Raw genomic sequence first — 72,089 nt, 5'->3', positions numbered from 1 at the left:
CTGTCACCCAAAAGTTGCTGGTTTTGCTGTGTGTAAGATTATTGAAGACACATTACGGCACCAGTCTTATGAGGCTAGAATGCCATCTTGCAGCATGTGGCATATGTTATATACTATTCAATAATATACAGTGCTTTTTCTGTCAAAGGTCTGAGAACAAAGTGATTGGGAGTCAGAATATAACCTCTCACTTTTAGACCTCATGACCTATTGAACAAAAATTATAGTTCATGGTCCATGACTTTTGGCTTTGTTGGTTTGGAAGTCTCAGTACTCAAGAAAAGATTGCTTTCACCCTGGCACACAAGTGTGTTTCCATAGAACTGGGATCAGAGACTGCTTCATGACCATTACAAGCTTCTTATGAACTGGACAAGAATGGGGGTTAAAGTGTTGCTAGTGTGATTGATTATCAGAGGTAATAGGGGATTACATAAGGGGTACAGGGATGAATATTTAAAATATGGGGGATATGCTGGTCTTCATAGCACTATTATAGCTAGTGATAAAGTGAATGGAAGGCTACCATAGGTAGGTACACAAAGGAAGGACCACCAAGGTCCCTGTATCTAAGGAATAAAATGTGGCGTACTATGTCAGGTAAGAACCCTGAACAGTTGAGGAACTGGTCGAGGGAAAAAGAAGCCTAGAATATGTGGTAGAGAAAGAAAATCAAAACTTGACATAATAAGCCATTCCAGAAATAAAGAATATAGTATCTACTCATATTCCCTGCAGTGTCTTACACATATTTACATAATTTAAAATACTTTTTCTCTTTCCCATTCTATTATTATTTTATATTTGTATATTTTTATTTCACAATTTAGTATATAAGAGAATATAAAGATCGACTTATGACTTAGAAAAATAATGACTATCATCTAGATACCTTAGATTTGGAATTGAATGGGGAAACCTATGGAGCTTTGGATTTTCTACTTGTTTAGAGTGAGGACACTTGTATTTTCATTTGTATGAAGAAAATTGCAATATGTTAGCCTGGAACATTTTCTTGTTGGAAATTTAAATATGAAAGGAAAATATGTGGTGATATTGGGATGTCAAGAAATGGATAATAGTGGATATTTGTCATCTCTTGTGGACATCAGCATGTTTTGAACATTCCTCCTCTATTTTTGAATTTCCAGTGTTAGGAGCCCCACATCTCCAAGGTGGAAGTCCCCTTCCCCAGGTTCTCTTACGGCTAAAATATAGATCCGTGACCTAAGTGCTACCAATAAGACATACCACTCAAGAATTCTGTTCGGAAGAGAGTGCCTTGAGGAAGGATGTACTCATAGGATCTTTCTGGCAATTGTGGCAGAACCTGGAGGAGACATTTCTTTTTGGGGGGGGGACATAAGTAGCAGAGGCCCTAAAGGCCATTTTTTACCTAACCTGCTAAAATGGTTTCTATTGTTTGCGATCCTGACTGAAACTTACATTGAACTATATGGCACCTGAGTGTGTGTATTGTGTGCATGTGCGTACATGTATGCACATGCATTGAGACACATACATAATACACATTTTTTCCATATGTGTCTATTTATTTATAATACGCTCCCTAAACATAGTGGAACTCAAAAGGCAGTCTGGATGAACAACTGATATATGTGTGTGTGCGCATGTGTGTGTATGACATAGCATTAATTCAATTTGAATATTTCTAGTATGTAAGTTTTCAAACTACCTCCCATTTTTATATTTATTTGATGAAATAAATTATTCATTTTCTGAGTATCTTGATTATGAAGAAAATAGATTATGAGATTCTCAATATCACCCAATTGAACTTTTGAAATAGTATCACAACATTTTTTTTTTTTTCAAGGTATTTCTACTCATATAAATCCAATGGCAAGGGAAAATTCACAACTTCACTAAATAATATGAAAGGGTATATATCAGATATATGCTTTTAGAGCATTATTTCTTATTTATTTAAAATAATTATTAATAGTTTGAGGCTACTATTTTTATTCTTTTTATTCTTTGCTCAGTGATTTGGAAAGTCCCAGCACTTACTAATCATTTTTTTTTTATTCCAATCATGCATACATATTTTACGAGAGTAATTTATATTTTTAAAAAATACTCTTGTAAATGTTTACTATGATTTCTTCTCATTGCTAATCAAGCCCAAGTTACTCAGTAACTGAACTGAACACATTTTGAGTGAATTAAGGAACATCTAAAACAATAAGTTTTCAACTATTTAACCAAGTAAATCATGTCAAAGACAGTCTTTTCATTTGTTCAGCCCAAGCTAATAAACTGGTCAATTTCCAGTGTGGTGCTTGTCTCTGAGTGGCCAGGTTCTCATTCAGGATGCTCTGCTTCTTCAGCCTTTACTAGACTCTCATACCTGAGTTAGGAATCTGAGAGGCACACAGTCTGTGCAGGTTTATAAGTTCAAGGTACTGTTGTATTCCTTTTACAGTTTAGAGTGGTATCTATTCACACTTAAAGAGGGGAAAAAACTCCAGACAATAGAGAGGGCTTCCAAAATGTCTACCTTCAGGCCTCTCTCCATTTAAATATTTCTTCTGGGTTTTCTGCCTCTATTTCCTCTGGTTTCTAGTGCTTCCTTTTATTCAAGCATTTAAAGAGGAAGTACTAAAACAGACCAAAGGAATCCTGTTCTAGGTGAATAGATTCAAGAGCTCAGTTCTGATGTCTTCAGGGCACACAGAGCAAAACAACTGAGCCTAGAAAGGTTTTGGGGAGGTGTACGAAGCCTGGAAACAATCCAGCTATTCTCATCAGAGTTCGTGTGTACTCCTGTCATCAGCAGGGATTAAATGTGAAAGAAAAGAAATTCTCTACTCTGCTCACTGGCTGCTCAACAGGCAAAGCATTAAATCTCCAAGTCCCTTCTACTTGTGAATTTTAATTGATGGGGCTGGTCCACAGAATAAAGCCATTTTGGCGCAAATGACATGCGTTGGCATTTAAACAAGAATGGCAATTTTAATTTTATCTTCATTCCAAATTAGAAAGGCAAAAAAAAAAAAAAAAAAAAGGAAAAACCCTGTGGTTTGTCAAACAAAAAGCGTTCTTTTGTTTGTTTGTTTTTCGTTTCTGGTTTTTTCTGTTTTTTAATGTGGTTTACAGGTATAAAGAAAAAAAATAATTAAAACTTGCCTATGTCCTTTTAAAGCAGTTGGTTAATAAGCTTTGGCTTACAATTTCAATCTGGAATTTCCCTAGACTACCCTATTTATGATAGAGGCTGGATTTTACAGTGGTATTTTATGTGCCTGGTCTACATTTTAAAGCCCAGCCCTGTTGTTTAGGACCAGAAATGGACACAATTTAATTCTGTTTATTATAGAAATCAAGTGCTTTTGGAGAGAGACTTGTGAGCAGCTGTTTAATATTGTCTTTCTGCTAATATAAAGGTTCATTTCTCTTGCCCTCTGAGGAAATAGCAATTCATGAGATTTCTGGAGGCTGTTTTCTATAGAAATACAGGTCTGCTGCCAGGATTTAGGAGAAAAAAAGATTTGCTGTTAATTGGTGGGGCTGGCTCTCTCTGACAGGTGTCAATTTAAGACCTGTACTCTTAATGTCAGAGGATTGTGCAAAGAAGACATCAATAATCAAAATAGAAAAGAAAACATCATTTTTGTCATACAATTTCTTATCTTTTTTTTTTTTTTAATTTTTGTAGCTAAATTCAATATGAAGTTTTTGAAATGAAGATGGGCAAGAATTATCTGCCTTCCTCAGAGACTGTGTTCAATAGTTAAGGAAATTTAAAATTTTCTTTTGAAAACAATGCAGTTAAAATAATTGAGCAAGCTTTAAGGTGAGATGACTATTTAAATAATTGTACTTACAGTGATAAATAACTGAAACTCACGGTCTCTTGAAGCAGGGCCTTGAATATAGCATTTGATGTGTCTTACAGTGACGTAAAGGAGACTATTAGACTTGGAAAATTTAAATGGCATTTGGCTCTTAAGCCATTCCTTTATTTGGTATTGATATGAGTAAAAACATACCTCCAGGATGGGACAGCTCATATTCTCTTAAGGGCCAGTTCTGGCTGTATATTCACTATCTCAAAACTTAGGGTCCTTTTTGTTAGTGTTAAGAGAGAGACAGCCAACTGTATCTAAGAATTTCAGTGATGCTATGAGTCAAAGAATAACAATATCCAGGTAATTGCCTTATTCTTAAGGAATTTTATGAATATAAACTAAATGTGAACTACTTTGACAGTTGGAAAAACATTGAGGAATTATTAAATGGAATAGGATTTCTACCTCACATAAATTTTGAGCCAAATGCCCATTTAATATACGCCTTGAGAACATACCTCGGTGTATTTCTGAAAGCATGCTGGTGGTCTTATAGGTGTGTGCTTTCTGGATTAAGACTACATGGTGTGAGGTTATTTCTCTTTGTGTTCCATGATTACTTTGTTTTTATGTTGTCCATGATTTTGGAAAAGCTAGTTTGGATTTCTTCTTTCATGGGTTTTTCCTTCTGTAAAAAAAAGGTACTAAATTTAAAATTTATTGCACAAACATCGCATTTTGACTGAGTTGTGTAAAATGATTTTACATTTTACAAAATGTAAATGTAACAAAAGAAGCAAATTGTTTTAAGAGTTAGGTAGTGTTTGTCACCTGCCTGCCTAAGAAGCTGATGTATTAGAATACAGATTGTAACTCTTCCTGTTGGAAGCACCCTGTGAATCTGCATTCCAAGGTTCTGTTTTTTTTTTGGTTTCCAACTCAAATAACAAGTATTACTGAATTAGGTGGTAATCAAAATATACAGGATGTTTACCTTGAAAACTTGGCTTGTGAAGAAAAGCTCTTTGAAATAAAAAATAATAGACATACACTTACTTTATGGAAAAGAAAAGTTTAATAAGAAATTTTAGTCCCTGAGACTTTTTGGGTTTCAGCAAGCATGCAGCCTCAAGATCTCAGAAGCAAGGATGTTGGAATAAATAAATAAATAAAGTTTCCTTTCCGTAAAAGGAAACTTGCGGACTTGACTGTGTTGCTGCCATCTTCACCCTGGACTATCTGTTAGAGAGAATGACAGTTTTTTTGTTAAACCCTATAAGCCCTGTTTATTTTTGTTGTTATATAAAGGTGAACGCAATACTAACTGAAACATTTATCCAAGCAAATTGGGGTGGGGAAACTGCATGAATCTCTCTATGTTTTTCTCTCTTACTTTCCCTCCTGTGCCCTCTCCTGTTGGGTTGGGAAATGAGGTGTCATAGTCATACCCATGCCAAAATACACTTCAAATGAAAAGGAAATAAAGCTTGATTTGAAGTTGTAGGCTCTGTATTCACACTTGTTTTCTCTACTGCACAGATATTTTAACAGTATTTGTCATTTATGTGCATGATCCTGCTGTTATTTTATTCAAGATTAGACTGATGATGAATGAAATAAGATAAGAAAACAAAACCTGACACAGAGTGGCAGTCAAAAAATGTTGTTTCCTCTTTCTCTTTCCTTTAGGAAATGAGGCAATGTCAGAGTTCACAGAGTTCACATAGGGATTAGAGCATTTTTTGGCATTTGAAAGGTCATGTTATTCTTGTATGCGTTTTATCCTGAAATTACTGATAGTAACATGTAATTATGCTGTAGAATACTATTTGGGGAGTGGGGGAATTAAATTTATATCCTACATTTGCAAGCATGTTGTTCTCAGTTGAATGGAGAGAAGAATCGAATTAGCTGGTGACTTTTAAAAGACAGTACAATTTCTATTTTCAAGAATTTTATAAACTTTGACCAAGCAGAGATCTTATCAGCCTGTAAGAAGACTGGTATTCCTAAAAAAAAAAAAAAAAAAAAAAAACTCTTCAATATCTTACATGGGAAATGACAATTCTTGTTTCACTGTATGTGAAGAAATTGGTGGCTTTCTTAAGTTGACTGTTTTCACAATTTAGTTTAGGAGAAAGCTATCACCTAAACCATTCACTTTTCACCCCCTTGCACTGCCACATGGGAATGCATTTAAAGCAACTTGAACTTTGTACATGAGCATGATCCAGCTTTACTCTTGTCCTGTATTTCAGAAAAATATGGGTAATTTTCATCAATTACATTTACATATGTTTCTAGTCCTCTGTTATGGCTATATCAAGAGGCAAAACTTGTGGAAATAGTACCAGACAGTGATCCTGTTTTAATAAGATTTTCAGTCTAATTATATGTGTTCTAAAGGTTCAAATAACATTTGGATCAACTGCCAAATTTTGGGGGTGCTTAGCTGAACTGAACTTCTGAACTTATGAACAAGCTTACTTTTCAGTGCTTGAAAGACTCTTTTAGTGAAAGCAAATCCTTTGGTCTGGTCAGGATTTATTTATATATTTTTTTACAGTCTAGCCTGCTACATCTGACCTGTATATATCTTTTCTACTTAGTTTACTACTAAGGAAATAGAACCGTCAATTTCAGAAAATGACAGATTTTTTTTCTAAGGTGGTGAATACATATTTTGAACTGTGTCCTTTTATGTTCAGACTGGGAAAGAAAAAAATTTCTTTTTTTATGTTTGTAATTTACATTAAATTAAGCTGATGGCTAGATGATGTCATCTCTGACTATAAAAGATAATGTTTTCCAATTAATAGTAACAACCAAGCTTTATATGGATTTTATAATGCCCTCCCCATTTGTTTTAATACACGTGTGATCCTAACAATTCCCCGTGACATTTCTTATTAAACTCATTTTACCGGAAATGAAGGAGTCTTAGTAGTATAATGACTGGCTGAGCATCTGAGTTAGTTCTCAAACTGAGATATTCTGACTTTTGGTCCATTTTTCATTCCAGTGTATCACAACTACCTCATGTGATTAGGCTTTTTCAAGAGACAGAAGAAAACACAATGAGTAATATGGAAATAGGTAGATTTTAATCTGTGAGGGTGGCAAGTTTAAGGAGAGCTGGAATCTGCACCACACATAAACCGAAGTTATGGCAGAGGAGAAGTGATTGAGAGGAAGTGCCTCCAACAAGACGGGAGGTGGCCCTGGTTTCCTATTTTGTAGCTTTAGTCTGTGGCCCACCTGAATCATGAGGTTCCTCTCTACAGTTTTTTTTTTTTTGAAAGAAATAAAAAGAATAACAACATAAGAATCTGATGTTCTCCGATTCAAAAGGCATTTTTAATTTTTTTTTAATTTTCAGAAGATTGAAAGATAGCTCTCCTTCTTTCCAACATGTCCACCCAAAGAAAAGTTTAAAATTCTAAAATATTTAAATGATTTAAACTGAATCTAGAAAATTAACCATTCAAATTCTGTCATAGATCCAGTTATATTATTATGAATTACTACAATTGTTTGAAAAATATCTCTCTGGCTGAATTCAACCATTTAAAGGAGTCTCTAAATATTAATCTCAGGCAACTATTTCCTCTCCTCTGAGGATTCTTCTGAAATCACAGAAAAACCTTAACAAAAACAACAAAGATACAATATTGTCATTAAAAATCAAGAAGAGGTTTTGCCAGAACAACAAAAGCTTAAAAGGATTCCTGTAGGATAGAAAGCAAGCGATAAGACTGAAGGAGGAAGAAAAGAAAACTGGCCCTGGGCACTAGACAGAAGCATAGATCCTCTCTAGAAACTCCAAGGTCATACAATCTACAGGTACAAGTGGGAGTGGGCCAGGGAGCAACCAGAACAGCAATTCATTACAGAGCTGCCTCTTTCTCATTTAAATAAATAGGCTGGCAGTAATGACTTTTACCCTTAGGCTCAAGCCAGGGAACTGCTCTAGAAAGAGTTTGTCATTGGCCTCAGGGGTGAATTTACTGGGTCCAGAGAGAGAGACAGAGAGAGAGAGAGACAGAGAGATAGAGAGAGAGAGAGAAGCACAGTGGAATTTGAGGTAAACAGATTTAAACAATGAATGCAAGAAAAAGACTCCTCTATTCTCAGCCTCGCACCCCCCCCACCAAAAAAAACCCCCACAAACTATATACCCTCCTTAATTTGTAAAATGTTGTTGGAGGGAAGGGGAGTTTCCAGTTGCCTACCTAGTGGTTCTTTATCCGTATACCCTACTGGCAAAACTGTCACTAGGCCCCAGACCAACAATAACCTGAAACCATGAATTAGTGTCCCCCATTCAAGGAGTGTTGTTGGTTGAGAGGAAAAAAATCTATCTATCTATCTATCTATCTATCTATCTATCTATCTATCTATCTATCTATCATCTGTCTATATCATCTTATACCATCTCTGTCTCTTATCTCTATCTCATCATCCTCTATGTACACAGGAAACCCATGCAAGCCAACTAACTAACCTAGTATTTCCTTCAAAGTAGGACTGACTCCATGTGTAGTGGGTACATTAAACAAGAAAAATTTATAGGGTATAATCATAAAAGCAACTTTATTTTTGTCTTCCACTGTCCTTTTTATCTCACTGGTCAGGCAGAATATATTTTCCTTACTTTTTGATGAAAACTCATGATTATTTTGTGGTATTGCTAATCTAGACAGAGGATAGAGCATCAGACAAAACAGACAAGTCCTTGCTCTCAGGGGCCTTATATATTCTTAAGGGATTTTAGCTTAAGCAGTATTTGTTATATGCCTTCCTGAGGAACTTGGAAAAGTGATTTTTCCTTGGAGTTGGCCCAGGGTTTGAGTGAGACCAAGGTGTGGAAAGGTGACATAATCTTGTTCTTCAGGCAACAGGTACTTTATAAATAAGTTGGTCTTCAAATTGGGGTCACGTCAGTTCACTCTTGGAAGCAGGAGTGGTGAGTGAGCTCAGCACCTAGTAGCTACCACTAATACCATATTTGGGAGATTTTGCTGTGGCAGCTGAATCAACAGCTGGGATTCTAAAATCCCTAACTTGCACATAGGATTTAGCTTTCTCACCCACAAAATTACGGTCCTATATTTACCATCTGTGTGTCACTTTATATTTATGAAATTATAAAAATAAGGATTTATTGGGGAAGAAATATTTTTGAAAATAATTTAAAAGCATAAATCTGTGGCTTAGAAATGCAGTTCTTGATAAGACATGGTCCATTAGACATACAATAGATCATTAACAAAGAGTTGATATTAGCTAATAATTTTTGAAAGGAATCATTATTAATTTAAAAAAATCATGAGATATTGAAAAGGCTATCTATCTCCTTTACCAATAATAGCAAAAAGCCTTCCAAATTGCTACAGAGTTCATCCAATGCTTTATTCTTTTTAACTGTATCAAGTTCAATATACAGTGGAAAGAACAATGAAAGCTAATCTTGTGGCACCTTAGGATGTCTTTTGTTTTTTGCCTTGTATTCAAAGGGCATTTGCTTTTTGCTAGAGGGTTTGAATTGAAAGAATGTCTGTCAAAATGCGGGTCACTTTGTCAGGTGGACGACAGGTTGAGAAACAAAGAAACATGGTTCTGCCAGGCTAATATACACCTGGTAGATGCAAATCTCTTACCAACTGTTCCCGTCGGTGTCATTAGCCCTCCTGACCATAAATAAACAGCCTCTCTGAGAAAGAGCTTCTAGGTATTATGCTTCTCCTTCTGAGTGCCATCATCCTACAAACAAGGAAAAAGTGATCAGAGAGAAGGTGTTCCCCAGATAGGTTATCACCATAGACTGAGCCTTTGTGCTGGTCTGGGGAACAAAGGGCATGACTTCTATGTGCGTCAATGGAGTAGTGTGTCCGTTCCCATATACACTTTTCTCTTGATAAGGAATCAGTGAGTGTTTGTACGTCTCTGCAGTATCTTAAGTTCACTGTTTATAGTATTTCATAATAAGGAACCTTAGAGATGAACCTCTTACAGAGGAGAGACCTTTTCACATTTGCCTTTTTTGGGAACTTATTTTTCTTATTGCAAATAACTGAGTTTAAGTGGGAGTGGAAGTGGTTTTTTGTTTTTGTTGTTGTTGTTGTTCGGTGAATTATCAATTTAAACATACTTCTTAGTTTGGGAAAGAGAAAAATCAAGTAGAATTCTCCTTGAAATGTTTAGTTACTCTTTCTCCAGATTTTTGGAAATGACTGAACATGAACTTACAAAGACACATTTTCTTTGTTTCAAAATAGTTTTGGGTATTTAATCTGATGTTAAAGTTTATAATCAGAGATGATTTTGTTTGTTTTTCATGAAAGATTTCCAGTGTCAGTAATTCCATAAGTGTATGGTCCTAATTTAACATAATTGTTCTGAAGTAAAAATAAGCAACTCTGTCACTGTGACACTTTAAAAAAAAGGGGGTAGTCTTCCAAGCAAATTATAAACAAATTGACCCTCTTGAGATTTTCATTCTTATCTAAAAACCCATTCTTTGCCAGTAAGCCTCATGATTTTTTTTGTGGCTAGGAAAGCATAGTTCTTAATGGCTCATTATCCTCAGCCCTCCTGCTCCAGACAAGTAAACGTAAGCCCATGCCTCATGAAGAATGATTGATTTAGTTACAAGGGCATAATTGTTTTATTAGGAAGAATCAGTTCCTTAAAGCTTTAGGGGAATGACTAAGTTAGAGGTGAGGCTAGCTAGAGTTCCTTTGACATGGAGACAATCAAGTGAGGGGAAATCAACTGGCATCTATTTAATACTCCATGATGTGTGAAAACTATCCCAAGAAATTGTTTCTTTTTCCTTTTTTTCTGTCAAAAGAGAGAAATCAGTACTTTTAGTTAAAATTTACATTCCATTTATAAATAAATGTAAGATGATTTCAAGGTGTATGAAGCTTCTTGAGAGACAGAACTTCATTCTAATTTATATTTATACATACTACCAGTACAGACTGCTCTTTGTAGATAAGGCTCTTTTACTTAGGTTTACAAGGCATAGAGGAGCATCTTATAGAAGCAAGTTGATATTGTAAGAGTAAAGAAATATATATATATATAAAACTGTATTATTCTGTGAGCAATATGATATGCCACTAATAGATTTATAGAGTTATAGGATTATAGTAATAACAGTACATTGAATTTTGCAGCTTTTGAAGGGATATGCTTTTTCACAGAGACACTACAAATTAGCCACTTCTATGTAATTCCAGTTACTCATGTGGAAACTGAATTTCAAGGTCACCTTGGTTGTGGGAACCAGACCTAGACTTGATTCTAGACCTTTTTGGACCTGGAGAATATTGAGGTAATCCTATTATTTTATATATAATGAAATAACATTTTTGAGATTTCTGAATTGTTCAAGATCATAGCTTAAATTGACTCATATTAAGCTTTATTGAATCATTTAAGAATTTATAAATACATTTTATTGTAAAGAATTTAAATCATATAGATGCAAAAGTTAGGAAGTCACCTTTCTTCTCTATCTATAACCTTGTCAGATTGCTGTGAATCATTTCAGACATAGCCCTCTGGATGTAACCACAAAGGAACGTGTTTACACACATACACATAGCCTCTCTCTCACATGTCTGATTCATTTACTTATAAAATTAATAATAATTTCCATCTTTTTTCTGCAATCTGATTTTTAAACTTAATACATGCAGAGAAACTCTTGTATTTAGAATAGCTATACTATTCTTTGAAATTACTACATAGTATTACATAAGAGATAAAAACCCCTTATTTATGTGATCTCTAACCTATTTGTTAAATAAACTGTGCATTCCCTACTGATTTCAAAGGTCAACTCAATAATGTACTAAATTCTTATTTATATATAACATGAGGTGTATAGTCCTATGATTGGGCTTCAGTCTTTTAGTGACCCTGCACTTCTGGACTGTGTAGTTCACAAGGATGTCTCAGTTTTGTTTTGTTTTTTTTTTTTCCTGTTAGGTGCGATAGTATGGCTAGAGTGGACTGGAGTTGGGTATTTTCCTTCTCCAGCTTCTCCAGAGCTGCTGCAGTTAGAAATTTCCCTTGCCCAGGTCAATTAGGCTCTGATAATACTACAGCAGGTTAGGCTTTGGTTAACTGGTTTCCTCTGAGGGCAGGCCTTGTTAAGAAGGACAGAGTGTTCTGGTGTATTTCAAAATGGCTCCCTTTCCCTTCCCTCTGCAGGAAGTCCAAGGGTATTTTCCTAAAATATTTCAATATATACCATGGGAACCTGGTCAAGCTCCTGGAGGTAAATCTCACAGTATTGTGGGGCTCCCCTGTGACAGGATCCCCTTGGGGCTTTTAGTTGTCAGAGTTGTCTGCAGTTTGTCAAGTTCAGAGTTTCCTACCAGAGCACTGCTTCCTGCAGCATAAGTCTTCCACTCCAGGAAGCAGCCATTTCCTGTATTCACCCGTCTCTCCAATCTTGTGGGCTGCAGATTGCCCTGTGTCATCCCCTTTCTTAAGAATCCTAGAAGAGTTGTTGATTTTGGGGGTCTGTTCAGCTTTTTATTTGTTGTTTGGATGGTGTGGCAACTGCTAATCTGAGAGTATGTTTTATTTTGCATCTGATTATTGTTGTTTATAGGAAGACTATTGATTTTCACCTGATTAGTATATGGCAAATGATAATTAGTAGATCTAATAGTGCTTCAGTTTATATTTTTCTTTTCTAGATGGAAAATTATATCATCTATAAAAATGATAATTCTCATTTTTTTAATTATACATACTTATTTTCATTAAAGAGTCAATTTGGTTTTATTGTCTTCTGTTTTTTACTCTATTTAGTTTGCATGCTTCTTTTATTTTCTAGTTTCAGAATTTGTGCTTTAAGATTTGTTACTTTCTTTTTGTATCTTTTAATTCCCTTTCTTGTATATCTGAAAACATTTCAATTTAGGGGTTGTTTTGACTGAATTCAAAGTTCAAAAAAAATAGTATTCCTTTTATGGTGTTATGTTCCAAGATTCAATGTTATTGATGAAAAGATTTTATATAATTCTCATTCTTTGTAAGCACCCTATGTTAAAAGAAAAAGCACACCCCCTCAAAAAAAGGCCAACTTATGAAATGCAAATAAGAGAAATATAAAAGACTAACAGTTATATGAAGAGATGCTCATATAAATTGTACCCATCAGACTGGGGAAAAATGATATAGTTTTATAATTCCAAGTACTGGAAGATATTTAGATAGAAAGAAATCTTGTGCACTGATGTTGAAGGTACAGACTGGTTCAACCACATTGTCAAGATATCTTATATCACTTGGTGAAATTATGTATGCCCACACTGAAACCCAGTAATCCAGCTCCTAAGTGTATATCCCAGAGAAATTCTACAAAGGACGTAAGGAGACATTGATGACGATTTGTAGTAGCAGAGAGTTAGAGGCAATTGTCTTTCACTGGGAGAATGGACGTGTGTGATGTGGTGGTTACACTTCAAAATGTACCATGAAGCTGGTAGAAACAATGACTAGATATACACATAAAACTTGATCGCTCTTAGGAACAGTGTTGCATGGAAAAAAAAAAGAAAGAAAAACATAATGTTTCCAGCAAAATACCGTTTATATATTCTAAACATATAAATGCAGAAAATAAAACTTTATATGTCCTTCTTAACACGAAAGAATAAAAGGCCAAGAATAATCAGATTGTTTCTGAAGAATGAAATTAAGAATAGAAGACGAGTCCTACAAGACATCAGGACTTATTTTGAAGCTTCAATCATTAAAACAGGTACTTCTGTAAGGAATAAAATAGAATAGAACAAAACAGAAGATTTGGAAACAGGCACATGCATTTATTGCACTTCAATTTATGACAGAAAGGACATGATCAGTAAGTGAAGAATTGAAGGGCATTTAGTTAGTGAAATTGTAAAAATGCTTATTGACATAGAAATATCAAAAGGAGGGGAATATGCTCTGTGCCCACCAAAAATAGAAAAATAGAATATTCATGAAAAATCCTAATTACCACTACAGTTATATTCTAAATAATCAGAAGTTCTTAAGTAGTTTTTAACTTAAGAGTAATTTAAGATAAAATTTTCAATTGTTTAGATCTTTTTGTTTCTAAGTTTTAAAACTTTTCAGAATGATTACATGATTAGCTAATAGAATCTGTACTTTAAAATATATTTTGCAAATTATTGAGGATTTCATATGATCAATGTGTATAAATGTTCCACCATCTGTTGAAAAGAAAATATAATGTAATTTCTACTATCATAGTAGTATGTTTATATTCAATATGAATTGTATGTTATACTTCTGTCATTTATATTTTCTGTTTTAGTGTTTTGTTTATAAATTCTGCTATTTAGTTTTAAATACTTTTGTTTTTTATAAATTCTATTGCTACTATTTTTGGAGGTTTATACTTTTATTTTGGTACTCATTGAGGTAACTTTATAAATTTATATTATATGCTCAAACATATATACTGATTCATAGGCTTTAGAGAGTGTCTTCTATTGACTATCTACTATAATGGTTAAAATAGTGCATTTATCATTCTTCATCTCTCTTTATGGCCACTCCAGTTATTTGGTAGTTTTGTTGGTTTTCATAGATATTAAACACTACTGAATTAATAGATACAAGCCAGAACAATTGTGGATCTGTTTTTCTCTTGAAACACAGTGTCCCCTCCTTAGTTCTTCTTTTCAGATAGGGTTGCAGGGAAATGATGATTACAGATTTGATCCCTGCTCTTATCTTCTTGTAATTTTGTTAAAAGTTCTATTCTGAGGTTCAGTTCAACTGCCTGAGTGTATACAGCTCATGATCTTAAGATTGCTTTTGTATTTTCTTTATTTTTTTCCCCACTCAATTCATTAGCTTCATTGAATTCATCATTTCTTCCTGGCAGAAGATAGCAGAACTTGAGGTCTCTGGCCAAGAAGCTACTAGGGAAGGACATAGGAAATAGAGTGTTCCTTGAAACTTTGCCCTGGGCCATTCACTTCCTTAGAGCTTCTACTCTATTCTCTCTTTTGATCTCTGTTCAGATTGAATATGGCTTTCAAGACTCAGGCAAATGTTTATTTTATTTTTTAAAAAATTCGCATTGCAAGTCTTTTTTATGAAAAAAAAATACTCAAAAGAAAGAAAATTATATAATATATCCCCATATATTCATCACCCAGCTTCTATAATTATCAACTCATGTCAGTTGGATTTATCTATATTCCTAGCCTGTTCCTCTTCCTTTCTCTTGGGTTATTTTGGAGAAAACACCACGTATCATATTACATTGTCTGTGTGTATTTTCGATGTATCTCTAAAAGATGGCTCATTTTAAAATAGAAACTCTCTTATTACATAAAAGACTAGGAGGGATTCTTTAATATAATTGAACATATAAAGATTGTTTAAATTCCCACAACTATATCTCACTTTTTTTAAACAATTTAATTCTTCAAATCATGATCCAAATAAATTCCATGTACAGCAATTGGTGGATATATCACATCTCTTTTAATCTATAGCTTCTACCTTTATCTCACTATTATTTTCTCACAGTTATTTGTTATAGCTTGTGTTATAGAATTTCCCACAGTCTAAATTTTGCTGATTGCATCCTGTGATATATTTAAATTGGTCCTCTACTTTTTTTCCTATAAATTGATTAGATTGAAACTTGATGTTTTTGGACAAAGCTACTTGATGGGTGATGCAATATTTCCATTAGAAGGGTCATTATATCTGCTTGTCTATTTTTTGTGAATTTAGCAGATGATCACTGCTAGATCCATTATTTCATGAAGGGTTGTAAAAGGGTGATATTCTAATTCAATCATTCCTTTTCAATTATTATCTGAAAAAACGTAGATGAATAAAAAATTCTCCTCCGTCAACTTTTTGTTTATCTGAACTCAGAGCATGTAGGGATAGAACTACAGGGTAGATGCTTGAGTCTTTTCCCTATTTACCAGATTTCTAGGTAATGAGTTGAATTCCTAGCATCCTTGCAAAATCATGAATTAGTTTTATAAAATATATATTTTAAAGAGCTTATGAATTTAAATATTTGATGTATTTTAAACAATTGAAATTATTATTATTATTTATGTTTGGATTTTCCAAGATTTGGATAGTAGGAGTGTTTCCCAGTTGGCTTCTGAGTCCTTTTGACATGATTTCAGTAATGTTTGCCTCCTTACTGTGTGGTTTGATAACATGTTCTCAGCTCATCTTGCATAATTTCTACCCCAGCTTGAAATTCAAAAATTTTTCGAGGGGCTCCATTTCCTTTGTGATAAATGATATCTGGAAACCAAAATCTGGCTAAAAGTGATATTTATTGTCCCTGTGTAGGTCTTTTTAGTGAAAAGAAGTAGGACATATTTTTTTTTTAAATCATATATTCATGTTTATACTCCAATTCAAATTTAACAAATTTAGGAATTCAGGATTTAAAAAAATTTTTTCATTTATTTATTTATTTATTTATTTATTTATTTATGGCTGCATTGGGTCTTCGTTGCTGCGTGCGGGCTTTCTGTAGTTGCGGCGAGCAGGGGCTACTCCTCATTGCGGTGTACGGGCTTCTCATTGCGGTGGCTTCTCTTGTTGTGGAGCACGGGGTCTAGGTGCGTGGGCTTCAATAGTTGTGGCACACGGGCTCAGTAGTTGCGACTCGCGGGCTCTAGAGCATAGGCTCAGCAGTTGTGGCACATGGGCTCAGTTGCTCTGCAGCATGTGGGATCTTCTTGGACCAGGGCTTGAACCCATGTCCCTTGCATTGGTAGGTGGATTCTTAACCACTGCGCCACCAGGAAAGCCCAGGAATTCAGGACTTTTACTTAACCAAATTCCTCTTACATGTGAGTCTTCTTTCCTCATGACCAAAATTCCAGTTTTCAATGACATCATTATTATTATTCATTCGTTATGCACACTCAGGGAAACAGTGCTAGCTCTCAAAAATATGATTACTGAAAATAGTTTGAGAATTTTTTTCATTTTCAGTTTTTTCCCTTTTAGTGTATATCCTATTAAGAATGAACAATTGATTTACTGTGTTTTAAAAATCACTTGAAACAAATACTTCCTCTCAGTGTAGTTATTTTTATCAACTCCATAAGGCTGTGCTCATTTTTTATTAATTTTCTGTTGGGATTAAGATTTTTAAAAAGTTCTTTTTTTTGTATTTATGGAAAATATTTGTTATTCTATCAACTCTGTTTTCTTTTTTTAAAAAAACTGCTTTGTTTGTTTTTGTTTATTTCTCCACTTGGAAAAAGTACAAGCAAATATGCTCTTTTTTAGGTCAATGGTAGGATTTAAAGCATCTTTAAAGATGCATAACATGTGTGTGTGTGTGTTTGTGCATGAGAGAAAGAGAGAGAAAGAAAGAGGGAGAAATAACACAGTTTCAAGAATGTGTGCTAAATTTTGACATGGCAAGTAAATTTGTTTGAATTTATGGAAATTTCCCAAGATAATTTCACTGTACATATTTATAACTAGGAGTCTGTTTAATTTGACTGTTAATAGGCAAAGTTTTATAATTTACATAACTTTTTTTCTAACATATCCTCTGAGGTTGTTTACAAAGCCTACGTGATTCCACTGAGTTTATTTGAATAATTGTGAATATGGTCTTCATTTATATTTTAATGTGTAAAGATATCTTTGACAAATACAAGGTCATTTGGAAATATTCTTCTAATTAAAACACTGCAATTTAGTAATGAGTCGAATGTGTCTTGATAATATTCAGTTTTAACTGAGAATGAAATAAGCCTATCATTATTATATATTGACATTGCTATATTGATTCTTCAAATTTAATTTAACATAGCTCTAATCTTTGAGAATAATTTTTCTAGCTTGCCTATTTTGGTGACTGCTAATGATCCGTGTCTCATGGTATTTATGCCCTTATGTTGTCTCCTTCCACCTTAGACCCAGCTTGATTTGGTAAACGTTTCTCCACAATTTTTCATTGATTTTATTACTTCTTATAGTAGTTACATATATCAATAACTGTCAAATCAATGACATGTTAAAAAGAAGACTTTATTTACTAGGATTCTAGGCAAAATGCTCATTTCAAAAAATGCAATTAATGGATGATGCATGACACTTTTCCAGTGACTAGTCATGGTTGAAAATATGGCAAGATTTGGAGGAGATGTAGTGAGAGGTGAGCAGTGTGACAGTGTAGTAGTGCTGGGACAGAGTGGAAGGAAAGAGAGATTCTTAATACCCTGAAAATGAAACTTGGGAGCATGAGGGTCTAAAGGAAAAATTTTAAAAATTCTTACCAGTATGATGGCACAGTTTATGATATCCTTGGCCACACTTTCAAGAAAACCTATAGTCAAACGCTTCTGACTGGTCAGTGTGTAAAGAACTAGACTCATATTTCTTTGTGGTGGATCCTGGATTTTACAGCTAGAGGATGCTAGCCTAGTTTTACATAGATTTTATCTATTTTTATTTTATTTTATTTACTTATTTATTTATTTTTATTTTTGGCTGTGTTGGGTCTTCGTTTCTGTGCGAGGGCTTTCTCTAGTTGCGGCAGGCGGGGGCCACTCTTCATCACGGTGCGATTTTATCTATTGTTTCATCTCTCTTCTTCCCTGAACTCATCCTATCCACAGTCCACATCTGCTCTTCTGACTCTCGTTTCAGTGCATGGAAATACCATCTAACTTATGACTCAATATAGAAACGAGAGCCATCCTTAACATTTGCCTGCCCCTTCATTTTCATAATCGTTCATTGAGTCTTATCAAGATTCTTCCTGAAATATCTCTCAAATTTGTCCTCTCTGATCACAACCTCCCAAACACTGCTTTAAGTCAGAAACTCCACAGCTGTGTTCTGATCTATTAAAATAGCTTCCTGACTCTTGTGCCTATCTTCAGAATCTGTCTAGCTCTAAACTATTCTCTCCACTTCCATTAATTTTTACTACAAAACACAGCAATAATACCTCCAAATTTTAGATAGAAAATCTTAAATGGCACTGAATTACCAACTGTTAGAAGTCCAGATAACTCAGGATGACATGCAAGTTTTATCCCATTGACCCAATATATCTTTGGGGATTGCACTGCTATTCAAAAGAATTCCCTTAACTGTAAAGAGAATCCAAGCATTTGGTTGGTCCAGGAATGGGCAAAGGACAATGCAAAGGCAACCCAAAACCCTTTTTATGGGTGACAGGAGGAGAAAATTTGGAGTTGGGCTACAGAAATGGAGAGAGAGAAAAATAGAGATTGAAACTTGGTCTCTCTCCTTATGACTGGACCTCTTTCATGTAAATTTAAGGAACTGTTGGCAGTCATCTTCCTTCTTTCATGTGACCTGAGTAGTGGAGAAAGTAGATATGTTGAGAAAAATTATTTAAACACGTTATCAGAAAGAAGCACATATGAAAGATTACAGAGCTTGCTCCCCAGATCCCTTGAAACCTTCTAGTTGCTGATATCCTGAGATGTGGGTTTCTACTCGTCTATAGAAAAAAAAAAAAAAAAAAGGAAAAAGAAAAAATGAAAAAAGAATAAGCCAATGAATCTAGTGGTATTGGGAAAAAATAGAAGATACAAGTAATTCTGCTAATTACTAAGTAAGAAGGATAATTTTATTAAAGTTTGTTCAATTTTAACACACAAAGAATTAACAGAGTTTTGAAATTTGCTATATCTCTATAAAAAGCTATATATATATTATATATATATATAAATGTATATATGTTTATAGTATTGAACATTAAAGTTAGATAAGGAAACCATTAACAGGATTGTAATACAGTTATTCATTCATCTTTGTCTTTATCTGAAAATTTAAATCTTTGCAATTAGTTCAGAAAAATTTTTTTTTTCTTTGCAAACAGTACTTAATGTATAATTGGAATGAGATGTATTTTCTCAGTCAGGTGTGAATCGAGGCAAACTATGCTCTGTACCCCACCTCTAGCTCACCTATTCATGATTACATGTTAGATTCTTGTCAAATAGCAATGTCAGTTTAAGCTACGTGGAGCTTCTCTGCTGTCCCAAAATTGAGTATGAGGCTTAACGCTAAAGATAAATGGGCTCTAAGTAGCCAATTTCTAAAACAGATCACTGGCAATTAAGTCTAGAATCGTCCCACGCTTCCCACTCTTTATCCCTAGATATTAAACTTGAGGCATGTCTCCTGTATTGGTTAGACTGTATTGGAGACAGATATAAATATGTAACTAGTGATTTAAGAAGGGTAATTTCTGAGAGCAATAGGTGCTCTGAAGGATACAAACACTGAATGTGACAGAATGTGACTGGGACACGGACTCTGGGTAGGATGGTCCACAAGGGACTCTGAAAAGATGACAGTTGGGCTGAGATCTGAATGATGAGATGGATTCAGCTACCTGAATACTCACAGGAAGAGTATCCAAAGGAACAAGTGCAAAAATCAGGATGTTGGAACATGTCTGAGGTGGTTACAGAACAGAAAGGTCAATGGGCATCTGAGAGGCATAGAGCAGAATAATTAGTATTATGATTTTAATGTATTTGCTAGAATAAATCTGACTATAATAATATAAATAATTTGGCCTTTTCAATGTTTCAATTTCTTATTTAATAACAAATATATCTTAATTTTATATTCAGTGTTTATTTGAATTATTATAATTAATTATAAAAATTGTGAATGATTCTTAGATACTCTTTGCAAGATCAAGTCCTATGTTCTAAATGTAGGATGGGGCTTGTTTTCACAAGAAATATTGTTCATTATAGACGTGAATATCCAGAAATTTTATATAAAGTTCTATTAGCACCTTATAGTGAGAAATGAAAGAGTCAATAGCATTCAAATACTTCGGTTTGAATATAAAAGGAAATACTATCTATTCCTCATGTCAGCTATCCTGGACAGTTTGAACTTGTTCACCTAATGTGGTTATCTGGTAAGATTTTTCTTCTTTTTTTTTGGTCAAATCACAGATCCCTTTTCCTTTGCCTAGAGGAATTGGCAAGTATATACTTTTTAACTTACTGTGAAACTTTAAAAGTGATCACTTTGAGCAGATCTTTATTTTAAGATCTTAAGACTATCAATAACTGATGGAGTACAACAGGATTTTTATCCATTAATGACTTGCAGAAAGTTATTGTAAGTCATTATACAAGGCTCATCAGCCCACTGGCTAAAGCAGCAGAAATTCACTTGCAGGCATGGGTGTACTTCAGTACTACAGTTATTGGCTCCATTTGTCAATGGAGAAATGAAGGCTAAGAAAGATTAATTAGGTTTCCCAAGCTTACAAAGCATTGGAGTGACAGAACTAGAAAAAGAGCCTGTGTTGTCTGACACCCAAATCTCAGCTCAGAGTCCTACATAATTTTGCCTCCAGCTAAATGTTACTGGTTTGGTGGATAACAGGCTCCATGCAGTGGTTTTTTTTTTTTTAATTTTTAAAATATCTTTATTGGAGTATAATTGCTTTACAATGTTGTGTTAGTTTCTGTTGTACAACAAAATGAGCCAGCTATAAGTATACCTATATCCCCGTATCCCCTCCCTCTTGAGGCTCCCTCCCACCCTCCCTATCCCACCCCTCTGGGTGGTCACAAAGCATCAAGCTGATCTCCCTGTGCTATGCAGCAGCTTCCCACTAGCTATCCATTTTACATCTGGTAGTGTATATATGTCCATGCCACTCTCTCATTTTATCCCAGCTTCCCCTTCCCCCACTGTGTCCTTAAGTCCTTTCTCTACGTCTGTATCATTATTCCTGCCCCACCACTAGGTTCATCAGTACCGATTTTTTAGATTCCATACACGTGCATTAGCACACAGCATTTGTTTTTCTCTTTTGGACTTACTTCACTCTGTATGACAGACTTTAGGTCCATCCACCTCCTTACAAATAACTCAGCTTCATTCCTTTTCATGGCTGAGTAATATTCCATTGTATATATGTGCCACATTTTCTTTATACATTCATCTGTCTATGGACATTTAGGTTGTTTCCATGTCCTAGCAATTGTAAATATTGCTGCAATGGACATTGTGGTACATGACTCTTTTAGAATTGTGGTTTTCTCAGGGTATATGCCCAGTAGTGGGATTGCTGGGTCATATGGTAGTTCTATTTTTAGTTTTTTAAGGAACCTCCATACTGTTCTCCATAATGGCTGTATCAATTTGCATTCTCACCAACAGTGCCAGAGGGTTCCCTTTTCTCCACACCCTCTCCAGCATTTATTGTTTGTAGATTTTTTGATGATGGTCATTCTGACCGGTGTAAGGTGATACCTCATTGTGGTTTTGATTTGCATTTCTCTAATGATCAATGATGTTGAGTATCTTTTCATGTGTTTGTTGGCAATCTATATGTCTTCTTTGGAGAAATGTCTATTTAGGTCTTCTGCCCATTTTTGGATTGGGTTGTTTGTTTTTTTGATATTGAGATGCATGAGCTGCTTGTATATTTTAGAGATTAATCCTTTGTCAGTTGCTTCGTTTGCAAATATTTTCTCCCATTCTGAGGGTTGTCTTTTTATCTTGTTTATGGTTTCCTTTGCTGTGCAAAAGCTTTTGTTTCATTAGGTCCATTTGTTTATTTTTGATTTTATTTCCATTATTCTAGGAGGTGGGTCAAAAAGATCTTGCTGTGATTTATGTTAAAGAGTGTTGTTCCTATGTTTTCCTCTAAGAGTTTGATAGTGTCTGGCCGTACATTTAGGTCTTTAATCAAGTTTGAGTTTATTGTTGTGTATGGTGTTAGGGAGTGTTCTAATTTCCTTCTTTTACATGTAGCTGTCCAGATTTCCCAGCTCCACTTATTGAAGACGGTGTCTTTTCTCTATTGTATATTCTTGCCTCCTTTGTCAAAGATAAGGTGCCCATATGTGCATGGGTTTATCTCTGGGCTTTCTATCCTGTTCCATTGATTTATATTTCTGTTTTAGTGCCAGTACCACATTGTCTTGATTAATGTAGCTTTGTAGTATAGTCTGAAGTCAGGGAGCCAGATTCCTCCAGCTCCATTTTTCTTTCTCAAGATTGCTTTGGCTATTTGGGGTCTTCTGTGTTTCCATACAAATTGTAAACATTTTTGTTCTAGCTCTGTGAAAAATGTCATTTGTAATTTGATAGGGATTGCATTGAATCTGTAGATTGCTTTGGGTAGTATAGTCATTTTCACAAAGTAATACAATGCTTTTTATTGTGACTTTTTGGTAATTAATGACTAGGGATGCCTTCTCTGTTCTTTCTAAGACGTTTAACTGTTTCTCTGTGAGTTCTCAGACATGAATCTTTGTTCTGTACTTGCCTATATTTCTCACCCCACTGATTTCACAGCGAGATGGAATACAGGAAAGATGTAAAGCCTCTGCCCTTTTTTCCATGAGTGACAATATTTTTCCAGTTCTGTTACAGGTTTAAGCATAGGCTCTTTGTTTGCCAATTCATCCAATACCTTGCTCACACAGAGCCCAAAACATACAAATGCTTCCTAAATCCTTATGTTCTTATTCTATTAATTTCAGAGACAAAGTAATGTGATGCTTTTACTTTATATCTTTTTATCATGAAATTTATGAATTCTGCAATAACTTATTGGAAAGATAGGTTACCAAGGAGTATTGATTAAATCCTATTCATTTGTGAACAAGTACATTTTAACCCCATTTCTCATGGGCTAGGATTTGTTTCATAAATCAGATATGCCTTTGTGAAATGTAGCAATATTTTGAGAAACGTAAATAATGACATTGAAGTTTTCCAGTCAATAGTATGATATAATACATTTAATTAATTTTCTTGCCACATCCCAAAGGCAATTGAAAATGGAAGATTTTTCCTCGTCAAAATGTGCTGAACCCACTTGTAATAGTATATCTTGATAAAAAAGGCTATGGCAGCGCGCAAGGGAAAGAAAATGCATTAAAAGGCCTTGTGTTGTGGAAGCAAAAGTACCTGGATAATAAGTTGCCAGTCAATTGAGATTTCACCCTAGGTAACAGAACAAGACATTAGTGATACTAAATGTAGAGAGAATATACCCAAAGCTGATTCCTAGTTCATGATCTTTAAAATATTTGGGTGATTTGTTTATCATTTGTACTTTTTCATTTAAAATACATGTATTATAAATTCTGATTACATTTAAAAAATTAGAAGCGAAGGTTTATTTTTTTTCAGAAATTTCACACATTTTGCCATTGCATTTAACCAACATGACTTAAAATTATACTTAACATGTCTGTTTCCATACAGTTTCATTTTATTACCTGTAATTTAATTAGCAGTATTTCAACAAAATGAATAAAACTCATTAAGTTTTTCAGAATATGCCCTTCTGATTATTACAGTTCCTAGATTTTTCTTGCATGTAGAATATTTGGCATAACCATATGCATCTGTTAAAAAAGTTGACATCTAATCTAAAGAATTTTTTTCTTCTTTGATTGATGGACAATTTGTAAAGAATGCAGTTTGTCAAGAAGCCTTTCCCTTTTCCTTCCTGAAATCCCTGTTTCAGACCAGTACTAGCAATTTCCTGTCTGTGTTGGCATTCAAGGCATGAGATATCCTTGTTTTTGACAGCAAAGGACATTTGTTTTGTTTGAGCTGCACTCTTATCAGTGACAACAATAAAATTGTCAAGTGTGTTATTTGAAACATCAAATTCAATAAGCACCTTTGTGTAAGTAGGGGAAATTGGATATAATAATGTTTTCTTTCTTAACCAATGGAGCACACAGCTAGACTTTGGAATAGTTGTGGATTAAATGATAAATACTATATAATTACAAAAGAATGTAATTACAAGGAATCAAGGAAGACATTTTTGTAAATGACAGAGTAGAATGTAAGTTATTTGTTGAATTATATATTTGGAATCAAGGGGACTATAACAACAAATAGTTTAAAAATGCAAATAAATTTCAGTTCTCAACAAAGATTTGAAGTTAAATATCTGAGTTGCCACTAAAAAATGAATGAAACAAGATAAAAATTAGACTTCTATATCTCTGTTGATTTAGAAAATCTCACTGTCAATTGGAAATAATAAGAGTCACTCATTCATTTTCCATATTGGTTTGAATCCATATCCTTCTGACCCAACTCAGACCCATATTTCTTAATGGATTCAGTCTCTGTAAATGAAAAGAACTAACTACCTTGTGACTTGCTGAGGTAAATTAGATGAAAAGAATTTAAGGATTAAATTTAAGATTCACAACTTTTCAAGTTTTACAGCTTATTCTACTCTTGGAAAAATCATAATTACACCAAATCTTAGAAAAAATTTCAGTTAGAATAAAATTCACAGTCCTATGAACATATAACTATATTCTATTAAGTTAAAATAGTTGTAAATCTGTCACAATATAAGATCCTACGCACAGTGTAATAATTATGGAATTATTAAAACAGTCACCAGCAATTTTTATTTTTAGCATCTGTGAAGCAACTCTAATTTATATTACTAATTATAAGTAGATCATATTTTTATTTTACAAGCACAGAAATATCTGTTTTTAATTTCTTGGTTTCTTGCTTTTCAAGATTCCTAAAATATAAATTTAGACAATGTATCCTGAAACACAAAATTAGTAAACATATATGATAGGGATAAGATTATATATTTTCTTATTTTAAATGTATTGCATTTTCTTGGAACACCCTATAGCCAAAGGGAAAAAAATACATGGTATCGCAGTCCTTACCTAAATAAAAAATTTTAGGTAAGAATTGTCATATCATTTTTTCTTAAGTATAACTAAAAAAATCCTCTGAAGTTCTGTTCCTTCTGGAGTAATGTGTAAGCTACATGGGTCCAAGAAGATACAACTTCTTTTTAATAGATGGGGGATATAATGTGTTAACTTATTTCCTATGTGTAAACACATCTGAAGAGGTGTTCAGAGTAGAATCCATTAATGTTTAAAATGCACCTAGGGTTGCATTAGTGTCTAAAATAGAGAAAAGGAGAAGGGTAAGATTGTCATTACAATTCTTTCTCTTCTTCACTTTATTTCCTCTTTGCTTCTTGTCTTCCTCCCTTACTTGTTTACCTATGCACACCCCTGATTCACATATAGTCCAAGACTGATGGGCAGATTCATTTCTAGATTTGCAACTGAATTGAATCAGTTTCCCTGCCACTGAGTGAGCAAACTGCAGGAAACTATTTAGGCATTTGGGAAATAATGATTTTATTTTTAAAGATTTTACTGAGAAAAAGCATTAGCTCTGAATTAGAGGACTTTTTAGAAGTCGAAATTAATAGGTGAATGCATAATTAAAGTTACTTAATTTGAGAGCTATATATCCTTTAAATTTTTTCAAGCCATGGGATATTTAATTGGTAAAGTACACAAGAATGAAAATGTCTTGGACCCATTTACTCTTTTTAAAACATAAAAAATTATATATTCATAATATATATATAATTATTATGTATGTAGTTACTAATCTAATGATAATGCCTGCTAAATATCCTAGAATTCAATCGACGAGTCACATGATTTTTCCCTCTAATGCATAGTGTACATACAGCTGGAATTCCACCTGACTATGTTATGTCCAGGCTTTTACCAGATTACCCTACTTCTGGCAATCTCCAGGGAATGCATGTATGTAAGTTCTGATCCCTGTTGGCACATCAAGTAGCCACCTGCCTCTAGAATCCAGCTCTCCACTCTGCTCAGTTTACCATGTGCTCTGTGGCTTGTCATCTCACCCTCTGTCTTAAAACTTACTTCTCTCAGGTGACTATTGTTGGTCCAAGTTGCTTCATTTTAAGTTTGGACAGAGAGCTGGCTTTTCAGCTCCCCACAGGAATGAATCCCTGAGAACAGGTTGTAATATTTAACAAGATTTTGCTGAAGACTTGGGAACAATAGAAGAGAAATATATAATATAATACAAAGAACTTTTAAAAGGATGCTCTAGAGAACCACTCTCGGTACAAGCCAGCATCAGCTCGGTTCCTCCTGCACCTGCCACAGAGTCTGACACATAAAGGTGCTGGGTCGGTATTTTTTTTTTGTGAATTCCTTAATGGAATTAAATGTTTGTAAAATCCACATATTCAAATATATTCGCAGAGTTTTTGAACTAGGAGCTTCTTGACCTCTACCCTGCCAGCTTGCATCGGGGTTCAGTTTACCTACCCTCAAAGAGAGTCACTTTGAGAATTTCTCTAATCCAGGCCCCATCTCTTTAAAACTAGCACTAACTAAGCCATTTTTTCCTCCTTGTCCAAGTATGAGGATTATTTCTGGAGTAGTGATTGCTATAATACCTTCATTATTCTAATATCTGCCATAACATGGTACTTTTAAGTACAAAAAATACACATTGTTGTAGTTGGTGTGATATCAGTCAGCACCTCCATTCCCTTTTTGAATTTCTTTCCCTTTCCTCTGCTGCCCACCACCCCACCTTTTGGTTTTTCTGACTCTTTCACCCTTGAAACTTGGTACTCTTGCTGTCAGGCCCTTAACTATTTGTCTCCACACAGTTCCTACAAGCTCCTTCCCACCTGTTCCATTTCTCCTTGACCCCCTCTGGTCTGGCAACCCTACCAGCTCTCCAAGTTTATCTTTCATCTGAAGAAGGGGAGAAGTTAGATCAAAAAAAGGGACCTTCTGTAATCAAATGTTCTGCAAAATTGCCCTTAGGAAATTTCCTGGGAACTTCTGTCAGGATAAATAAACATGCCAAGGAATTCTGAAGCCTAATAAACCCAGCTCTCCCAGAGATAGGAATTCATTCCGAGGCTGCCTTGGGTGTGCTGGACTAAAGTTAAAGGAAACAACTGAGCCTGGAGCAGCTATCAACTTAAATTAGCAAGATGATAACTGATACACAGGCACATGTATGCGTTTATGTTTTACCCAATGTTTTCCTTTAAAGTAAAGTTATTTGTGTTTTCATAATTTCTAACACAATATTAATATGCAGTAAAATACTAGGAAATTTTTGTATTAAGCTATTTCTTTAAGAAGTTTTGAAGGTACATGATATTTTATTTAATAAACTTTTAATCTTTATATAATCTGGCAGTATAGAAAGCTTAGAGAATTACACAATTTATCATTAATAATATTTCTTGATTTGGTTATTCACTACTCATTGAAAAAATGTATCACTTACACATGTGGATTGTCAAAGGAATGATGTTTGAGTCCTTGGAGAGGGTAGTTTTGACATTCTCAAAGTGAAGTGGAACACTGGTCAATGTCAGAGGTAGAAAAGAACCTGTTATTTTTTTTTAATTGAAGTATAGTTGACTTACAATGTTATATTAGTTTTGGGTGTACAACATAGTGGTTCGATATTTTTATAGATCACACTCAATTTAAATTTATTATAAAATATTGCTTACAGTCCCTGTGCTATACATTACGCCCTTGTATTTTATTTATTTTATTTTTGTTTTGTTTTTTGGTCGCGCTGTGTGGCTTGCAGGATCTTAGTTCCCCAACAAGGGATTGAACCTGGGCCCACGGCAGTGAAAGCGCTGAGTCCTAACCACTGGACCGCCAGGGAATTCCCATATCTTATTTATTTTGGAATTCCTATATATTATTTATTTTAAACCTAGTAGTTTGTACCTCTTAATCTCCTTCCCCTATCTTGCCCCTCCCCACCCAGGAAGCACTAGTTTGTTCTCTGTATCTATGAATCTGTTTCTGTTTTGTTATACTCTTTCATTTTCTTTTTTTTTTTAGATTCTACATATAAGTGAAAACATACAATATTTGTCTTTCTCTGACTTACTTTACTAAGTATAATACTCTGTAGGTCCATCCATGTTATTACATATGCAAAATTTCATTCTTTTTTATGGATGAGTAATATTCCATTGTGTTTTGTCAGTGTGTGCGTGTGTGTTTATGTATATCACATCTTATTTATCCATTCATCTGTTGGTTGATACTTAGGTTGCTTCCATATCTCAGCTATTGTAAATAATGCTGCCATGAACACTGGGATACATATATCTTTTCAAAGTAGTGTTTTCCGTTGAAGAGAACTTATTTTAGTGACAGCAAGATAAAATTACTTAGCCAAGGCAGTAGTGGGTATTAGAGAATTATGGGAGGTGCATCTGGATTGATAGGAGAATTCTTATTTTATTTTATTTTTTTGGAGAATTCTTATTTTAAAGTCAGTAAATAAATTTTGCACTGAGGGAAGCAGGAAATATTGAGTTCAAAAAATTTTAGTTTGTTAAAGAAATCACAGAAACCGTACAGCTTTTTATTTAGTGTGTTGATGCTGCAGCTAGCCATGTTATCCAACAAAATGCAACATTGTTGTATATTATGCTCTCATAGCAAAAGGAATAAAAATGTATGCCTTCTGTCCATTCTAGAGCTGAAACTATAGTGGCACACCCTATTACTTACATAAAATCCAATAGTTCTCCCAACTTAAAGATGATGAATTTGGAAAAAATGTGACCTCTGAAATAAAACTTAAGTGACAGTTATTTAGGAACAAATCCCAAGTGCAAACTTTTCTTGTGAAGTAAAATGTTCTGAGTCATTTTCGAACATTTGATAGAAGCTGTGAATCTCCTTTGTGAATTTATAAGAAAAAAATCTAGTGAAAGCAACTGAAAGTTAGCATCTACTTAAGAGAACAGAAATATTCCTTTATATGTATTGTGTGTGTGTGTTTGTGTGTGTGTGTGTTTGTACTAGATCTTGTATTGCTTTTGCTACTAATGTAGGAAGTACCATAAGCCCAAGCATCCCATGCCAGTTAGAGAGGTACAAACTAGGAGCATAGTGTTATTCAAACTTTGTGACAAATATTGCTGCAAGTGCCAAGACAGGTGCAAAATTTTCAAATTATCACCTGGTTTGCTTGCAAGAAGGAGAAGCGTCATGCTGCTTAGCGGAAATGTTGTAGCATTGTGATTCTAACACCTACTCTCTGTGCAAGACAGACCCTTAAACTTTTCCATCTATGATGGTACCACATTTCATTGAGAAGAATCTATGCCAATTGTACAGCTGTGTGATGGCAGCCAAAAATAAAGAGATTTTGTAGTTCAAGGATTACAATCTATTAAACTATCTTAATTTTAGAAACTAGGGATGCATTTTGATTTCTTTAGTTCATGTATTTGTTGGATTTCTAAAAACAACCCACAGTTGAATTAGCGAAGGATTCACTATCCATACCTCCAGTCCTAAATTGAACACATATACAAGAGTAAAAAGAGAATGCCATTGCCATGTTGGTTTTTTTTACATGAATGTATTCTACTGATTTATTCTAGATACTCATGTGCTGGTTAATTAGCTATCTGTAACACTCCTGTTTTAGAACACTAACTGCTCACATTGAAAGTGTTATCTGTTGCCATTTGCTTGTGTGGAATTGCTCTTGTGAGCTACTGATACTCAGACAAAGAAATATAGTGAATTAAGATGTTGGAAAATCTTATGCATTATGTAATATTCAACTGCAAAAATTAGAGTGAATATTGATAAGGGGCCTATGTGCATTCGTTGTTCTAATAGCCTGCTGGTTTTAGAAATAAAATCACAAATTCATTTCACATCAACATAAAACTTCTGTGAATTGCTACAAGAAATAGTCTGCAAGTTAAAATGATATTAGAACATGTCTGTCCAGATTGGTGGGAGCAGGAGGAATTTGGTATTTGAAAGTCCATAACCTTGATTTTGCTTTCTATCTCCTGATCCCTTGTTATACTTTTTTACACATTTCTTAATAGTAACTAGTTCAGTGTCAGTAGAGCTCCTTTCTCTCTCATGAAAACACCTCAGGTCTCTCTGTGGCTTGGGTCATTATCCCCATTTGTTACCTATCCAGTGCTCCATTTCATGCAAGTTCCACCTCTTGCTCTATCTTATACTTTCTTCTCCCTTCAACTGAATGTGCAGGACCAAATAAACCTGGCATCTGGATGTGTAGGGACCAATATTTGAGAGTCTGCTCTGTATCTTAGGATCTAAATTCCATCAACCAAAGCACTCATAAGTTCTGGTTTGATTGACATGCTGTTTATATTATGATTTGCATATTAAATATCTGTAAATTCAGTACTTTGAACATGTTGTCATACAACTGTCACATTAAGAGTAAAATACTTTTTGCCTCTTTATCTTTTTGCCTTGTGACCCATTTTTATTTCCACCACCATTTTGTACACACACACACACACACACACACACATACACACACAAACACACACACACACAGAGGCACATCTCCAAAATCCCTCATTGAATTAGACCTGGGGAAGGATCCTTTATGATGTTGTATAGGAGAGAACAAAAATTCCTACCGCCACTGAACCGTAGTTTGGAGCCTGAATTTATTTTCTATGAGCATCTTGAACCACTAATTTAGAAAGAGGATAGATTATTTAATGCTAGCAGCTTTCAACTATTTTTGCTTTAGACTAGTTGAATATTATTACATTTTTAGTTTCACTGGCTTTATAAATTGATCCCTGTGGAACTATCTTTTCCATAGGTGGTGTGCCTTCTTTTAAGCCTGGATTAATGCCACTGAATTTGCCCTTTGATGTTAATAATTAAAAGAGAATAAATACTCCTTGTGGATTTTTTCTTCAGTGTAATTTAAGCTTCATTTCTTTCTCAGTAGTAGCTATCTGATAAGATTTACGTCAATGATAAAGACTAATAGGAATTTGTGGTTCATTTTTGAACTGTTGGGAATAATACTAAGTATGTTTCTGTAGTCTCTCTGGAATCATCAGGCTCTGTACAGAAAATCTTTTGATTTTCAGAGAGTATGTATAGTGAGTATATTTGGTTTCATTCAATCTAGAAGTATATATCGTGCCTGAGCCATTTTGAATAATGCTATGTAGGAATCAAAACAAAAAGATATAAGGTGACTTTCTCAAGTTACTATAATGTATTAGGGAATATAAGACAATTGCAAATAACTGTATTAAAAATAAAACATAGAAAATGTTCTAAAAATGGTAAAATGCAATGTAGGAGTACAGAAAGGAGAGTTTTTTCATTGTTATTCTATTCCTAAGTAATAACACATGAATAGCCCTAAAATATTTGAGGTTTTAGTATGGCAATTTATTTTAAAGTCATCCTCTTCAAATTTTACTAAATTACCACGTTCTTACTTTCAAAATATTCTTGGAGAAAAGTTATTTGTAAAATCAGTGTTTCTGATTTGAGAATATGCAGTAGTTACTTTTACTTGATTTTAGCAAATAGTGAAAACCTTGTAGAATATCCTAGATATAGTACATAACTGAAAAAATTCTAATATGTGAGCTTTAATTCCACATAAATTATTATAAACTGGTAAAGGTAGAAATCACTGGTATAAATTATTTCAGCCCACTGAAAAATAGTATGATTCATTGATGAGATGCTGGGTCATGGGTTTATTTTCGGAAACCCAATTGTATTGAAACTACTACAGCTACCGGAAAACCAAGAAAACTTGAAAAGCCTGCAGGAGATTCACAGTAAAACTAGAAGTTTCATTAAGTAGAGTCTTAGGGCCAGAAATCTGGTTAGTGAACTTACCTTGTAGCTGTGTTTATTTAGGAAGCACATTATTTTTCCTTAGAGTGTAGGTATATTGGGATGGCTGGAGGCTGATAGAGAACATGGGGTGGCAAACCCCATCCTCACAACAACCCATGTCATAACCATGAGATCATTATTTGAAAGATTTTACTGTGTTAAATAACCTAACTTCTTATGATTAGTTTCTTGGGGGAATTTTCCATTGACCTGAACAACTGAAAGTACTTGCAATGGCATTAACTGAGAAAGAATATTTGTTACAGTGTAGTATTTGCTATTCTTCCTTAACAGGTATGTTTTTAATATGTACACCTCACCTGAACTTTAACATGATCTCTGATAAATGTGATACATTTCCTATATGCTTATGGTGAATTTGCTCTTTAGACAAATTCTGCCTTGGGGCATGTATTAGTTTGCTAGGTCTACTATAACAAAATACCAGAGACTGGGTGGCTTAAGCCACAGTTCATTTTCTCATAGTTCTGAAGGTTGGAAGTCTAAGACCAAAGATGTCAGAAGTTTTGGTTTCTCCTAAGACTTCTTTTTTTTGGCCTGCAAATGGCCATCTTCTCGTGGTATCCTCACAAGGCCTTTTCTCTGGTGTTTCTCTATGTAGGTCCTAATCTCCTCTTCTTATAAGGACACCAGTCATATTAGACCCTATGATCTCATTTAACTGTAATTACCTCCTTAAAGGACCTGTTTCCAAATATAGTCCCATGGTGGGTGGGTGTTAGAGCTTTAACATACGAATTTGAGGGGGGACAACGTTCAGTCCATAAGAGAGAGTTACAGGGGTTTAGATTTGCTGAACAATGAGAAACTCTAAAAAGTACCCTGAGTAACTAGGGAAACAGTATATGCTGTGAAAAGAGGCTTTATGTGATATTTACTGGCTGCTTGTTTTACCCGTCAAGAACAGCAACAGTTGTTCGAGTCAAGAATCTGGGATTCATTCATTACTCCTCACTTTCCTGATATTTAATGAGTTACTTAGGAGAATAAAATCTGTTCTCTCTCCTGAAGATCTGTCCAGTCCCTCAACTTTCCTCCAGTCTCAGTATGAATATGTCAACTTACATCCTGGCTAGATTACTACGGAAATTTCCTCATTAGTATTTCTGCCATTCTCCTAATTTTAACTCCTTCCGATTCATTCCCAATTTAACATCCAGAGTGATCTTTATATAAACTCTTCAATGTTTCCCCTTTGAACACAGAACTGAGTGAAATTCCCCGCATGATTTAATAAGCTTCTGTCTACTTCTGTACCCTTGTCCTCTGTCTCCTTCTCTTTTCTTTTCTCACTCACCTCTTACTATTCTATACTTTAGCCAGACTAAGCTGCATTTCTTGAGAAAGATCATGTCCCCTCTTGCCTCTGGTACTTTGTACATGTGGAAATTTTAGCCTGGAGCACTTTCTGCCAAGAATCTTGTCCATATTTAAGGTCTTAGTTTACACAGCATTTTATACAGGAAACCTTTATTGACCCTCAAATCTAGGTCAGATGCTCTTTTAAGCTATCACCAAAACCTATTTTTTTTGTAATTAAGCAATCCATACTTCTCCCATGATAATATTTCTCTCAGTACATTAAAATTACATTTTTTTACTAGCATATGTACTACTACAATATAAGCTCCTTGAGAAATAACAATCCTGCCTTGCTCACTGCTCTAATCCCAGTATTACTGTTGAGCCTGGCATATAGTATGCCTTCAACAGGATGAAGTTACTGAACGAATGATTAGGTTATGGAAGCTCTTCTAACATATATCAGTTTTTAATAGGTCAGGGATTAATGGCAGGGTAATAATTCAAAAATTATAAGTTTTCTTTAATTATATGATTTTGCTGTCTTCAATATTTTCTTCTTCTGTATCTATCATTTTCTGTACTGAAGAGTTTTCTATATTTTTGATCCCAAGAGTCAGGTCATCACTTTTTTTTTTTCCTTTCACCTTGCATGTTACAAAGAGAAGCTTGAAAGATGCTGATATAGTGTATAAACTGACAACCGGGATGAATTGAAAAACTGAAGCCCAGCATCCAAATTAACCAAGAGGAAGAAAGTAAAAGGACAGTCTGTGTGACACAGGGGATGCTTTAGGGCAGCTGAGGGTGCTGCTGTCAAGTTTCTGCCTGATAACAGAGCTGGTAGCTATCGTTACTAGATTGCTTTCAAAAGACAGGAGACGCTGCAGCTGTGTGCGCATGTGCATTTTAAGAGAAGAAATGTCCACCCAAACATCAAGGTTGTAAATTGTGTGTGACAGTGAATTAGAGCTTTATTCTTCAAACAATGAAACTGAAATGTGATTGAAAGTGAGTGAAGCATGAAAAGGGAACTCACATGCAAAACACTCCTGGAAGAAAGAATGCCTGTGTAATGACTGTGCTAAAAACGTATCATTTCTAAATATATGCTATCAGTTTCACCAGGAATTGGGTCCAGGTTTGTAAACAGTTAGTCAAATAATAAATTTCAGAATAAAATTACTCTTTACTTTAGGTAAAGACTTTGACTATTTGATTACTATGAGAAATGCTTGTAGTCTTTGTTCCTTATGTCTTACATGCCCTCAGTTCTTTAGAAACCATTATGATATATTACTATCGTATCCCTTTAAATGAAGTATTGAGTATTGAGTATATTGCTCAATATATATTGAGCATATCAAGTCCTCTGTGGACTGTGAGTGAAAATGTTAGGGCTTCCCTGGTGGCGCAGTGGTTGAGGGTCTGCCTGCCAATGCAGGGACACGGGTTCAAGCCCTGGTCTGGGAAGATCCCACATGCCACGGAGCAACTAGGCCCGTGAGCCACAATTACTGAACCTGCACGTCTGGAGCCTGTGCTCCGCAACAAGAGAGGCCGCAATAGTGAGAGGCCCGCGCACCGCGATGAAGAGTGGCCCCCACTTGCCGCAACTAGAGAAAGCCCTCGCACAGAAACGATGACCCAACACAGCCAAAAATTAAAAAAAAAAAAAAAAAAAAAAAAAGAATCCTTTCTTTAGGTGGCTGTCTGTCCAGATACAGTTATTTGAAGAAAAAAAAAAAAAGAAAGAAAGAAAATGTTAGAAAATCATACTTATACATCTTGCTGCTTTTTTGAGTATAAAGAAACTGCCTTGTTGCTCCTGAGAGGAAAGTTGGACTATGTGGACGGAGGTAATGCCCTGTTACTGGAATTTTACTTCTAGAAAGGGAAATCTTTGGTAAACAAAGTACAAATGACTAGAGAATATATTTGTCCAGTCAGAAGTAACACACCAACATTTTAAATCTTTCCCCAAAGAATTACAACATCACCAGGAGGAGGCGTAGGTTGCCTTGCGTGTACTCTTTTCACAACTACTTTGATATCAGTAATTAAACACACATGTATTGAGTAATGACCATGATGTCTAGGACTGTGCAGGGCAATAGAGATGCAAAAATTAAGATTCTTGTCATCAACTTGCTCACAACCACTTGGAAAACTCATGATTTTTCTCAATAATATTATGTTTTCAAAATTTTAATCTCATCATGATCCTTTCTTGCTAAGCCTTCAATGTTTACCCTTTACACCTGGAATAAACTAAAACTAGACACCACGATTCACAACAGTGCAACTGACCTAGTCTAAGTTTCTGGTCTCTTCCACCATCTCCTCAACCCTCACTCTGCTCTTTCAGGTCTTTACATGGTCACTCCTTCTCACAATGTTATTCTCTGTTATATGTTTCTTCCTCAGCGAGACTTTCCCTGACCATGATATTTAACAATCACTTCCCACTCCACACCCCTAAGTCAGTGTCTATCCCCTTTCACTGCTTAATATTCTTTATAGCACTTATCACTACCTGAAATGTTTGGTTATGTTAAGAAAATCCCAATGAAATTAGGCTCCACGGGGAAAAGACTTTTTGGTAACTGCTGAATTCACATTGTATAAACGTGTGGCTCACGGAAGGTGCTTGATGAGTATGTGTTGTGCGAATGAATGACATTCTGGAGAGGTCTTGGCCGTTCAGCATAGGGTGCCACAGTCCTCCACACAGCAGTAGTTTCCACACAACTGCAACAGTGGAAAAAGCTCAGGAAGCCAATCAAAACGTTTATGGAAAACGTTTTCTCCAGTCTCCCATTAAATGCATATTTATAAAATGTAATTTGGCACTTAGACGTAGGAAGAGTTGCAGAATTTCCCCTCAGTTAAGACCTCAATACTGAAAGACTTATCTAGACATGGGATCTTTCCCATGAACTTACACATCAGATGAAGTCCTTAACATTCATTTCTTGAATATATTCCTAAAAACTTGGTTATAAAATCAATTTTTACAAAAAATTTTTTTGAAAAAGTAGTGAGTTTTGGTAAATAGATCTCATATTAAATGTGATTTTTATAAAAATATGTAGATATTTAGAAAGCTGTGTTTTCATGTCAGAATTTCTTAAAATAGAATGTATCTGTAATAGGTATATATGTTGTAAAATTAAAGTGGCACTTCTGGTTATCTTAAAGCATGGCTAGGTTGCAAACTTTACAAACGCTTTACAACAGTGTGCCAAGAAAGCCAATTTCAAAAAACAATTTGGACTAAAGGTACACACATGTTAAGCCCTGAACCACATGTTGTTTAAACTACATCCCTCTTATTTTAAAGACTGCACTTGCAAATACTGAGGGTGCATTGAGAATGTTTATTATCTACCAGTTTCCTTTTTAGCTTGAGAGACAGTACTCAATGTGATAAATTACCTTTCTGGTAGAAAATCCATTCCAGAGAAACCCTCTGAAGTGACTACCTGTTAAACTAGAAGATATTTAAAATGAATACATTTTATAATGAGAAAAAGAAATTGAAAGGCGAAGCACTGAAATAAAATGCCTGATGGTTGAAGGAAAAAATGAAACTGGATAACATGTAAAATTTACCTTTTTGAGTCATGCTTCATTAAAAAAAAGATATAACAGTAGAGGTAACATGAAATGGTAAATGTCATGCTCAAGATAGGTTTTTGCTGTATGTAATTATGTTATTTTAGTTCATATGATTAAACTGTAGTCTTGTAGATTGCTTTGGGTTAACTTAAAAAAATCTGATATTGTAAACTGAGTTTTTGGGAGGACATGATTCGTGGATAAGCTTTGAGTTGTACCACTGGGAAACCTTCAGATTGAATTCTTCCATTTTCCATCTACCCTTCAGGTTCCTCAGAGCAAATGTTGTTGAAGAACATACCTCAGTAATATTTCCTTAGAAACAGCCACTTCTGAGTGGAAAAATATATTCCACCTATAACACCTAAATAAGTTGCTTCTGTATAAACCTCTCTCTTTCCCTTTTCCACCTCCTTACCCATCCCCCCCACCCCAAGTCTGTCTGTCTCCTCAAACTTCCTTCCTGACAAGTTACCTTTAAAGTGACTCAATGACTGTTTTCTCATTCAAGTCTCAAGTCAAATGCAGTGGAGTTTGTCAGAAGGTAGTCACTCCTGGACTGTTGTAATAAGAGAAGCTCTCCTAACTTGAAGTTTGCAACATAAAATCTCTCCAGGGAGAATGAAATGGCAGCTGGGAACAGCACTTTAGGCGCTGGAAGCAATATAGCAGCTGTTAGTGGACAGCATTCCTCTTATAGACGTCTATGTGATTTTCTTAGCCAGGGACACATCTGCAGGGCATTATGAATCTGCCAGAAGATTAAAAAATTCATTTATACTTATCAAAATGTCTGAGGGAACTATTTGAAGTGTGAGAGCCCTTTGTAGCTTTTACGAGGAGGCCTTTTCAGAAGCAAGAAATGTCATGTATTACAAAGGCCAGTTTTAAATTCAAACTAAAAAAAAAAATCTTATTTTAGGACCTGAATAGTAGAGTGAATGTTAAAAAGTGAAAAAAAAAAGTAGCATTCTTCTAACAAAATGGCTATTAGTAGAAAATTATCAGGAGACCAAATTCTTTGACCAAATTCTTTTAATGTTCCAACTTGTGTTATCATTTATGTATTTATTTCTCTCTGTGAATGTATACATATATGTACACATATATATTCTAAAATAGTACACACCTGAGACATCTGCTCAAATGAGGATAATTATGTAAATGATATTTACATAGGACTTTTATGTTTTTCAAAAAAATTTTAATTTAAAATTTGAACTTCAAAATAGAAAGGTAATATAGGGCAAATATTTTTGTTTTCATAGTACAGACTGGGAAAACTGATGTTGTGAGAATTTGTCTGTGGTTCTCCAAAATTGCCACAGCAATTGAATGCAATACTTCTAGTTCTAAGTCAACACAGGACCCAGTACAGCACATAATATAGGGTAGATGTTCATTTCTTTTACATTAAAGAGAAATATGTTTAATGTTAAAAATTTCAAGTGATGTGTTAAAATTATAACATGAAGAATATAATTTAATAATATTACTTATATAGCATTGGTAAAACATATAAAAATATTGACAATAAATTTAGATGGTATGTGGTTTTTGATGAGATATGATAGGATTTATCCTGTTCTTGGAGCAAAATAAATAAGTGACCACAAATTACTGCTTAATATATATAATTAGAAGATCAAGAATGGGCATGTAGAAGTGGAGGTCACTTGCCTCCATAGAAAGTTATGATCTCTTGCTTTTTAGTTCCTAGATGTGAGCCAGTTCTCACACCCAGAAATCATGGATTGAAAAGCAGTGATCTCCCTACTCCCTCCCCTAAAAGGACCTAGGGCCACTTGTTAGGGTAACCATACACTGGGGAATGGGGAATAATAGATCTTTAGAGGACCCTTGGACGTAGGATCTGAGTTGACACTGACATTTGGGACCCAAAGTGTTGTCATGGCACCCCTGTTAAAGGAGGGATGAACACAATCAGGTAATAGAGTTCAGATCCATCTCATAGTGGGTCCACTGGATCAACTTTGGCCCAGCCTATGCTCACATCTCTGGTACTTAAACTGATATTCTTAGCTGTTGGCACAACCCTCATACTTCTTGACCTGTCGAGTAACAGCTAGAAGGAAAGGACTAGAAGTCTTGAAAGTTACGCTTTTTTCAAGATAGTAAATGAAAAAGCACTGGCTATTCTCTAATTGGCAGGGAGATAGGGCCACCTCTGCAGGGTAATGATATCCCCAAGCTTCCCTATGGGATCAGATTGAAGCTAGTCTCTGGCTGAGACCACATTCTTACTATACTTTTTTCCTCTGCTCTTTCCACTTGGAGTTCTCCCTTTCTCCTGAGAGATTTTCCCAATAAGTCATTGAACAGTAATTCCAGACTTAGGCTCTTCTCTAGGGAAACTATAATTTTTTTTTTAATTTTTAAAATTTTACATTGGAATATAGTTGAATCGCAATGTTGTGTCAGTTTCAGGTGTACAGCAAAGTGATTTAGTTATACATATTCTTATATCTATTCTTTTTCAGATTCTTTTCCCTTATAGGTTATTACAGAGTACTGAGTATAGCTCCCTGTGCTGTTCAGTAGGTCCTTGTTGATTATCTATTTTACATTTAGTAGTGTGCATATGCCAATCTCAACCTCCCAATTCATCCCTCCCCCCACTTTTTCCCATTGGCAACCACAAACCTGCTCTCTAAGTGTGTGAGTCTGTTTCTGTTCTGTAAACAAGCTCACCTGCACCATTATTTTAGATTCCACATATAAGTGATATCATATGATATCTGTCTTGCTCAGTCTGACTTACTTTACTTAGTTTGATAATCTCTAGGTCCATCCATGTTGCTGCAAATGGCATTATTTCATTACTTTTATGGCTGAGTAATATTCCATTGTATATATGTACCACATCTTCTTTATCCATTCATCTGTCAGTGGACATTTAGGTTGCTTCCACGTTTTGGCTATTGTAAATAGCCAATGAACATTGGGGTGCAAGTATCTTTTTGAATTATGGTTTCCTCCAGATATATGCCCAGGAGTGGGATTGCTGGATCAACTGGTAGCTCTATTTTTAGTTTTTTAAGGAACCTCCGTACTGTTCTCCATAGTGGCCATACCAATTTACATTCCCACTAACAGTGTAGGAGGAGGAACCCATAATATTTGAAATAACCTCCTCCACTCTCTACCACCTTTTGTTTTCTATCCTCTCACCCATTTGATTTTACTTTTTACATACCTCAAAACTACTTCACATTATATTTCTAAATAATTATTTTTAAAGGTATTCAAATGAACTCCCTAATTAGATTATAAGCTACTCTGAGATACTTTGTGTTGTTCACTACTTTAGCTCAGACAGAATAGGACCTAAGCAATAGTCGATACTCCAATAAATTGTTCATGTGAATAAGCAAATGAATTTGAAATGGTCAGCATTCATTTACCTTTAAATTTTGTTGTTCTTTATTGGGTAGTTTGTTAACTTATTCCTAAAGGGAAATTTAGTAGCTCAATTTAACATATACCTTTTTCTATTCTTATTGTACGTGTAGATTCAAATAGGATCAAGAAAATATTTTGAATAAAATTAAATAAACTCATAAGTAAGAATTTAGAAGTTTATATTAGTATAAGTTTAACCTAGTTTTAAACTTATTTTTCCAAATTTACAAACTGAGTTCTTTCCCTTTTATGTTGATAACCTATATCTTGGGTGTTCTAAACTTAAATATGATGATATACCTATACTCTGAAACATAGCAGTTTCCTAATTGCTCCCTACTGGTTAATAGTCATTTTATAAATGGAGCAGTATAATCTTTAACTATCCCAATATGCCATCCATTTAAAGAATGTCAACCTTTTGCACCTTTAGGCTTCTAAAACTTGGTGTAAGTGGATATATTTTACTATAGCCAGTATCTTATAAAACCTCTATAATTTTTGGAATTGAGTAGATTTTTGAAATCGTTATAGTCTTTATAGCAATATTAATGTATAAAAAGATTTCCTTTTTTTCACTTAAACTAATTGAATTATTTCACTACATATTTTATAGTAGCCTTTAAAATATAGTGAGATAACTTTAAAATATAGCACATTAAATCAAGAAGTTGACATATACTGAGAGAAAGCAGATACTTTGAGTTTATCTCAAGCTGTCCTGCATATTACAAAGCCTAGAGATTTAAAACCTTGAAACAATATTATTTGGTAGGAGTTTGGAGGCAACAACAATCAGAACAAAAACAAGACAGTTCAGTGCTTTTAAAAGTATCATCAAAGAATTAAGTCCAGTAGAGGAGGCATCAGGAGAACGGATTTGTCGTCCCAACTTTGCTTTATCTAGCTATGTGATCTGAGATATAAGTATTATCATCAATAAAGTGATTTTATTTGATCAATATTGAGTGAATATAATATAAATTTCTACTGTGTTTTGACTCCGTTGCACTCTTCGCTTTAATCCCGTGCATGAGCCCATTTGAGTTATGAGGTCACAGTTGCTCATATGGTCACAGTTGCCAAACCAGTAAATAGGAACTGTACATGCTTGACTTTTAAGTAGCAGTCCATGGATGACATTAAGAGATCTGGAAGAATACTTCCTGAATGCTACCAACTGAGCGTTTATAATTCTCCAAATTCATATATTAAATCCTAACTCTAAATGTGATAGTATTAGGAGATGAGATCTTTGTGAGGAGATTAGGTCATGGGAGGGGAACCCTCATGAATGGGATTAGTGGCCTTATAAAAGAGACCCCAGACAGCTTCCTTGTCCCTTCTGCCAGGTGAGGTTACAGCTAGTAGGAGCCATCTATGAACCAAGAAGTGGGCTTTCACAAGACATTGAATTTGTTTTGACCTTGGACTTCCTGGTCACCAGACTGTGAGAAATACATTTCTGTTATTTGTAAGCCACCAGCCTATGGTATTTGTTATAGCATCCCAAACACTCTAAGGCCCTGGGTAAGTTGCTCCCACACTAGAAGAGGTTAAAATTCTTGGCTGAATTTTAGACATGACAATGACAGGAAGCAAAAGTAAACTCTAGTGAAAGAAGAGGCTGTGTGCTCTAACCCTTCAACCCCTGAGTCTTACCATTCACGTTTGGGGTGATAAAACTGCCAGCTAAATTTGGGCAGCTAAGAGTTTAAGGAGCTGTGCTCTCCAAATTTGTCTGTAAAACTGGAAAACTGCAGCCTTGCAGGCATTCACTATGCCATTTTGACATGAGAACAAGAGAAGATAGATGGTTATCGGAGTTGGACACAGGGTAATTACATAGCCTAGTTTGCCCAGGACAGTCCTGATTTACATCTGCTTTTCAATAGCATTTGTCTCAGACAACATGTCCCAGTTTCAGATGATAAATTAGATGATCACTCTAGCTGTAAGTGGCAAATAGAGTTTGAAGTAGCCTTACGAAGTTTCTCATGGCACTAGATTGGAATAAGAATGTAGCTGCATTTGACTGTGTCCCAGTCTACTTAAGGAGACACAACAGTTGAACGAGGCATACATGTAGAGACTGCATTTAACTTGGGGAACCTAGATGAATAGAGAGGTGCCTATGACCATGTAAAAATTTACTTGGCTGTAGATACAAATGGCAGCATAATAAACAATATAACAAAATATTATTATGCCTGTCCATTAATGTCACCATGGCACTGTCAAATCCCTGGATAAAGGAGCCTAAATTGACTGATTATAACCTGAAATGACTATTTATCTGAGATTGAATAAGATTAAATTTTTCACTATGTTTTGAAACTAAGTTAAAACTTAGTTCAGTGATCGTTAAAAAGGAAAAAGTAATATATAGATTGAGGAATGTTACCAGCTACACGTATTTTTCAAACTGTTCTCTGAGATGTTCTACAGGTCCTCAGAGTGACATCAGGGGCAATAGGGTATCTTGGGGGAGGGATCTGAGCTCACCACCCCTGCTTCAATCAGTTTGATTCTGTTCCTACTTGTTACAAAAGGTTTAATTGAAGAAAAGATTTTGCTACTAATACAACGATATTAGAATAACATTTATTCCTCTGTTTTTCTCACAGCCTCTATCCAACACAAGTTTTACTGCTTCTGTTTTCAAAAGTCTGATCATTTCCTACTATCCCCACTGTTAATCACCATATTCACAACCATCATCATTTCTCACCTGGATTAATGCAAGGACCTCCCAACTGGTTCCCTTTTGCTACCTTTATTACCCAATAGTCTAGTCTCAACAGAGCAGCTGGAATAATCCTTTTAAAAAGATAAGTAAAATCAGGTCATTTCTGTGCTCATGACTCTTCAACAGTATCCCATATCATTTAGGCCCTACATGACCTGCCCCATATGGTACCTTCTATCACAAGGCCCTGTTTGAGCTGCCCTCTTCTACCTACTGTCTCTCTGATCTTATCCTTTTCCACACTTTCTTATTCTCTCTGTTCAGCTGGCTTCTCAGCATCACTATGTGCACAAACATGCTAATTATTCATCCACTTCAGGGTTTTTGCATTTTCTATTCACTATGACTAGCCCACCTTTCCCCCGGAGCAGGCACTAAAAAATAAGTTTAATGACCACTAGACCCAATGATTTCTACAAAATCATTTTTATAACTTTAGTTCTGTAATTATAAAAAAAATCGTGCATTGGAATACCTGGAATTGAACGAGATGTTCTCTTAAAACTCTTTAAAGGTGAAGAACTCTGTCTCTGTTATGCAGTTCTATGGTGTCAATTTCCAAAATGTCTATTTGTCTCCTGATAGGGGAATTTTGGACCACTGATGTCAATACCAAAGAAATTACAAATAGCATACATTCAACTACCAATATTTATAGGATAAGGATACCATTGCTATCTTACACCATGTAGCAAAGAATTTAAAAATTGCATTTGTTAAAATTTACAAACCTTAAAATCTTCACTCTAATAAATTCAAGGAATCCTGTCTTGTGTTCATTTTAGTCTTTCCTGTAGTTTTCACTTAGTTAGGTATTACTTACAAAATTAGCTTTATAATCATTTCCATAGTCCTCACATATTTAGGTATTGCTTCTAAAATTAGTTTTAAGATCAAGCCAAAAATACTGTCCAAATAATGTAAGCAGCCATACATTATTTCTAGAAATAGACACTTGAATGCAAACTTGTCTAGAGAACTGGAGTCCAATGATCAAGTCAGTTAACTTTTTGAGGATGCAGTTAATTTGTTTTTCTCATGTCGTAGGCAGCCACTAGAGTGGCCCTCAATTATCCTCACCTCCTAGTATTCACACCCTTGTTTAATCTTGCCCCCTTGACTGTGAGATGGACTTAATTCTGATGAATAGAATGTAAGAAATGATGGGTAGTCATTTTTGAAGTTAGGTTATAAAAAGTCTATGGCTTCTGTCTTGGGTGCTCTCCCTTTCTCTGTTACCTTGCCAGTTCTGGGGGAGGTAAGTTTGGTGTCCCAAAGCAGCCCTGTGGAGGATCCCACATGAGTGAGCTTGAAAGCAGATCTTCTGAGCTCTGTCAAGAGCTATGTGAGTGAGTTTAGACACAGATCTTCTGAGGGCTAAGAGCCATGTGAGTGGACTTGGAAGCAATTCTTCCCAGTTGACCCTTGAGGTGGCAGCAGCCCTGGCTGCCACATTGATTGCAGCCTTGTGAGAGATGCTGAGGCATAAACACTCAGCTAAGTTCTCTTGAATCTTTAACCATGACATAATAAATGTTTGTTATCACATGATATCATGGGAATATCATGCTAGGGATATGTTACCTAAGGATAACATTACTGATTACTGTAAAGTTCTTTCCTCTCTTAAATCCCTCCCTGCTTTGCTAGGGATAATCGGATTAGACTATAAGCATTGTCATTCTCACTGGTCAAAGAGTAAAAATAATCAACTTGAGGAGAAATGTGATTTTGCATTGTGATAAATCTCTTAAATGGCCAATTGGACACATCAAATATGTTTAATGTATGTTAATTTTGTAATTTTGTCCTAAAACTCTAGACTTTTCAAAAGTTAGTTTCCTAAATCACCTGCCCAACTTTAGTCTAAAGTGATAAAGTTAAGACAGTCAAGCCAGAGTGACTGCTCTAGCCCTCTTGCATAAGAAAGTTTACCTAGAGGAGACTTAGTTCTGTTCAGATCTGGGCTGCCTCAAAATGACAGCAGTAGACAGGCTGGTCAGGAGGCAGCAGCCTTGATCTTCATGACTGCTGTCCTTACATTCCAAGCTTATACCAATGCCCTTTGAAATGACATATTTTGATCCTTCTGGTCCATCCACACTGGTATGGTTTTAATTTGTCAGAGTCCATTGATATCAGTCTTTCACTCATGGCCTTGCTATATTATGGCTCTGGTACCAGGGACCTCTAGCATCACTGAGCCTTTTATTTGTACAAAAGGAGAAATCTTTCAACATTATTTATATAACTAGCACCTCCATGGCTCAAAGCAGCAGCCTGCAGCCTCAGCTTTCTCCCAATTTTTTACAGCCTTTCTGTATATATAGGAGCATCAGTATTTTTATTTCTACCATTTTCTCATAGCTAAACTTCAATGTGCATTTATATATATAGATACATGCAGACATATGATCATACACACATACACACAAATATAAGAATTTTTCTTTTTTCCAGCTAAACGCAGTGTAATAATTATGTAACAGTTAATAAAGTAGATAAAATAATGATTACAATAGTTTTTACTATAAACAGGTGACACCTTATATTAAATACCAATTAAATACAGAAATACCTTAACTGTATACTAATATTAATCTGTTTTTGTGTCCCCACAAAATAGAAAATAATAGAAAGTTGTCTATTCACACACTCTCACATACACATACATGAACACACACACGCCCACGCCCACACTTTTCTCCTTGGAGAACATTTACCAACAACATGCTGTTATTTGTTTAGGTATTTCATAAGCAAGTCATCTTTAGAGTTCTCTGATAATAGTCCCCAAGTGCACTTCTTTGGTTATTTTTAGTCAGGTGTTGACTTATTATATACTAACAATTCTCAGGTCACATATGTTTGAAAAATGCTGGATTAAACAAGGTGAAATAAAAGTTGTCACCTCAGGAAATATTAGATTTTAATATGCTTATATGTATTATGAATGTGCAGTGGGGGACTGCAGGACGCAGCATTCCTCAGAAGAACTGATAAAGAATTGTTGTTTAGAAAAACTATATTTGGGGAAAGAAAAAGGAAGAAAGGAGAGAAAAAGAAAGAGAGAAAGAGTATGGAAGGAAGGAAGGAAAGAAGGAAGAGAGGAAAGGAGGGAGAAAGGAAGAAAGAAAGGATGAAAAAAAAGGAAGTAAGTAGGAAAGAAGGGAAGAAAGAGAAAAGGGGACACATATTACTTTTCCAATTGGTTAAAAGACACAAAAAATAGATAATTCACTGGCTGGAATCTACCTAACATACAATTGTGCTTTTACATGTATAACTATCAATCACATCGTAAGTGATACGACTACTTAAAAAAAAAAAATATCAAGATTTCTAGAAACCAAATGGGTAAAAGCTCTTTAAGGTGTACATTTAACCTTTTTAACAGGCTTGTTTTTAACATGAACGCTTATTTAAATTCTTAAAGACATCTTCATGTCTTTTTTGTTCTTTGAAGAAAGCTTTAAATCATATCAATGAACTTCAATTATAAATAGCCCTCATGCTTCTAGGAAATAAAATGAAAATATTATTAACCAATTCTCCCACCTGAGAGACATGGGAGAGTTAGGAGAGAGCAAGGACTACAAGTGTTTAATGAAGATATGAAATGTGAAATACCTAGTTAAGTAGTTCTTAGTAATAATTATTACCAACACAATATGGTACCAATTGATATTTTATTGTGCTATAAATATTGCAGCCACTTTCCTGCATAAATACTAAAGTGTGAAATTTAAACTATTTGCTGAAAGAGCTTGCCAGATCTGAAACTACACAAAGGAAAAACAAAAACCAAAAGCCAAAAACATAAGTACTCTTATAGTCAGAGGAACTCCACCTGACACTTCACTTCCCTATTCAGCTAGCACAGCATAGACTCATTTTTTTTTTCCTGAGCTGGTTAAAATATCTGTGTGTATAGTATTCTTGAATGAATTAATCAAGAGGAGGGGTAGTGGCACATAAAGAGAGATGATTTGGTATTGTAAGAATGTCAGTCCCCTGAGGCACTACAGCGACAGTACATAATGTTAAGTGGATGATAATCCTCAATTACATCAGTCAAAGGATATAGTCAAATCTATGAAGGCCACCTGTATGATTGTCTTGTGCAAACAAGAGCATTGGTTTTCATTTCAACATCTTTGCTTGGCCTATCTCTCTAAAATGAGGCATCTCTCATGGCTAGATTTCCATGTGTTTCCCCTCAAAATTACATGTATTTTTACATGTATTGAAACATTTACATGTATTAAAACATTTGAGATTCACGTTTATAATCCACCCTCCCACCCATTGTTGGGAGTTAGATGTTTTTATCTTTATTTTATAGGTGCAGGAAGTGAAGCTCCCAAAGTTCAAGTGATTTGACCAAGGACACCCAGGTCAGAAGTGGGCAAACCAGATTTGATGCCGTCTTTCTGCTTCCAAGACAAGAACGCTTTTACTTATACCAGACTGTGGAAAGAACCAGGCTGTAATATCTATTTGCTAAAATTTCATGGCAGAGAGATCTTGGAGCAGACTCTCTGAAATGATACTGTGGATTTTACTACATCTACTGATATAGATGCTTGACAATCCTGCAGCCTGTGGAACAAAAACCACATTCACAGAAAGATAGAAAAGATGAAAAGGCAGAGGGCTATGGACCAGATGAAGGAACAAGATAAAACCCCAGAAAAATAACTAAATGAAGTGGAGATAGGCAACATTCCAGAAAAAGAATTCAGAATAATGATAGTGAAGATGATCCAGGACCTCAGAAAAAGAATGGAGGCAAAGATCGAGAAAGTGCAAGAAATGTTTAACAAAGACCTAGAAGAATTAAAGAACAAACAACAGAGATGAACAATACAATAACTGAAATGAAAACTACACTAGAAGGAATCAATAGCAGAATAACTGAGGCAGAAGAACGGATAAGTGACCTGGAAGACAGAATGGTGGAATTCACTGCTGTGGAACAGAATAAAGAAAAAAGAATGAAGAGAAATGAAGACAGCCTAAGAGACCTCTGGGAGAACATTAAACACAACAACATTCTCATTATAGGGGTCCCAGAAGGAGAAGAGAGAGAGAAAGGACCAGAGAAAATACTTAAAGAGATTATAGTTGAAAACTTCCCTAACATGGGAAAGGAAATAGCCACCCAAGTCCAGGAAGTGCAGCGAGTCCCAAACAGGATAAACCCAAGGAGCAACAGGCCAAGACACATAGTAATCAAATTGACAAAAAATAAGGACAAAGAAAAATTATTGAAAGCAGCAAGGGAAACACGACAAATAACATACAAGGGAATGCCCAAAGGTAAACAGCTGATTTCTCAGCAGAAACCCTACAAGCCAGAAGGCAGTGGCATGATATACTTAAAGTGATGAAAGGGAAGAACCTACAACCAAGATTACTCTACCCAGCAAGGATCTCATTCAGATTCGATGGAGAAATCGAAAGCTTTACAGACAAGCAAAAGCTAAGAGAATTCAGCACCACCAAACCAGCTCTACAACAAATGCTAAAGGAACTTCTCTAAGTGGGAAACACAAGAGAAGAAAAGAACCTACAAAAACAAACCAAAACAATTAAGAAAATGGTCCTAGGAACATACATATCGATAATTACCTTAAACATGAATGGATTAAATGCTGCAACCAAAAGACATAGGCTTGCTGAACAGATACAAAAACAAGACCCATATATATGCTGTCTACAAGAGATCCACTTCAGACCTAGGGACACATACAGACTGAAAGTGAGGGGATGGAAAAAGATATTCCATGCAAATGGAAATCAAAAGAAAGCTGGAGTAGCAATACTCATATCAGATAAAATAGACATTTAAATAAGCAATGTTACAAGAGACAAAGAAGGACACAACATAATGATCAAGGGATCAATCCAAGAAGAAGATATAACAATTATAATTATATATGCACCCAACATAGGAGTACCTGAATACATAAGGCAACTGCTAACACCTATAAAAATGGAAATCGACAGTAACACAATACTAGTGGGAGACTTTAACACCCCACTTACACCAATGGACAGATCATCCAAAATGAAAATAAATAAGGAACCAGAAACTAAACGACACAATAGACCAGATATATTTAATTAATGTTTATAGGACATTCCATCCAAAAACAGCAGATTACACTTTCTTCTCAAGTGCACGCAGAACATTCTCCAGGATAGATCACATCTTGGGTCACAAATCAAACCTCAGTAAATTTAAGAAAATTGAAATCATATCAAGCATCTTTTCTGACCACAACGTTATGAGATTAGAAACGAATTACAGGGAAAAAAGTGTAAAAAACACAAACACATGGAAGCTAAACAATACGTTACTAAATAACCAAGAGATCACTGAAGAAATCAAGGAGGAAATCAAAAATACCTAGAGACAAATGACAATGAAAACACGATGATCCAAAACCTATGGGATGCAGCAAAAGCAGTTCTAAGGGGGAAGTTTATAGCTATACAAGCCTACCTCAAGAAACAAGAAAAATCTCAAATAAACAATCTAACCTTACATCTAAAGGAACTAGAGAAAGAAGAACAAACAAAACCCAAAGTTAGCAGAAGGAAAGAAATCATAAAGATCAGAGTGGAAATAAATGAAATAGAAACAAAGAAAACAGTAGCAAAGATCAATAAAACTAAAAGCTGGTTCTTTGAGAAGATAAACAAAATTGATAAACCATTAGCCAGACTCATCAAGAAAAAGAGGGAGAGGACTCAAATCAATAAAATTAGAAATGAAAAAAATAGAAGTTACAACAGACACCGCAGAAATACAAAGCATCCTAAGAGACTACTACAAGCAACTCTATGCCAATAAAATGGACAATCTGGAAGAAGTGGACAAATTATTAGAAAGGTATAACCTTCCAAGACTGAACCAGGAAGAAATAGAAAATATGAACAGACCATTCACAAGTAATGAAATTGAAACTGTGATTAAAAATCTTCCAACAAACAAAAGTCCAGGACCAGATGGCTTCACAGGTGAATTCTATCAAACATTTAGAGAAGAGCTAACACCCATCCTTCTCAAACTCTTCCAAAAAATTGCAGAGGAAGGAACACTCCCAAACTCATTCTATGAGCCACCATCACCCTGATAGCAAAACCAGACAAAGATATTACAAAAAAAGAAAATTACAGACCAATATCACTGATGAATATAGATGCAGAAATCCTCAACAAAATACTAGCAAACAGAATCCAACAACACGTTAAAAGGATCATACACCACGATCAAGTGGGATTTATCCCAGGGATGCGAGGATTCTTCAATATACGCAAATCAATCAATGTGATACACCATATTAACAAATTGAAGAATAAAACCCATATGATCCTCTCAATAGATGCAGAAAAAGCTTTTGACAGAATTCAACACCCATTTATGATAAAAATTCTCCAGAAAGTGGGCATAGAGGGAACCTACCTCAACATAATAAAGGTCATATACGACAAACCCACAGCAAACATCATTCTCAATGGTGAAAAACTGAAAGCATTTCCTCTAAGATCAGGAACGAGACAAGGATGTCCACTCTCATCACTATTATTCAACATAGTTTTGGAAGTCCTAGCCACAGCAATTGGAGAAGAAAAAGAAATAAAAGGAATAAAAATTGGAAAAGAAGTAAAACTGTCACTGTTTGCTGATGACACGATACTATTCATAGATAATCCTAAAGATGCCACCAGAAATCTACTAGAGCTAATCAATGAATTTGGTAAAGTTGCAGGATACAAAATTAATGCACAAAAATCTCTTGCATTCCTATACACTAATGATGAAAAATCTGAAAGAGAAATTAAGGAAACACTCCCATTTACCATTGCAACAAAAAGAATAAAATACCTAGGAATAAACCTACCTAGGGAGGCAAAAGACCTGTATGCAGAAAACTATAAGACACTGATGAAAGAAATTAAAGATGATACCAACAGATAGAGAGATATACCATGTTCTTAGATTGGAAGAATCAATATTGTGAAAATGACTATACTACCCAAAGCAATCTACAGATTCAATGCAATGCCTATCAAATTACCAATGGCATTTTTTACAGAATTAGAACAAAAAATCTTAAAATTTGTATGAAGACACAAAAATCCCAAATAGCCAAAGCAGTCTTGAGGGAAAAAAACAGAGCTGGAGGAATCAGACTCCCTGACTTCAGACTATACTACAAAGCTACAGTAATCAAGAAAATATGGTACTGGCACAAAAACAGAAACATAGATCAATGGAAAAAGATAGAAAGCCCAGAGGTAAACCCATGCAACTATGGTCAACTAATCTATGACAAAGGAAACAAAAATATACAATGGAGAAAAGACAGTCTCTTCAGTAAGTGGTGCTGGGAAAACTGGATAGATACATGTAAAAGAATGAAATTAGAACACTCCTTAACACCGTACACAAAAATAAACTCAAAATGGATAGAGACCTAAATGTAAGACCGGACACTATAAAACTCTTAGAGGAAAACATAGGAAGAACACTCATTGACATAAATCACAGCAAGATCTTTTTTGACCCACCTCCTAGAGTAATGGAAATAAAAACAAAAATAAACAAATGGGACCTGCACAACAAAGGAAACCATAAACAAGATGAAAAGACAACCCTCAGAATGGGAGAAAATATTTGCAAATGAAGCAACAGACACAGATTTAATCTCCAAAATATATAAACAGCTCATGCAGCTCAATATTAAAAAAACAAACAACCCAATCCAAAAATGGGCAGAAGACCTAAATAGACACTTCTTCAGAGAAGATATACAGATGGCCAAGAAGCACATGAAAAGCTGCTCGACTTCACTAATTATTAGAGAAATGCAAATCAGAACTACAATGAGGTATCACCTCACACCAGTTAGAATGGGCATCATCAAAAAATCTACAAACAACAAATGCTAGAGAGGGCGTGGAGAAAAGGGAACCTTCTTGCACTGTTGGTGGGAATGTAAATTGATGCAGCCACTATGGACAACAGTATGGAGGTTCCTTAAAAAACTAAAAATCGAACTACCATATGATCCAGCAATCCCACTCCTGGGCATATACCCAGAGAAAACCATAATTCAAAAAGACACGTGCACCCCGATGTCCATTGCAGTACTATTTACAATAGCCAAGTCATGAAAGCAACCTAAATGCTCATAGACAGACAAATGGATAAAGAAGATGTGGTACATATATACAATGGAATATTACTCAGCCATAAAAAGGAACGAAATTGGGTCATTTGTTGAGACGTGGATGGATCTAGAGACTGTCATATAGAGTGAAGTAAGTCAGAAAGAGAAAAACAGATATCATATATTAATGCATATATGTGGAACCTAGAAAAATGGTACAGATGGACCAGTTTATAGGGCAGAAATAGAGACACAGATGTAGAGAACAAACATATGGACACCAAGGGGGAAAAGTGGTGGGGGTGGTGGTGGTGGTGGTGTGATAAATTGGGCGATTGGGATTGACATGTATACACTGATGTGTATAAAACTGATGACTAATAAGAACCTGCTGTATAAAAAAATAAATAAAATAAAATTCAAAAATTAAAAACAAAAAAACAAAAAAACATTTGAGCTCCTTTCCATGGGAACTGCCATCTTCCAGTAATTTGCCAAAATGACTAACACAAGGATAAAGAGGAGAGACACCTGCTATATGTTTTCTAGGCCTTTTAGAAAACATGGAGTTGTTGTTTTGGCAACATACATGTAAATATACAAGAAAGGTGCTACTATAGACATGGAGGGAATGGGCACTGTTCAAAAAGGAATATGCCACAAATATTACCATGGCAAAACTGGAAGTGTCTAGAGTGTACCCAGCAGGCTGTTGGCACTGTTGTAACAAGTTAAGGGTAAGATTCTTGCCAAGAGAATTAGTGTATGTGTTAGGCATATACACTCTAAGAGCCATGATAGCTTCCTGAAGCTCATGAAGGAAAATGATCAGAAAAGAAGGAAGCCAAAGAGAAAGGTACCTGGGTTCACTTGAAGCCCCAGTCTGCTCTACCCAGAGGAGCACAGTTTGTGAGCACCAATAGAAAGGAGCCTGAACAGCTGGAACCTATTCCCTATGAATTCACAGATTGTAAAAGTTGAAAAAGTTAGGACTTTTTGTTTTTTTCTTAATTGAATAGAATGTAGTATCTCCTCCCCCAAAGAAATATTTAAAGCAAACTTTGTGTCCTAATTAATTAGGTAATATCTTTACTATTAAAATTTAGTGTTTTTCTTGCTAAAAAAGAAGTTTGAACTACTCTCTGGTCTGTATAGGACAGTATGATTCAAACATTCTGCTGCACTTCTGGCTCAACAAGTCACAATGAACAAAGAGTGTGTTAAATGGGGCAGATATAGCTTTCTTCAAATCATTTTGCTCTTCCATATTCATAGAAAACCTCCCTTGTTTGTCAGATCTGTTTATTTCCTTTTCTTGTTTTTTCATTAATTATTAACATCCATTTTCCCCACTAATCTCTTCCCTCCTGATTTTTCTTTAGATTAGATCAACTCCACTCCTATTATTCACTGCTCTTGGAAGTGAGGAAAAGATAAGCAAACATAACTGGAGAGATTAAAAAGATAAACTGGAGAGCTAGGGGTAGGGCTAAAGAAGCCAGAAGTATAATGGGGGCTGAATTCTAGAGATACAGCTAAACGTGTTTCTCTCTGAAGGAAACAAAATTCAGTTCACCAATTAATAACTTGTTCTCCCTTCTGCCTGGTACACACTCTTCTAGGTCAATGCCTGCTCAGCTCTTTCTCATAAGTTAGGACTCAGCTCATAAATTACTTTCTTTGAGCAGCTTTTCTTAATTTCCCAGTATAAAATAATGCTCCTTCATCACTTACATCACATCACCCTGTTTCAGTTTCTGTATGTCACCTGAGACTATCTGAATATATTTTATGTCATCACACATTCGTTGTCTCCTTCAAATAAAAAGTAACCTCCGTGTGGGCAAGGTTCTTGTTTTTCTTTGAAGTCTCTATCACTGGCATCAAAAGAAAAGACATAATTTTTTTTTTTATAAAGGTAGATATTTCTCTTCATAGAAGTTATAATTTAATTAGAGAGTGGAATAACTAGAAAAAGCCTGAATAGTACAATGCACCTTGTGAGCCATCAGTCCAGGTTCATGGATGAGAGAAATCAATACCACTAAAAACATTTGGGAAGACTTCATAGGGGATGTGAGCTTTAAAATGGCCTCTGAAGAACAGGCGAAAAGAAGAAAGAGTGTTCCCAGGGAGGGGAACAGCATGCACAGAGATAGTGGGGTAAGAATTAGCCTTAAATGCTACTAAGTGGTTTATTTCACACCACCAGCTCCTAAGGTCTTTCATGCAAGAGTGCCATTTGAAATTATCCTCCTGAATTTTTTATATTTAACACCATGGCTTCCTTAAGGAACTGGTTGTAAAGGCATCACTTGTCTTTGTGCTCAAGTGTAGTGCTCAATAAGCCTATGTTCAATGAAGTGCTGTCTTTCTGACAAGACAGATGAGGCAGTGACATTGTGAGCAGAAATTGAAGACTGTGTGGGCTGTGGCTTTCACAGCAGGGATTTGTCAGACTAGTCTGGATTTCATTTGGAAAACCTTAAGCGCATTTTCATGAGGATGTCTACATGGGCTGGCATAAGAGTTTCTCACTATTGCCCTAGGCCAGCGTATACACATTGCCTTCTCTCACCTTTTGATTTAGAAGCTGTCAATTTACCACTTTCTCCATCTGATGAAAACCCTGCCTAAGGATCATTTTATTCCACAGGGTATTTAGTTAGTGGAAGGGAGGCAGCTAAGTATGAATTTTTAATATTGGGGAGTGGGGAATTAGCAAAACCAAATTTTTTCTTGTGGTTACCTTTGATATTGTCTTGTGTGTTTGTGACTTTGTGTGGATGCATGTGTGTGTTTCGTGTTTGTCTGTGTGTGTATGTGTGAGTGTCTGTTTTCCTGCTCCTTTTCTTTCTTTTCTTTTATTGTCGTATTGACAGGACTGTGCCCTTCTGGACTGTACAATGTCGAAATAGAAAGCAATCTATTTTGAAACGGCTGTTTTAAAGAATAATTGATGGAGATGGAAACCACTAGTAGGAAAGAAAAGGAATACAGATGATAAGTTACTAGAGATCTGAGTGTTACAAACATTAAAAATATTGAGACACACTCATGCCAAGAGGTTTTGATTTCCTAAATAATAAGAAAAAACCTAATTGGAAGCATCATTTTCTTGATTTCTAGTAAGACCATATCTACAACCAAAGACAAGAGCTGACATACAGATGCTGAGGGTACCATTATATTTAGAAAAGATAATCTTATCTTTGAAAGTTTCTATAGTTATGAATGACATTTTTTATGGCTATTAGCGATGTCCTTAAAATTTCTGTAAAACACTTCTATAAAGTATGATGATAAACTGAATATTGGGTTAATTTTTATTTAAAAATCTTTTCCCAATGTGTATATACTCTTATATATGTTCAGGTATATGTTATGGTGACATATTTTTATAAATGTACTGTGAAGATTGTCAATACAGCTGTCACCTAATATAAAAGGTTACTATCTGTGATGGATGTTGGATGACATTTAAAAAATAAAAATAATTTTTAGCAATACTTAAAACTATTAAAGATATTTTCCTTTAAAAGAAAACATTGTAGAAAAAGGTAACTTAAGCAATGATATTTTGAGTTTACATTAAATGAAAATGATAAGGCAGGATAAAACAAATAACCAATGTAATGCTCTTGGTTTAATAAGCTCATAACTTGGAAATGTATCACTGGTGCGTTCAAAATATAACCAATTTTGGGTGAACATTTAAAGAAATTATGGAGAAATAACCTAATTATAAAATTTTAAAAATTCAACCATAAATGATCTACATTTACTTTGAAATGTTATATAATTATTTCAAATCTACTGGATTCGATAAAACATAGAAAGTAAAAATACTAAAAAGATTTGTAGCATTCAGACAGCAGTACAGCATATCTCACCAATTGTGATAAAAGATTTACAGGCTAAATTACAGAACTGTACTTAATTGTCTATATGTTTATTCATTTATTTGATCCTTCATTCATTTATAATTTCATTGTGCTTGTTAACAGAGCATTTGTTTAGCCAATTGAATTAAATAGTTGTTTATTCTAAGTTAGGAACTTCCTAATTGCTCCTGGTTGGATTTGGACCAAAATTTTCCATGCCTTAATTTATAAAAGAGGTTATATGTCTGTTTACTAGTTTGGGCTCACCTAAATGCTAGGTTGAAAATTAAAATACATTTGCCTTTTGGGACTACAGTTTCACTTTCTGAATGTTTTCTCACTGTTTGTCCATATTCCCTTCATTTACTGTTGGCACTTGCATCCTCAAACCCATCTGTTCTGCTGTGTGTTAGTCACTTCATATAAGGCAAGTATTTCACTTATTAACAATATCTGTAATTTTGGAATGCAGCACCTTTCCCTGTTAAGAGAAAGTCAAGCTTTAAGCAGCGAGTGGGTATAGAATTGGGGGAGCTAGGTGTGGCATTTGAGGAGTGTCTATTTCAGAGGGGAAAGTATAAAAGGAAAAAGGAAAACTAACATTTATTAAATACTATTATTATGTGCCAGTTACCCTGCACATGCATTTATCCATTTTATCTTATTTGATGCTCAAAATAATCCCATGAGCTGGGTATTACTGCTATCATATTATAAGTAATATGTATTTTTGGTAATGAAATCTAAAAATTACCTATCTGAGATGGCTGTCAAGTATCAGACTATGCATTATAAAAGATTCAGGCTCCATTAACTTAGGGTTCCTCTATGGTAATGCAGTCCACTATGTAAACAGGTGTCATATGACTCTCTTATGTTGCCCTATGGGAATTGGCAACTGGGGAATTGGCACAAGAATGCGGGTACTCTGGCTATTGCTAATGTTGTGAGTAATAAACTCTTCATCTCTGACCCAGGAATCTCATGTCTTCTATCAGCTTTCATGAAACTGTGGAAAGCTAACTTGTTAGGTTCCAAATAGAGTAAAATTGTGGACCCTTTACAGCTCTTGGCAATGATGCCATGATTTGACTGGTAGCTTTATTTTCTTAGTGGTACATGAAGTAATGGTATATTCGAAAATTAATGGCTTCTTGGATTCAATGACATGTAGTATCTGAATATATATTCCTACACTTACCATGAATAGAGTCAATGGCATCCACACTTTCTCTCTAAGAATCTTGTCAAATTTCAAGTTCTTACAGCACAGAGCTGACCAGAACATGGTATAATCCCAATATTTTCATTTAAAATTAGACCTAGAGAGAAACCTCATATTAGCTTTACTCGAGCTCTGTTTTGGAAAGCATTTGATACTGGCCCACCTAAGCAACTCATACTTTTATTTCTCACTTTCTATTCCCACCTTGTACATAGTCTCCTGGGAAACTTCCTTGGAGGAGGTTTGTCTGAGAAAGCTGGCTTTAGGAATTTTTGGCTGCGACACTCTATTCCTTACTCTTTTTTAATGAAATCAACAAGAAAATTTATTATTTTAGAGTGAGGAATAACTGTGAAAGGGCCAAGACACTTCTGTCTTATATATTATCTCCCTGTAGACAAGCAACATGGGAAGACAAATCATCATTACAAGATTTTGTGGTAGGCACAGAATTAAACAATATTAATGTCATTATGTTGTTTACTAGCATATGATTGAAAAAAAAAAAAAGCAACAAAACCCATTAATATCCTTTCCCTGGGATGCCAGTGTCCAGTGTATCATTTGCTCCATTGGCTTAAGCCTTATCTCAATGGTTTCATTCTTCAGGATAAGTGCTTTAGTTTTGGACATCAGAAAAAATTCAAGCTGTTGAGATATGAAAGGAAAGAGACTGAGGATTTCTGAAAAAGACACACATTTCCTGTGGGCATTGTCTGGAATGGGCATTTGAAGATGGATGGAAATGTAGTAGCCATCTTCAACCATGTACAGAGCTAGCCTGTAGACAGGCCAAAATATACTTAGAAATAGCAAGATGGAAATCACCAGATGCCAATTCTGTCACTCTGTACTCAGCAGAAAACTTTCCTGGGCTAACCTTGCATGTCTTTTTTGCCTTCCTTCCCTGGCAGGAGTTGAGGGGCTTAGTGGGATAGAGTAGATTTGAGCAAAAGACATGGGCTCTCACTTATTTCTTACTACAGCTCTTCTCATTAATTTTCAGCCTAGTTTAATTCTTCCCTAGCTGAGAAAAGAGATATCAGTTTTCTTAATTCATGAATAATTGCTGGTCTTTTTTTTTTCTCTCTTTCTGATTCCAGGTATAGAATTATTTCAGTATTGAAGATTACAATGTAGTGTTCTTTTTCTCCAATGTCCTTTTGAGGGACAAGAAAAGGGTATTGAATGGAAATGAAAGTAAACCAGTTTTGTTTTGTTTTGTTTTTTTAAATAATATTTATTTATTTATGGCTGTGTTGGGTCTTCGTTTCTGTGAGAGGGCTTTCTCCAGTTGCGGCAAGCGGGGGCCACTCTTCATCGCGGTGCGCGGGCCTCTCACTACCGTGGCCTCTCTTGTTGCGGAGCACAGGCTCCAGACGCGCAGGCTCAGTAGTTGTGGCTCACGGGCCTAGTTGCTCCGCGGCATGTGGGATCTTCCCAGACCAGGGTTCGAATCCGTGTGCCCTGCATTGGCAGGCAGATTCTCAACCACTGCGCCACCAGGGAAGCCCCAGTAAACCAATTTTTGAAAAAGCAAATTTCTAACAGCCACAAATGAATGATCCATGTACCATATTTTTATGTATATCATTAGCCATTATACTTTCTTATTATTATAGGCTTTTAATCATTATTCCTCTAAACAAACTATGGCTTCATGCATATCTTACTCTGTTTTATGTAATTTCTGTTAGTTCTTATAAATTTTATCATATTTCTTTGCTTTTATAAAATTACTATTACATTTATTTTATGGTATTTGATTAAGAGTTTCAACATATCAGATATTGAAACTCATATTTTTCAGACCATTGCTCTTAATAAACTTATTATCTGATTGATTTTTTTTCTGTTTTACACTTTAATATTTGCTCTTATTGATAATCATAGAAGTTACATGTAAAAAATAATTTTCCCATTTCATCCATGCTAGGTGCATTGTTCTGTAGGGAATAATTCTCTTTCATAATCACAAAAGTGCTTCCAAAGATAGTTTTGTACTATTTCTTTTGAAAGTGTCTTTTGAAACACCATATTTTCATGACCATATATAATTTCCTGAAGCCTTTTTATAAAAGGCTAAATGGTAGCTTTTATCTCACTTTCTTGATACAGTTTTTCACATTTCTATCACAGGTTTTACTTTTCTTTCAGCAACATTATTTTTAAACTTCAAATAGTAGTAGAATTCTATGTCACTTCCAAACCATTGATCAGGCTATTGTAAATAACACCTCATTCTCCATCATGATTCTCTGTTACTTTCTTTCACACTGGCTGTAGTTACAAATGAAAGAAGGGTCAAAGTGAGGTCACTGCAATTGCTTTGAATATGAGTGAATAGTGACCTCTGCAAGGTAGAGCCAAAGCTTGGGATTTGAGTATGGCAACAAATACAGGGAACTGTTAGTTCTAAGGATGCCCACCAATAAGTGAGTCAGAGTATGTTAAATATTGGGGATCAGTATATAGGCCAGCAAGACTCAAATAGATTTGGAAATGTGTTTGAACTGAGTTCTAGATCCAAGAAGCTGTCACTATTTTTATTTAACAGGGTCTGTAAAGCCCTGCCAATATAATAAGATTGTACACAGTAAGTTGTTATAAAAAGAAAAAAATTGTCATTATTTCCAAATAATATAGCTATTATATTTGTTCAAAATTGCATCTCACCTGAGAGTCCTGAAAAACAATGGCTTACACAAAATTAATATTTATTATTGTTATTATTATTGTTGCACATAAAAGAATACTAGGGGTAGGAACTTCCCTATTGATATGAGTTTTCCTGACATTATCAGAGAATGAGGCTTCTTCTAGTTTTTGCTCCATCTTCCTTAGTATGTGATTGTTGTTAATGTTTTCAAGATAGCTAATGGGCAGTAAGGATCAGGACAAAGGGAAAGAAAAAAAAAAGATCATGGCTAGGTGAGTCTGCTCTGCTATTTAAATATTTTTTCCTGGAAAGTGCATTTAAGAATTTCTACTTATATAGACTATGTCTCATGATCATCTCTACTCTCCAAGTGAGGCTGAAAGACAGTTTTTAAAGCTGCATTGATATATTAAATAACATTAGAGATTTTTTAGTAAGAGAGAGGAGGATGACCATTGGGTAGGAGAAAAATAGTCTCTGCCACACTTAAACATTAGAAAACCAAAGAGAAGAAACCGAAAATTCTTGGAAATAATGAGAACATTTACTATGTGGATTATGGTTAAGACAGATACACAAAATCAAAATGCATTTTTGTATGCCAGAAGTTGAAATGTAGAAACAATAACAGTCACTACCCAAAATAAACTGTAAATACTTGGAAATTACTCTAAAAAATTCATAATATTTATTTGAAGCTCTTCACACAACTTTCTTGAGAAATGTGGGAAAAGATTTTAATGACTGGAGACACATGACGTATTCTTGGATGAAAAATAGAATGTTTTAAAAATATCAGTTATTTCCAAATTAGTTTATTGGCTTAGTGTAAAGCCAATGAAATGCCAATTTTTTTCCCATCTTCAACTCAATTCTCAAAATTAACAGGAAAAATAGTAAGAACAGAATATTAAGATGCTTTTAAATTGTAACAAGGATAGATTTGCACTACCAAACATAAAAACGTGTCATCATGTTATAAAAACAAAATAATGCAATTATGAAAAGCCATAGTACTGAGCAAGGTTTAGAAACCAGATCAGTAAAACAGAATGAATTGTCACAAAATAAAGTAAAATATATACATATATTGTATTTATCATATTCTTAGTATATGATAAAGATATCATTATAAACTGTTAGGAATGAAATAGACTTTTCAACAAATATATGAAAAAAGTGTACTTAAAAATAAAAAATCAAATCAGACCATTGTTGTATCCAAAACACCCAAACTCCAGATGAATTAAAGTGTTGAAAGTAAAATTCATAAACAAAGAAACAATAAAGAAAAGAATTAAAAATCTAGAAAACACTGATCTCAGATCAGAAAGGGCTTTTTGAGCCTTCTAGTTCCTGAAAATTATATCACAAGGAAAAGACTGATAAATTTGCTAGATTAAAATTTTGAAACTATCTTGATGGTAAAATACCATAGAAAACATTGAACAGTCAGAAACATATTTAAAGTAAAAGTGACAAAGAAAGAGGATGTAGAGACATAACTGAAGGCCAGCACTGGACAGTGGTGTACAAGTTATAGAAATAACTGTCTGGCAAGTATTTTGTTGATAGCATAGTATAACTAAACACCAGGGTTTACAGAAAAGCCTTAATTTCAATTTATATAAGACTTACCATTGGCAGGTTTTTATATTATATTGATAGGTTTTCTCAATATGGACACATCTATGACATGTTCATAACTTCATCATCCTGAGTTATATTAAATCATGGCTTAAATCCCATAAATTCTGATAGATCAATCCAGCAGCATTTGTCCTAATGTACATGTATCAATAAAACATAAGGTATAAAACTTGTTCATTTACTTTATCACCTCTCAAGTTGTGTTACTATGTTCTTCCCAGTAGTGTATTTCAGCTTAATATATTTTATTGCTTTGCTGCCATCCAAGAGATTTCTACAGTCCTCATGTTTCTGTTTGTTCTTAAAGTGCCTATGTGAATATATTTTATTTCAGCAACTATAAAATGTCTGCTAGCTACTTAGAAATCATTACACTTTGGAAAAGAAAACCACCTTTAAATCAAATTGAATATGCATGGGTCTTTAAAAGGTCTGACCCTACTTAAACAAATGTTACCTTAACAGAGCAATTGATCTCAAGGAGGATCAATTACGATGAAAATCACTAACTTCAAAAGAGAAGTCTTGTCTTTGGAAATGAACATGAAATTATTCCTTTGAATTCTAATAATACATATGCCATTAGAAAAATGAAATGCCTTTATCACAGAGAAGATATGGAAATGTATGTAAGAGAATTGATTACATAATAATTAGTTCTTGCTGTTTAAGTTCATTAGTATTATTCATGGAATAAATAGACCGTATATGCCAGAGCTAGGTTTTCTTCCAAATTCTGTGAACTACTTTAAAGGAAATACTGCCTTTATTTTTAGGGAAAAAATTTAATAAGACTTTTCTTGATTCAAACAAATAATGACTTTATTTTGGTTAATGTTAATTCAAGACCTAAACTGATCACTTTTCTGGATATATTATCTTTGAACATATTAGGGAATGAAATACTTCTTTCAGATAAGAGAACTACTTGTGCATATAAACTATCTATAATTTATCTTTATTATTGTTAAAACAGTGGCAAAAATTCTCATTTACCCTATTATCTTACTTGCTGAAAGTAAAACTGAGCCATGTACACACAAACCAACATATTTAAGTGAAAATTAAAAGTTCATTTTGATCTGTGTAAACCTTTGTAATTAACCAAATATGTGGAATTAAGAAAACAGATCCTTATTTAACTCATTCATGTATTAACACATTTAACAGCAGTTAAATGGCCAAACCTCCATTCCCTTCTTACACATTTCTAGCTTAAACAAATTTTTACACAAATATTTAAAATTTAATAGGTATTTCAATAAGTTAAAGTATTTTGTCTTTTCAAAAATATACCTTGTTCATGATAAAATGTCTTTCTTTAAGGGAGGATATTGGTATATATAATACTCACTGCTTATGATGCATAGACTGTCAGAGTTATATAATAATGAGTTTGAAATGATTAAGTGAAAGCCCTTCCTAAGTTTCTGTAGTGTGAAGACTAAAAAAGAAGGTGATTTTAATGTGCTTGCAAAAGAAATGTCATGATGTCCCTGTTTGGCCAGTGTGGATGTGTTTTCTGCTTGGGCCTTGTATTAGTTTGCTAGGGTTGCCATAACAAAGTATCAATACCACATACTGCATGGCTTAAACAACAGAAATTTATTGTCTCACAGTTTTGAAGGCTAGAAGTCCAAGATCAAGGTGTCAGCAGGGTTGATTTATTTTGAGCCATCTCTCTTTGGCTTAGAGATACCCATCTTCTCTTTGTGTCTTCACATGGTCTTTCCTCCGTGCCTGTCTGTTCTAAATCTTCTCTTCTTATAAGGACACCAGTTATAATGAATTAGAATCAACCCCAGTGACCTCATTTAACTTTAATTACCTCTTTAACAGCTCTATCTCCCATATGATCACATTCTGAGGTATTGGGTGTTGGTACTTCAACATATGAATTTTGGAGTGACATAATTCAGCTCATAACATACTTTGAGCAAGAAATGAATCTTTCTGCCAAAGGAATTTAAACATCTCTATCATCATCACAGTAGGCAAAACTGTGGTGATGATGATAATGCTGACTAGGGAAGAAAGAGTATAGCTTATAATCAACACAGAGTAAGAAAGCTAAAATTACATAGTGCAGTAATACCCAGCCATTCTCTTTTAACGAAGCTGGCAGTCACCATTTTGGATACATATTGCAAGGAAGAAAACTGATATGATTAGTTCTACTAACTTAAGGTGTGAGTGCTATTATGTTTAGTTTTTCTCTGTGTACCAGAATGCACAAATGGTCCCAGAAGACCAAGAATAAAATAACCAGGTGGCAAGTGCTTTGGCCTTCCAAACTGAAGTGCTACATACTTATGCCAGACATGCAAATGAAGAGGTCAAAACTCAGTTTTGCAATCCTTGGCTCACTATCTACCTTAGCCTCAAAAGTTGAGCTTGGGAATTAGAGGGATGATTTTTCTTCAGCAGAAACTTATACTTGTTTAAAAAGGGGTAGGGGAAATTGTGCTTTACCTCATTTCAAGTCAAGGGTGATGGTCTTGACTTTGGTGCCTGCAGTTTGGGAGCATATTGAACTGGCATAAGATGCATACCTAAACACTTTCCCCACTTATATTCTCCTCTCAAAAAGTGTAGAGGCTAGAGGCTGGCAGAAATGACCTACAGAAGCAGAATAGAGCTCTGTATTAGGACAGTAACTGCACTCTAATTCCCAACACAGTAGACCAAGACTATATCTTTTTTGCTGAAAAAATCTGGGCCATATGAACAAGAAAAAGCTGGCCATGGGCTGACTTAGACATGATCCAAGAGCATAAGACATCTCGAATAATGAGAGAGAATTCAGAGAACCATAACACTACTCTATGAAAGAAAGTGATAGCTTTAAATACCTACCTGGTCCAGAATGTACCATAACCCTCATGACAGTACTGGTCATACATGACCTTCCCACTAGCATCATGTCCAAGTTAGGGAAGAAGGGAAACTTATACTTGAAATGTAATTCAGAGTTCTGACTGTTAGATACAATAGACATTTAAGTTGTATAAATGATATTAGGCTCAAAACTAAAAGTGAACAGAGAGCTTTTTTTTTCTGAGAGTCAGGAGATAGGATTCAAGGCCTGCCCAAGATTTCACATGGTGACAGGAAAGAACCAAACCTACAGGATAGATTTGAATGTGTACCCAGCAGGAAAGAATATTTGTTTCTGAATTACATGCAACCCTCGTTTATTTGATTAATGCTTAAAAAATGTTAAATACTGCTCAAGTCTCTGGAATTATTCTTTTTTTTAATAAATTTATTTATTTTTATTTATTTATTTTTGGCTGCGTTGGGTCTTCGTTGCCATGCATGGGCTTTCTTTAGTTGCAGCAGGCAGGGGCTACTCTTCGTTGCAGTGAGTGGACTTCTCATTGCGGTGGCTTCTCTTGTTGCAGAGCATGGGCTCTAGGTGCTCAGGCTTTAGTAATTGCGGCATGAGGGCTCAGTAGTTGTGGCTCATGGGCTCTAACGCGCAGGCTCAGTAGGTGTGGTGCATGGGATTAGTTGCTCCGCGGCATGTGGGATCTTCCCAGACTGGGGAACGAACCCGTGTCCCCTGCATTGGCAGGTGGATTCTTAACCACTGTGCCACAAGGGAAGTCCCTGGAAGTATTCTTTAGGGCTCCCTTCTTGCCAGATTGTCCAAGAAACCTGACGGGCTTTCAAAAAGTGAGAAGTCCACCTTCCACATTCTTGTGGATTTACCTTTCTGTGTATCTCTGAGTTCTTGTCACAACTTCCATGTGTTGCTATGGTTGAGTCTTCATTATCTGCAGTGCATGAAATTTGTCTGGGCTCTGATTCCCAGAAGAAGCTAGCATGATCCCTTGAAGGTGAAGAATTGCACCTTGTTTATGGTAGGATCCACTAAGAAAGCTTCAGTTAGATTACAGCCTGTGGTCTTCTGCAATTTTTAACAATATACATAGGTAACATCTTCATACACCCTGCCACCTTTTATGTGCTATACCAGAGTGTCCGCCAGGATGCTTCTATTGCTGCCATTCATCCTAGGAGATCAGACAGGTTTCACTTGGCTACCATTCAAGGATAGCAGTCAATACACTGATTCCTTTCTGTAGAGGCACGGTCCTGTCAGCCCTGACCTACCTTTCCCATCCCCACCCACTGCTAGTAGATATTCATGGAGAAGGTGCAGAAAGAATGACATGCTCTCTCAGCTACATCAACTTTTTAAGGAACTGGCACTTGATTTCTTTCCTTTCAACAAATAGGTTTGCAGATAGTAATAAAGTCCTTAAAACAATAAATATACATCCTATTGCAAACAGCCTGGGGCAAACTATAACTTGTTTGTAATAGGAAGTGATGCCTTGAAACTTTCATAAACAAATCCATACCAGATCAGAATAGAGAGACTGATCTTAACAATACCAGTTAAAAATCATTGTTTCCTTACTCAGAAAGTGAAATAGATCGGAGAATTTTCTAAATATCACACACACACACACACACACATAGTACTCTAAACTGTAAGCTTTTCACATTACATGGTCATAATCCATTCAGTTTCGGAAAGTCTTTTTATCATCTTCATAAAGTGGTAAGTTAAAAAAATCATTGGTTTAGGTGGAATTTCTCTGTCCATTAGCATCAGACTTTTGTACCTAAAGTTGGAAAAACCAGGGAAACAAAATGTATTACAGAATAATGTCTTCAAGAGGTTAAATTCCACCTGGTGTCAACATAATAGAGGAATACATTCCATGGTTATAATAGTCTATTTTAAGCTGTAGAGCTTAATTATGACTGGCAGATGAGTTTTTCCCTTGAAGCAAGTATATTTGTAAAACTATTAAAAATGCTAGGGAAGGTAAACAGCTATCTAAATTTGCATCTCATTTGATAAATATTAAATGCTTTGGAAAGACGGGATGAATCTGCACTAAGACCTAATTGATCTTGATTAAACCCATGAAAGTCTTCATCATTGATAAAATTGATTTGAGGAGTTAGGACCAGGACCAGTACATAAAATACTCTGGTAAGATTCTCTAAACAACAATTAGTTCCTTTCCAGCCCCTCTGATATCGGCTGTATTATAAACTCAACACGAGAATTAGAAGTAAAGAAAACAGGAACTAATTAAGCCAAAATAAGCATAAATAATTTATAAAGAAACCATTGGGAGGGACTTCCCTGGTGGCGCAGTGGTTAGGAATCCACCTGCCAATGCAGGGGACACAGGCTCGATCCCGGGTCCGGGAAGATCCCACATGCCACGGAGCAACTAAGTCCGTGTGCCACAACTACTGAGCCTGTGCTCTAGAGCCCGCGAGCCACAACTACTGAGTCCACGAGCCACAACTACTGAAGCCCACGTGCCTAGAGCCCATGCTCCACAACAAGAGAAGCCACCGCAATGAGAAGCCCGCGTACCACAACGAAGAGTAGCCCCCGCTCACCGCAACTAGAGAAAGCCCGAGTGCAGCAACGAAGACCCAATGCAATCAAAAATACATTAATTAATTAATTAATTAATTATTTTAAAAAAAGAAACCATTGGGGTTGGAGTGGCTGAAGTGTATCATGGATATTGTGTGTACAACTGGATTTTCTTTATTTATTAGAGTTTTCATAGCTTTTACAAGGAAACAAAATGTTACAATTTAGAAGGGGAAATACCTAGGAAAAATTTGTATAGTGTTCTATTCTCTACATTTTCATAATGATCTATTTTCTACATTTTCAGATATTTTCCAGAAACAAATGACAACCAAAACAACAAAACACATTTACCAAACCTCAGTGTTCCTTACATTGTAGACACTGATGATAAACAGGGAAAGGAGAAACATATTAGAAGACAATATCTAAAAGGGAAAGTAAGCAAACAAAACAGTGTTCTTGAAATATTGCATGCTTCTCTCACGCTTTTTTCTTTATTCAAAATTTCTATGCCCTGAGAACCTCTTATAACATTCATCACACTATTTTTGTGATGGCAGCAGTGGAACAGCAATCAGGTGATCACATTCTGACAGACTTCAGTAACACACAAATAGCATTAACACACAACCCTTGGTCTAACGCAGTTGACTATGATGTACCAGACAACACTAATCAATCAGAGTTTGAGTTCCCTTTATTCTGACAAGGCTTCCTAATATAAGCCATCAAAAGTAGTTTAAAACTCGGTAGTCTTGCCACCCTGTTTTTAATAGAACAGGGACATACCTCAGCTGCTGTCTTTTCCTTTATTGAAAAACTGACAGAGCATTACAAAATGCATCTGCCTTAAATATTTGAGGCCAACTATAAAACATCAAGATACATGGTAATAAATGCATCCGTGATGATGTGCTGTGAAAAGAAATATTCATAAAACTGTCAAAAGGCCAGCAAAACAAAACAAAACAAAACAAAACCTCCGAAACTTGAAGAGCAGGAATGAAGTTAGAAAAATAATTTTGCTAAGAAGGCAAAAATATAGTGGAAAAAAGCCTGGATTTAGTGGTCAGGAGACCTGACTTCTACTCTCTCCATGGGAGCTAAAACCTGGGTAATGTAGGCAAGTTGCTAAGTCTCTCCAGGCTTCCCTGCACAAATTTAGAAAGTAGGGAGGCAGACTGGATGGTTTCCAAGCTTCCTTCCAAAGCCAAAATCTGATGAGTTTTTAGTGATTTGTAGTTGTTAGAAAGAAGACAAGAAAATTCAAATTCTTGCTTAACAATCTTCAGATGAAAATAAAATTTTCTTTTTTAACTTGTAGAAATTGTAATTGAAATACAAATAGCCACAACTCTCTATATATGTATTTTTTGCTGCTTATTTTTCTAGCACTTGGTTTGATATTTATTTCTCATGATCCATTTTCACAAATAAAGAACTCAATATCATCAAAATTACTATCAGATATTTATCAAGTACTCACATGGCCATGAAGCAAATGTGTATGGAGTTCTTAACAAATTATTTCCTTAGACCTAATGGTCCTTAAAGGAGGCTCTGTAAATATTTACTGAACTTCTACTATGTGCAAGGAACTATTCTAGATTCTAATAATAAAGTGGTAAACAAGACAAGCAAGATATTTGATCTGACCTATTTTACATTCTAGAGGAGGATGATGAAGAATAGATTAGCAAATTAGTAAACAGATAAAGGAATAAGAACATCTCACATGATGGTAAGTTTTATGAAGAAAGTAAAATGAGCTAGGTGTATGCAAATGTATTTCTATCAGTTCCTAATTTTCCTTTCCTATCATAGGGAGATTGCCTTCTTTATTATATGATTAACAGCTAACAGTTTAAAACAAATGTTCAACCTGGACAACCAGACACCTATTCCCACACCAAACAGAAACCAGCTTAGCCCAATGGATGTAACTTCTGTGTTGTTCCTCCGTGTCCTAGTATTTTCCATTTCTATTTAAATCTGGAATTTAAGATATCAAAATGGATCTCTAGGGCAAAATCTGGAGATAAAATTTACCATTTTAATTAATGTACTAGATGATGAAATATTTAGCATATATGAGAGAGGCTGATTAATATTAATTTAATGTGTTTTTTTTTCCTTCCTGTAAAGATTTGTACTGAGATGTGGTGAGTTTTGAGATAATACTATATCCCTTACTTTTTATTATTTGGATTTTCTTTATTAGATAGTTTTTTGGAGATGTATTACCTGAAAATATAATTTGATTAGTGGGGAGGGAGGATTAGTGGATGAGTGCCAGGCTAGATGTGGTCTCCTCAAGGCCACTGACAATTCCTTGTTTTTCTCTGTGACAGCTGCTGAAACAAAGAGCACCCTAGGCTGTTTGCAATTCCCTATTTCATTGTGTGAATAAGAATGAGCTTTTCCAGGCCACAGGTCCCTGGGAACTCAGCCTATTCTATGTTGGATCTCCCTAGCTGCCCTTGGGATGGAGTGGGCTCACCCTGTGGATCTGTGCAATTTACTGCTTACTTAGTTGCAGGTGCAACTTGCACCTCTGCTAGGTACTCTACCTTTAGTTTCAAGGGGAATTAGCACCTTCTACAATGGCATAGAGAAAAGATAATTATTAGTGGTCAGAACCTGAAGTTGAATCCCAATGGTTCTAATATTGTTCTAATTGTTCCAAACAGTTCTAATACTACTATTACCAAAAATAAAAATCATGATAATAAGAGCTAATATTAATTGTGTTTTAGGCAGTGCAAAATGCTTTATGTGTTATTTCAATTAATATTTGTAACAACCCATGGAGGTAAGTACCATTGTCCCTTGATATCTGCAGGGGAATTGGTTCCAGGACCCCTGTAGATACCCAGATTCAGTGGCTCAAGTCTCTTATATAAAATGGCATAGTGGAGTCAGCACTTGGTATCCATGGAGGTGGAACCCCTGGATACAGGAGGGCCAACTGTATTATTATTAGCACAGAGAGATTAAATAATTTGTTCAAGTTGAGAGTGGTCATTTTTTTAACTTAAATTCTCTTGTTCTTAGCCACTTTGTGTGACAATGTTACTTAGCTTTCCTTAGAGTCCTAGATTTAGTTTCCTCATGTAAAATAGGAATAATAATGTTTCCTCCTCCTCACATATATTAATGTTATATATATAATATGTATATATATATTCATAGAGACATATCTATCTCTGTCTCTTTATCTCTTTTTCTCTATCTCTATCTCTAACTCTATCTCTACCTCATCATTTAGCACAAAGCCTGACCAGTGATACATTGTTAATAAACAGTAGCTCAGCTTTTCTTTTTTTTTTTTATTTATAAAATTAATTTCTTTTTAAAAAAATTTTATTGGAGTATAGTTGATTTACAATGTTGTGTTAATTTCTGCTGTACAATGAAGTGAATCAGTTATACATATACATATATCCACCCTTTTTTGGATTCTTTTCCCATATAGGCCATTACAGAATATTGAGTAGAGTTCCCTGTGCTATACAGTAGGTTCTTGTTAGTTATCTATTTTATATATAGTAGTGTGTGTGTGTGTATGTCAATCCCAATCTCCCAATTTATCCCACCCCCCCAGTATCCCCTGGTAACCATAAGTTTGTTTTCTACATCCATTACTCTACTTCTGTTTTGTAAATAAGTTCATTTGTATGCTTTTTTAAAATTCCACATATAAGTGATATCATATGATATTTCTCTTTCAGTGTCTGACTTACTTCACTCAGTATGACAATTTCTAGGTCCATCCATGTTGCTGCAAATGGCGTTATTTTGTTCTCTTTTATGACTGAGTAATATTCCATTGTATATATGTACCACATCTTCTTTATCCATTCCTCTTTTGATGGACATTTATGTTGCTTCCATGTCTTGGCTATTGTACATAGTGCTGCAATGAACATTGGGGTGCATGTATATTTTTGGATTATGTTTTTCTCTGGGTGTATGCCCAGGAGTGGGATTGCTGGATCATATGGTAGTTCTATTTTTAGTTTTTTAAAGAACCTTCATAATGTTCTCCATAGTGGCTGTATCAATTTACTTTCCCACCAACAGTGTAGGAGGGTTCCCTTTTCTCCACACCCTCTCCAGCATTTATTGTTTGTAGATTTTTTGATGATGGCATTCTGATCAGTGTGAGATGATACCTCATAGTAGTTTTGATTTGCATTTCTCTTATAATTAGTGATCTTGACCATCTTTTCATGTGCTTTTTGGCCATCTGTATGTCTTCTTTGGAGAAATGTCTATTTTGGTCTTTTCCCCATTTTTAAATTGGGTTGTTTGTTTTTTTGATATTGAGCCACATGAGCTGTTTGTATATTTTGGAGATTAATCCCCTGTTGGTTGCTTCATTTGCAAGTATTTTCTCCCATTCTGAGGGTTGTCTTTTCATTTTGTTTATGGTTTCCTTTGTTGTGCAAAAGCATTTAAGTTTAATTGGTCTCATTTGTTCATTTTGTTCTTATTTTCATTACCCTAGGAGGTGGATCAAAAAAGATCTTGCTGTGATT

General features: G+C 35.1%; 1 pseudogene across 1 annotated transcript; it reads left to right on the top strand.

Annotated features, from left to right (window-relative positions):
• Nucleotides 1-38,915: 38,915 nt before the first annotated feature.
• Nucleotides 38,916-66,314, top strand: LOC309627928 (large ribosomal subunit protein eL21 pseudogene; annotated as a pseudogene). Its single transcript has one exon. The product of its transcript is annotated as a large ribosomal subunit protein eL21 pseudogene (transcript).
• The last annotated feature ends 5,775 nt before the right edge of the window (nt 66,315-72,089 follow it).

Source organism: Balaenoptera borealis (genome assembly GCF_965194805.1).
Source record: "Balaenoptera borealis genome assembly, chromosome: 4".
Classification (NCBI taxonomy): domain Eukaryota; kingdom Metazoa; phylum Chordata; class Mammalia; order Artiodactyla; family Balaenopteridae; genus Balaenoptera; species Balaenoptera borealis.
The sequence above is the reverse complement of the archived record's forward strand: the minus strand, read 5'-3'. Positions and strand labels throughout refer to the sequence as shown.